Here is a 72,089-nt window from a genome sequence, read left to right as displayed (position 1 = left end):
TGTTCAAATTTCCGGGTTTTCTCTGTCACGCTCGGGTCGTTTCTGTCATGTTCCCATGTATGGTAATGCTGCCGCTCAGGCAAGCTCCGGCTGCATGCCCCCACCTTCCTGGAAATTTCCTGAAATTTCCCGCTACTGGAAGGAAGGTAACCAATCACAACGGAGTGGGGTTTGCAGCAGGGGGGGGGGAGGGGCGGAGAAGCTCAAAGCAGTGTGTAGAGAGAGACTGCTGTGCTCCCTAGGGTAAGAGGAAGAGTGTCCCGAAAATCTACAGTTTTTTGTGATGTGATTTGTGTCAGGTTGCTCTATAGCAGTTTTTAACAAGAAATTAAGACCAGAAAAGTAGTATAATAGGATCTCTTTAAGCTAACGGGGAGGACAGTTTTCTGGTGTATGGTGCTGTTCTTTGTAATTAGGCGTGTCTCAAACGTGAAGTGTTTTTAGTTGATGTTTAAATGAAGGAAAGTCTGTAATTTCACTTAATTAGAGACAAAGCAAGCATTAAGTGGATCATTTATCTCTCACTGTCTCATTTTCCAAAAATGACACACCAGAGTCAACAACCAAGATTAAGTACCAACTCTTCATTTTTCTCGTAATTTTACTTGGTCTTTAATTATTTCTCAATAACGTCTGCTGTCATCAGTGAGCATGGGCGAAGCTATGGTGTTAATTCAGCTTGACACAGCTTGACAATGTGCCTGACAGTTTCAGGTTTACAGGCAGGGAGGGCCTGATGATGACGCCTCTGATCTGTTTTCATTAGCTGACCGGTACCTACAGAATGTAATAATGACTACAACAAACAAGGCCAAAATATTGCTGTAATTAAGTTCTTGATTAGCGACGGGAGGGAGTGGGAGAACAGGGTGTTGGATGATTTGGCCGCAAACCTTGTCTGCGCCGCTGGAGGTGTGTGTTCCAAGAAAGAAAGAACAGTGCAGTCCAATGCCTTCTTCTTCTTCCTCCTCATTGTTTATCTTTCTCTTTATTTTTCTCTTTTCTACACCATCTTCTCTCTGTCTTTTATACTTCATATTACTGTACTGTTCTCCTATCCGCTCCTATTCTTTACTTTGTCCTCTAGCTCACATTTTTATTCTTGCTTTATTACTGTGGCTCCATGCAGTCTTCTGCCTCTCTCCCATGTGTGTCGTTCCCTGTCCTCTGTTATACCATCCAACAACTCTGTCCAGATTTCATCGAGGCTCTGGGTTCCAAAGCACGGTATTTACCAGGACAAACACAAAATCAATACCCGCCCAATGCAAACACAGCACACAGGCAATTTGGCAGATCTGACAATGACGCTGGCTGGCTCGCTCTCTCTCTCTCTCTCTCGCAACTGAGTTCAGCGATTACAGAGCTGAAACGACAAAAAAATAAAATCCTCAATGTTTGTATCAAATCCATAAGAGATGCTCTCTGGAGCTGTATTTGACAACACTTAATACTGTACATGTATTGTATTACAAGGCTACATGAAAAACAGAATAGGTACAGACGAACCAAATGCAAATATATACAGTATAATATATCAACTGGTTCTAATGGTATCTTGGGTCAGTTTGCAAAAATGTAATGGAGTTAAAGGGATGGTTCAGTATTTTTGAAGTGGGGTTATATGGGGTACTCGGGCATATGGAGTTGGTGGTCAGCACAATCATTTTAAGGACTAAAGGGGAGATATCCCTGTAGCAGCTTAAGTCAACATTGTATCGTTGCAAAGGGAGCCAGAAGAAAAACTTTTATCTCCACGTATGTAAATGTTAACTAAACCTAAATATCCATTCAATTGTACACTAGACCCCATTTTTTCCACATCTTTAGTTTGCCACCAGACAGACATTTATTTTTCTATCACTATCTATTATCCAATCAGCTGCCCAACTCAGAGCTACTGCAGATTATTCAAGAGACACAAGAAAACAAAAAGAAACAGCGGTCAGGCGACAAACTAAAGCTGTGGAAAAAATCTCAGTTTAGCGTGTAATTGAAGGGATATTTTAGCCTGGAAATCCAAACCTGCCACTGTCAAATTAAATTTGCTGCACCTGTTGGTCTGGACACTCTCCATTGAAGCTCATTAAATATGTGAGAAAATCCTGAGCTACATTTCGATTGGTTCTATCTGATATGGGCGGGCCAGAGCCCTATGTGTGGTTCTCAGGGGCGGACGTAACCGGATGACGACAGTGCTGTGCATGCGCCGTCGAAGCCATGATAACATACAACAAAGGTGGCAGCGGATACGTTGTTTGAGTTTGAGACGGCTTTGGCCTCAACACTTAACAATTTGGAAGACGGCACTCACATTGATCAGCAAGTAAGAGGAATGTTCTGTTTTGCCGACTGACCACGGCAAAATTTTATTTTAACAGTTAATCCCACTGTTCGCTAAATGAACGGGGTTTAATACGTTATCTTGTTCATTGCTCTGATTGGTTGTAGTGCTATCCAATTGCATGCAGTGGTATTTGAAATGCATGTGTAGGTGCCGCCCCTTGAGTTGGGAAGGTCTATTGATCGTGGCCAGACCCTCTATCGTTCTAGATATGGGTCTGGTTTTCCAGGCTAGGGATATTTAGGTTTCAAATTAGCATTTATATGTGCCCCCCTCCAACAGTACAAGGCTGACTTCTGCTACAGCAAAATCTCCCCTGAACTGCTTAAGGTGACTCGGCCAGCTCCATTATGCAGCAGAATAACTATACCTAAGTACCCCATACAACCCCACTTAAAAAATACTGAACTATGCCTTTAAGTGAAATGTGGGTTTCCCCACAATAGCTCAGCTAATCATGTCAGTCTGGGATCAGTTTGGATCTCTGTATGGATTTGGAGCCAGACGCTGCTTAGCTTACCATAGCACTTTGCTATAACTATTGTCAGACAATCAGTGGTGACCCCAAAAAGTTAACATTTGTGATACTGACTTCCGTCCAGTACGCATTATGACCATAAAATATGTTGGTATGGCTCTAGTCTAAAGTGAAATACAGGAGTGGAAAGACAAGACAATAGGAACTTTTTTCTGGATCATTATATCCAGTTTACCACCGGTGCTGGGAGTTTATTTATTTTGGAAATGAGGGGGTTGAATATACGACAAAAAACTGGAATGACCTTTGAGTAATTAGGTGGAAACCGTATGTACTGTATCAACAGGGGTCCCCCCCATCAGACATTAAGCAGGAAACTTGACCACTACCAGCCTCAGCTCACACTGGCTTGTTTGGAAGTCTCTGGTAAGATAACCACTTTAATGGGTTTTTCTGTTGTTGCACTTGAACCTCCTGGGTATCAAACCCACAAACAACAAGCTTAGACTATCCAAACCAACAGCCTGTTTACTCTCTCCAAACAGCCCTTTTTTAAAATATAAAACCTAATGCAAGCCTCCCTCTGCACCGTCTACGTTCCCCTGAATGCGACATTCTATACTTGGTTGATACTGCAGATCAAGCATTGTGGAGCCAGAAACACCCGCGGAGGCCCGTAGCGAATAAAATGGGCCTGTTTAGTGTTTCTCCAGCTGGGCTGATCTGAAGCGACAGAAAATTCAACCAACAGCCAGAGTGTCTCTCAGGAGACAAGAGGCTTCAGATGTCGGCAGCACCACCGTCGCTGCAGCTGTTTAAATTATCTGGATGAGAATGGCGCTAATCTACTACCCTTCATGGGGACTTCACGCCGAATCGGGGACATAAAAGGAAATGACATGCGTTCCCTCTTCTGTGAAAAGGGAGGAAAGATGGAAGAGGACGGCACAGAGAGGGAGGTGAAAAGGGTAAAAATTGAGAGAGGCAGACCGGGAGAGAGGACAGGCATAATAGCAATGATCTCGCCTGCCGTTTCTCAAAAAAGGCAATCTGATTTCCCCAATCACTGTATTGATAGTGTTCCACCTGCCGGCAAAAACAGCTACACACACACAAACACACACGCACGCACACGCACGCACACACACGCACGCACAGTCGCACACACACACACACACACACACACACACACACACAAACACACACACAAACACACAAGCATCTCTCAGCAGTAAGTACAAGATGCGGAACTTTTCAAACACTCTCTCCTGGGAAACCACGTCAACTAAATCCTTTTTTCCTCATCACCTAAAGCTGAATTTGCAGGCTCGCGCGCAGGCTGATGTAGCAGATTCACCACTGTAACTAGGACACAAAGCGTAAGCTATCGCTGGGGTGTGCTCACACAAGCATACAGTAGATCATTTTTCATAATTATGCGGGAGATGTCCTATAAATCTTGTCACATTATTCCCTGTGACTCTTTACGTTCCTCGGGCTAAACAATGTGGTTGTATAGCTGATTATAACGGCTCACTGTTATGATTCATGGCTTTGCCAAGGTGCAGCGTGTTTCCTCCCAAATACAACGGAATTGGGGAATGATTTGACAGCAAATATCCAGCCACAAACGTCAATAAATGCCAGGCATCACATATTTATGAATAATGTTCCATCTCACTAAACTCTGGAGCTATCCGGTGTATTATGGCAAAATGTCATCTTGCCTTTCAATAGCTCATCAGACCGAATGGGGTGGGGGGGGGGGGGAGTGTGTCATCATGTATGGTTTCGATGGCTTTTCTCCCAGCAGACCGCAGATCCCCCTCTCTATTTCTCTGTCCCTCTCTCTCTCTTGCTCTCAGGCTGGCTGACATTTAGGCTGGAGTGAAGAGAGGAAGAGAGGGAGTCAAAGAAAGGATTCTCCCCTGAAAAAGGACAGGAAGACAGTCCCCTCTTACCCTCCAAAGACGTGACCAGGTCAGCCCCATCGGAAATCAAAATGGTTGAAGCTGCTCTGTCATCCATATAGGGGGTCAGCTCCAAGCAAAAGGTTTTTGTTATGTAGGCAAGCAATATTCAAAATGGACTCCATGGACTTATTTACTGTCAGTAAACTCAAAAAATGGGGATAGAGCTTTTCAAGGCTACAATAAATTGGCAGGGATTTCACTATTATCATTTATTTATGTATCTTTTCCCTCGTTTTTTACACAACTGTTAATGATGTAAGACAGTTGCACATCTGTGTATGTTAACACTTTAGACAATAGGAGAAGTACAATATAGGCGTCTATTGACACAGGTTATGGCTTATTAAAATGCACTTGAAATATTTCATGAATACATTTTTAGAAGACCCTTTTTTTAGAAGCCCCTATTCATTTCTTTTAAACATGCTGTTTTGATTAACATACCCATAATATGCATAGATATGTGGTGCATTACATGGTTTGAAAATGGATACGAAACAAATCCTGAGGTTTGCAAATAAATTCTTTCAGATGTGTGTTTTCAGAAAACCCACAATAGGTCAGCGTGAAAGCAAGATGCTTGCCTCCCACAGGCACAAACAAGGAAAAGGCAGAAAAGAGTGAGTGAGAAATAGACAGACAGGGAGAAAGCTACAGGGTCTGTGTAATCGTTGTACAAGTGGATATTTATCAGATGGATAGGGAAAGCGAGGGAAAGAATAAAAAACAGCCTTGTGGATGCGGGAAGACCTTGAGGGGAGGGACGACATAAACACCTAACTTGTACAACCGGAGGGTAATTCATGCTAGCACTCCGGAGGACAGTAAAACTGTAATGCCGGCCAGCAGGCTCAAGCCCCCAATGCTACATAAAAATGCAAGACCTGCAGTTCGGTTGTAGTTACAGAGCACTTACCATCTCCCCTGATGACGATGTAAAAGTTAAGACTTAAGTAATGATATATCCAGACCTGCAAACTCATAGGAGGTGAAAAAGGTGACAAACACCCGTCCCGTCTAGGGGGGTCGGGTGTTTTTCGCTGTCCAAACGATTGGCTATTGTTAAATATCATTCACACAACCAGAGTTCTCCACTATTGCCTCCAATGTCCAGCTGGGTGAAAATAATAGCCAGCTGAGATCCTGACCCTCCTAGGGGGGTCCGGGGGTATGCCCCCCCGGGAGATTTTTTTTAAACTTTTTAAAGTGAAATGCATGAATCTGGTGCACTTTGAGAGGGAAATTAAGAGGCTAAATCTGAGGAATTTTGTGTGAACAAATAATTTGGAGACACTGGGTCGGATGAATTAGAAGCTTCTTGGATTTTCCATTAAAATGTTCACTTAAAATAAAATATTATGCAGGGTCCTCTGGGTTGGGCTTGGTGCTCTTTTTCTTTTATGGGACATATTTCTCTGTAATATATTGAATACATTTAAATGCAGTGAGAGGAATGAAGCAGAAGAACTCTGTTGTCCAGCTATCTTTTTTTCCACAGACGAGGCTGAAATAGGTTATACAGTGCATGGGCATCTGAGCCCCATTTCCAAATGTTTTTAAATAAACTCAATACACACTGGACGTGAACGTGACGTGATCAGTTAAACTTGGATTACCTCCCAGATGAACTGATTAAATTATTGGGCTATTAACTAGGCTATCTAGATCAAAACATTGTATTCATTTTTTTGTATGATATAATAATATGATGTTAATATCAAACACACAAACTAAAAAATAAAAATAAATTGGGGGGGGGGGCCTGTCGGTCGGCTCTGACTGTGAGCGCACTGCAGACACTTCATTTCTGCAATGTGCGCTCATTAAACTGTCAGCTTCACTTAAGAGTCCTGTGTGGGTCAACAGTGCAGTGCAAACTATGCAGCATAAAGTTATAACATTCGTCTACGACCGTGATGTTAAATCACCTTCACACAAAGTCTCCGCCCCAGCAAAGCAGCGAGTCGATCGCTGTGACGGTGAAAATCACCGGGACCCGGGAGACCCAGTGAGCGAGTGAGACGGGAACGGCTTCCGCGATCTTTTTCTATGTCTCGAGTCTAACATAGAGCCATGTCGGCAAACTGACAGCGCGACTAAATAAAGGGACTGTAGCCTACAGTGAGCTGCGTCCCTCCGTTAGTTTCTGTTTCAGTAGGCTGTTACATTAACCTCTGAAGCATTGAAAGTGTTTAATCAAAGCCTCTATTTTTTTTATTATCAAAAGGGCTTTGATTGAGACTTTTAGCCAATTCTAAAGTCTGAACACACAGCGAACGCTGATTGGACAATACTCATGACGTCTACCAAAGATGTTTTATTGCCAAGATAACGATATTCCCTTGTCTCACACTACGGTATCTCGCCCACACAGTCCAGTCTGGGAAGCGCTGGCTGACTTCTCTGGCAGCTGCCGCTACCCCCCCCCCCCCCCTCCCAAAAACAAAAACTCTTCGGATCTATACGATTCACGTGGGTCATATATTTTGATTCTAAACGGCGATTTTCGCCGAAAAGCGACGAGTTTGCAGGTATGTATATCTTAATTTGCAACACACACATCCGACTATAAAGTTTCCTCCTATTGACAAGGCACATCACGTAGTAATGCCGGCAGAGAAGTGTGTACTGCAGTAACAGGCTTTTGGCCTGCGGAGGCTTCACAGGGTGTTGGGTCTGTCTTCCCATAGCCTCTTGTGCTTTCTTTTACTTCCATCTATCTCTCTGCCTCACTGCATGCTGTCTCTCTCTCCTTCCCTCTCCCACATCTTCCCTCTCATACTTCACTCTTCACCCTGCTCTGCTTCACTCCCATCTTCTCTGTGTCCTCCCTCCCTCCATACCTCCCTTCATCCCTCCATTCCACAGCCAACAGGCATCCAGCTTCTCATAACTCTTCATTAGAGCCTTCCCAAGGACCCGCGGCTGCATCGTGTAACAGAGCAAAGTCCGACTGCAACCGGAGCGTCAGACAGAGAGAGAGAGAGAGAGAGAGAGAGAGAGAGAGAGAGAGAGAGAGAGAATTGAGCCCCAGAGACAATTAGCTCAGCCTGGAAAATAACATCATACTCCACAGTCCACAGTCTCACTGTGTGTGGGTGCCGGCAGGACGGCTAAAAAGCTGGCTTTGATTAGGGCCCCGTATAGAATGTGTGCACCCGAGGCATTTAATGACATACATTTAGCATAAGAACATATGCCTATACTTCTGTGTGCAGTATAGAGTTTTTATGAACACCGAGATATCAACCCCGCAATGCACATGGACACTTAATCAAAACGGAGCTGAGGCAATTTTGTTCTACTTGTTAGAATTTACTTGTTCAGACCATTGCACTGATTGTAGGAACCGAAAATGAATGAACAGCAAAGGAATAAAGTGAATAAAGATTTTATATATATATATATATATATATATATATATATATATATATATATATATATATATATATATATATATATATATATATATATATATATATATATACATATATAATATATATATATAGCTATACAGTATACGTACAGTATATATATTTTTTTTTTCTGGTAATCTTGTGTTTTGTTGGGGCTGATAAATGTGGCACTTAGGAAGCTCCAAGATATGTATTTAGGATGTACAAACAATGGTTTGTTCTGCTCCTGCATGATCTAAAACATACACACCGGCAAGGAAAAACTTCTCATAAAGAAGAGTGCACAGCATTTTGACTGACAGCAGGCTCTTCTCTCTATATTGCTTTCATATTAGTGGGACGTGTCACACAAGAATGACATACAAGGGGCCACGTCTGTGACCCTTACAACAAGGCTGTGACCGAAGAGACAAAAGCAGACAAATAACTCAGTGTCTGTATGTGTGTTATGAAGCATCAGGTGTCCTGAGGGGTAATTCCAACGGGTAGGAGAACAAGGGTCGGGGGAAATTCCACTGCACTTGAGATCTCCTTCACACACAACCACACACACATAAAATCTGATTAGTTTATCATTTTCAGAATGCCGATAGCACCCACCTAGGGTTTTCCCTCCCTGCAGTTATAAGGGCCCCTTTTGTCATCAAAGGTTGTATGTGATCAAGTCTGTCATTAATACTACACCAAGGTCATGGTTTCACTTGCATCCTTATCTGTGTCCACACATCCTCTCTCATTCCGTGGTTTCATATGCCCTGGCATGTCTCTCCGCCAGCAGCTTTATTGTATAGGCAGCCCTTGAACTAAGTCCACCATTTCTGTGCTTTGCAAATTTGTTGTTTGCATTTTCTTTGAAAATATATTAATTTCATAGCAATTCAGTGCTTCTGACTTCACACGCTGGCTCTTGGGCAGTTTTTTTTACTGCCCCATGGAGGCTGTATGGCTGGTTAAATGCCTGCCTTCTGGCCCAATAAAAAAATCTGATAAGCACAGCATTGCTTTGTTGTACGCTCTTGCTGTTACGTATAGAATCCAGTGTACAAAATAAATTAAATTACTGTAAAGTTAAGTTATTTTTTAGCCCATCTCCATTGAGGCAAGTGGTGGAGATTTAAGCATAAACAAAATCGCTGTGCAATATAAGAGGCAGCTGGATAACAAATAAAGGTAATAACCTTTATAAAAAATGAGTCCAAGAAAAAGAAGAGGATAAGAACTGCTATTAGATTTACAATAACGAAGCTGTACAAACTGCTCTGCTTTGCAGCTACAAATTGTCTACTGTCACATCCATCTTAAACAACACAGCAACGACTAAGGCCGGTGTGGTTATTGGCAAGTCAGCCCGCTGTTGTGAATCCAAAAGCTATTGGCTAGGAAGGTCATAAGCCAAAAGATTTTGCTTTTCTTTTGTTTGTGGTGCTGCTGATTGCAACACCTAAAAGGAGATTTTTTTAAAGTTAAATACATTTTTAAAGATCTTCTGTATGTCACTGGTATATTTAAAAAACGTCTATACTTTGTTACTTATAATCCGTCCACTCCACATCATTTCATGTGCTGTATAGGAGAACAACACACATTGTTTTTGTAAGCAGTATAAAGTAATACTTTTACGTCTGCATCAACATACACAATTTAGGTGTTGTTAATTAGTTTTACTAAGCCTCAGAACTCTGCAATACAATTAGGTTTTTCAATTGTCAAACCCTTTTCAAGGGGTGAAAAGAAGTGTAAGACAACTAAAGGATGTTACTGCACAGTGTGCAGCTGGCATAATATAGTTTGAATAAAAACAAGCTGCGTTGAAATGTCAAAGTAAAGCATTAAGTTCTCATTGTTCCTCTATAACCTTTAAATGGTAAATGGACTGCAATGCTTTGCCATAGACACCCCTACTAGTTCAGTATTCCTTCAAGCTAGGAAAGAGTATTTATATTTGTACTAAGTTAAAGTTGAATGCATATAGTCTCTAAGGCAATGTAGAAAACAACCCTCACACATCTCTTAAGGTGCGAACACACTACACGCGTTACACGCGTACAGACGTGTATAAAATCAGCTATTTTTCCATAGGGAACCATTGGTTTACACGCGTACATGGCGCGTAGATGTGTCACTCGCGCTAAAGCAACATTTTAGCCGCGTTAACCGCGTATGAGCCGCGTATATACGCACCTACGCGCAGAGTTCAAAAAATTGAACTTTTTACGCTCCTACGCGTGACGATTAGCCGCGTTGGCCAATCAGCGTTGGGCTTGACCACGGTCCCCTGTCACAGCCAGGTAGGGTAATGTTGGCTACTTGGCTTTATGTTGTGCCGCCGTGCACCGATGCTGCTGTAACTGTGTTTGTTATGTAGCTGCCGTGAATATGCAATGCTGTTTTAATGCTAGGCTATTTGTGCTGTTCAGTTTGTCTTTTGGCACAGTTGTTGGACGTGTTGTTGTTGTTTTTGTGCGGACATGCACGCTGTTGTGTCGGGTCGGAGCCATGATCACAGCCATGGTTAATTAGGGGAAATACAATATCGGGAGGGAGACAACGCACGTTACGCGCGTAGAACCATTTTTGACACAAAATGATCACGCAACATTTTAGCTGCGTTACGCACGTAAATCTTACGCGGGTAACGCGTGTAGTGTGTTCGCACCTTTAAGATGGATTTTGCCTCAATGGCTGCAACATCAGTGTCTGATAAAATAATGTCAGACACTGTTCATTAAGTTTCTCCAATCAGTTTCAATCTAGAGGGACAGTGCAAAGAATGCAGCCGAAAGGAATACTAGAGTATACACCAAAATACATTCAATTAACACCTAAGCACACCTAAAGTGTCCACACACGAGCACAGTCACACACACAACACACACACAGAGCAATAACTAGTGCCAAGACAGACATCTCACTACTGCTGACATCCCCCCCCACCCTCCCACAAGACTGAAGAAGTCTCTGCACTGCCGTCACACTGTCAAACTGTCAAGGAGAGACAGAGGAAGACGGACAGGCAGAATGAGAGAAAATCAAGTGTATGTACATTGAGTGGTGAGAGAAATGCAAAGACTCCTCCCTGATATAAAAATGACAAGCACAACAACAGTGTGATTTCTTTCGGAGGGCAGTACAGTCATGCTTGGTGTTTGATGTGTTGATGCTTAACAGGGACACACAGAAACAACAGCTGGCCTCGCAGTTTAAACATAGGGCACAAGCATCGTGTGGAACAAACCCCGCTGCTTTATGATGAACCACCAACTTACTTTCATGAAGAAGCTATCAAGTAAAAAGCATGACCACACTGATCAAGTTAGTGAATAAAATAATCACCCCGACCTCCGTGAGCCAATAATCTTGTTGTGGTGAAATCGTTGGAGCCTAAAACCCTTGTTTGCTGCTTACAGTTGTAATGTGGGGTTGGTGCACCTCCAGTTTTCATTAGAACCAGCTGTCCAATGGGTCCATCCAATGAGCTCATCGCAAATCCCACTCCAGATCACATCCATCTAGATCTTCGGCTACGCTTAATGTTATTGGATTTTTCACCATGTGCACTGTCTTAACATTGCAGTAGATATTCCGTGGTGTGATAAACTAAATGATGATGTCACGATGGTGCTGTCATAATCTCTTCGACTTCTTTCATGCTTGGAAATGCAAAAACCCAAATCATATCAAATGAAAGAAGAATAAAAAAGAGAATTGTTCTACATTACATCCATGACAGTCCTTTCTGCCAAACATTTCACAAAATTCCCTGACTTGATTTTAATAATTTTTTTTTTTTTTAAATTACTGAAACTATAGAACAAGGGAAGAGACCCTTAATAAATCCCTGTGCACTGCTCATACAGTGCTAGTGGTTCCACCCCAGACTCCATGCCATACACACCGCTGACCAAGGACGATTCCAGTTAATGTGGAGAGTAGAGTGTTTTCTGTTCACTGGTTCAGATGGTTAGGACTTTGGGAAATAACTGTCAGCTCTGTTTTATTTCGCTGTCTATAAACAGGCGGTGTAGAATTACTGATTCGAACAAAATGAACACAACTAAGATCAGAGAGTCAAAGATGAAGTGTGCATGGCGTAAATGGAGTCTGACACACTGCACAGGGAGGGAGCATATCAAACCACAAAAAAAAAATCTGCTGCTCAGGTTGGTAATCATTTTACTCTGCCACAGTTAACTCAGGCAACAGTGAATGATATGTTAATCACAGCCATATTTGTAGTGTAGACGCAGGGAAGCATGTATTACATCATGTCTAAAATGTAAATGTATCTTTTTATGGAACAGCATTTTATGCTTTAACTAGAAAAGGCTTTTGGTGTGTGCTTTACAAATAGAACTTGGGAAATAGTGCATTAACATAACAAACGTTTCTGGTATGCCAACATGACATGTTTATTAATAATTGTTGATCATTTATCACCATGTCTCCCATAAATGAAGAGTTGTGACTCCATGCAGATACTTGTGTATCAAACATACAACATACACTAATATGTTTAATAGCCAGCCAATCATTTCTCCTAATAGTTGTACCACATCAGATGTACAAATTAAGATGCATTCAGTGTTGTCAGACAAACAGTGGGACATATTATACTTATAAAATTGTTTAGTAATGAGAATACGATACACGATATAGAAGAAGAGCATTGTGTTGGAGATTATCCAAAACCCTTTATCTTTGCATTTGTGCAAAGCTTTACAACACAAAATAGATAGTTGGGCATAATTAACTATTATATTGCATTGTCTGTAATTAAATTCAATCAACACTGTCTTTAGGATTCAGAATTAGCCTCCTGTAACTGAAAATAACCTTTTATTCATGGTTTCTAGCCCCTTCTCATTTTTTTTGCAGCTTTCACAGCCAAAGTTACGGTGGAGTGCAGTCAGCTGTCCACAGCGTTTGTGAGGTGAGGTTGAGACCCCCAGCAGTGCTTCTGCAGCCAGCAAGGGCAGTCTTAATGAATAGCGAGATACATGATAAATGTGGCCATATGGTGAAGCCGGCTGGCCAAGCCAGGGGTGCTAGCTGGCTCTGCTAAATGCACGCACGCACACATCCTCCCACCTCTCTCTATCTTTTCACTCCTTTGCAGGAAAAGAAGAGTCATCAAACTGGGCACAGCTCGAGACAGCAGCGGGTAGGGGTTAATGACCTCCAGGTCCTTTGGAGAGATGAAGTGTTATGGCTTACTGTGAAATCATCACCACTTCCCCGTCAAAAAGTTTCACAGAAGTTAGGGCGAGGACACGAGCAAACTGTGCACGCGCCAGACTGTCACTCAACAACTTAACTTTTTAATTACAGGCATTGTATGTGGCCCAGCGCATAAATGCAGGAAGTCTTCCTAATTTATATTTGCTTCTCTGGTAATTTGCTGTGTGTGTGTGTGAGTGTGTGTGTTTGTGTGTGTGTGCGCGTGCATGTGTGTGCAGGTGCGCGCGTGCATGTGTGTGAGAGTGTGCGTGTGTTTGTTTGTGTGTGTGTGTTGGGCTTAACTGAATCACAGCAGATGAAGCCATATGCTGTCTGTCATACTTTGCAGTCATTTTCTGGTTTCCTCCTCCATGCTGTACACAATACTCGTCTGTCTCTCATTACTATTCAACACACGTACTCCACATGCTCATATACCATAGCTACAGAAATGCACACACACGCATAATCTTAAGCAGCCTACAGACATACACACACAAACTTTATGCGAGCACACACACACATATACTCAAACACACAGTGAACAAGCCATTGTTCTCGTTTCATAGCAGATGCTATCCTTCTCTAATTGGCTCAGCAAAAACAAAGCGAGGGCCTTGGATGCCCTGCCGCAGCTAGGCTCAGTCTACAGGGATGTCCTCTGCTGTACCCACACATAAACAGGGGCCTTGGATATGGCTGACCTCTGTGCTTTCTAAAAAAGGCCAGTTCTCAATGATATGGCTCCATTTCAGGGTCTGTGTTGAATCATTAAGCGGGCGAGTGCACTTTACTTCAAAACAGTTTTGAAGCACAATATAAAGACACACTGTGGGTTCCTAGGAAACACTCTGACCAAAGGAGCACTTGTGAACTGTACCTGCAAATAGAGCTCTGAGGCTAAGCATCTCACACAAGGTACACCTTGTGTAATAAAATATTTGCTTTAGCCATTTTCTCATCTAGTGGGCAGCTGTGGCGAAGTGGTTAGGGCGATCTTCTTCTGGATTGCAGGGTTGGTGGTTCGATCCCCCGCCTCCCCGCAACATGCCGAAGTGTCGATGGGCAAGACACTGAACCCCAAATTGCTCCCGATTGTTAGCTTGCACCCTGCGTGGTACTGGTAGCTGCTGCTATCGGTGTATAAATGTGTGTGTGATTGGGTGAATGTGTACAAAACAATGTAAAGCGCTTTGGGTTTGTGAAAGACCAGAGAAAAGCGCTATATAAGTGGAGTCAATTTACGGCCAGGCTTAAAAAGCTCCCATCTCCAAATAAAACTTTTTATGACACCGTTCCTCCCATGTTCGGCTTGATACCCGTTTGCTGGCCGATAAGTCTTCACCACATCATGGCGATCCACGGCTGTCTTACTTCCCCCAGTGTTTTCAAACGGAGAGAGAGAGAGAAATACTGGAGTTAGTGTAAATTGTGTTGGTGCAGTTAGGTTCAGCAGTGTGAAACAACTGTGAGACAGCAGCGTGATATATGGCCGAACTGCTGGCATCAGTGCTCTTAACTTTAACTGCAGTAGTGCAGTTGTAGTTGATGGGCTGTTATATTGCAGAGAGAGGGATCACACAGGGTATACTGTGTGACCCAACCGTCCATACATGTCTCACTGGTGATTAATAATAGGTTAAATGATTATGTTCTACTTTGCCTAGAGAAAAAAGGTGTGTATGGTCTGCTGTCTGTATGTCTGTTTTCTCAATAATTCTGTCATGATGTTCTGACGGGGTTTTACAAGGTATTAAAACGCAATTCGGAAAAAATGTCTAACCATCGGCCACTCAACATATCTACAATGAGTTGCATATGCTTTTGCATGTCTCATTGTCTTCCATTATAATCATTTGAGTGACTAATGCAAGGGCCGAGTAATATAACAAAGAAATAGCATCCTCTTCTGGTGAAAAATTATAATACCATGCATCTACTGTCGCTTGAAGTCTCAGCAATGAACTGTGGCCATCTCGACTAGAAGAGGTTCAAAGGGCTAAAATTGTCAGAAATGATTAAGAACCAAGCGACTGATTAATCATTTCCAAAGAACAGTAAGCGCTCAAGTTTCCCTGGTCCAGTCTTTTCCCATCAACATCTCATTACATGGGCTGTGGCATAAATAATTCATGCAGTACTTCAGGACAAAAACATGACAATCAACACAGCCAACTGCAACTTCTGTCATTACTAATTCAGCATCTGCTGAATGCTTTTCTACCAATATTTTCTACCACTCTGCCTGATTACGGGACGCATGTGTTTGTGTGCAAACTGCGGGTGTGTGTCTGCATATTATATGTCCAAACAATTTATTATTAAGCCCTCTTCCCCTCCGTTCATTTGAATATAAGGGAGTTGTTGCAACATCTTTGAAGGAGTTATTTCATTTTAATCAAGCTGTCTTTGCCTCCTAGTGACTAATAAAGCCAAATGTAGAACAAATTAGATTTTTCAAGTGACCATTATTTCTGTAATATGTTGTCATAGAGCCCATGCTTGCAAACACAACCCGAGTGCTCCAAACAAGCACTTAATTTGGGCACTGAACTAGCACATGCATAATAATGGCCTTATTTGCATATATTAGAAGAGTCTGTTTAGTTTATTAATGCTTGGTAAACCTCTGGGTTTAATCGCTCAGCAGACATTCTAATTGGGAGTTTGTTAATTGGTTACATTGATGCTCTGACACTTGTTCATCTACTGGAAGGTCTCGTTTGTTCATGTCAGAACCAAACAGCTTCCTTTCCCACGTTACACAGAGAGTTGCAGGGAAGGGCAAGGCTGATTCATTTGTATGTCTTGGTTATCTTGTTATTTCACAATTTGTAAAATAAAATGAAAGAGGACATTTACACACTCATTTTTATCACCACAAACGAGGGGGTGGTAAAGCGATTGTTACCTTTGTGAGGTTAATAAAATAAAGCTGTCTCTGTTATTACAGTGGAATTAGACGGTATGTAAATAAATCTAATGTTAAACAGGTAGCATAGGATGTCCCCTAAACATATGCAATAAAAGAATTTACAACAACATAAATGGCTGATAATCATTTCTTTTTCTCACTGATTCTGCATTTGGCTTCCCTTGACAAAATCCGGTCAAATATTATGAGATGATAATTTGCCATAATTTATTTTCTACTGCAAACATTTTAAAGAGTTTAATCAAATGTTGGGTGAGGAATCCATAACAAGATGCTGTGAATAACCAGTTAGAAAAATAATTTGACCAGTAATCTTTTATTCCCTGTTAGAGCTGAAACAACAACACTACCAACATATTCATAATATGACATTCATCATCGAATATGCACCTCTGCTGTGATGTAATGCAAATGATATCACATGTTTATATGTTCGCTTTAGATGTATGTCAAGTGTTTCTTTTAATACCGCTTTCACCACCAGAATGGGTAGAGGAGTAAAGCCATAGTAAAATATGTATCTGACCTTCAGGGGGAATATTCCTACCTTGTGAACTGAGGAAAAGCAACATATTTAAGACCGAGACACTGCACTATCATTATCGTCCTCCGATGGAGTAAACTGTATCAAATTTAAAGGCCTTGACTGCAGGTTATTCAATTACAAGATTTCAGGATTTCTTATAGACCTTCAGACACCCGAGTATAGCACTGTCATATATTCATTTATCATACTATTTTTTTCTCCAGACTGACTGCAGTAAATAGCATGGTGGGCTGCAAATATGTACTCTTATCAGAGCACTGGAGGTGCATTTACAGAGCAAGATGATCTACAATAAGGTACAAACAGGAAGGACACTGGATAGTCTAACAGCTCTGTGTAATCAAAAGAGATAGCCATGTCCCAATCTAATCGAAGGCAAATTTGTATTATACTGAAGTGAAATAGATAATGCAAAACATCACAACTTGCCTAAACAATGGCATTCTAACTTGAATTAATATCATTGAGTCAAAAGTTGTTTTCCTATATTGTGAAATGGTTAACTCAAAACGTTATGCCAAATGAGGCCATTCCAAACCGTTAAAATGCTCTCAATGATCACATATCTTATAAACAAGCAACAATGAACAAATAACTCATAATGTCTTGTGTAAACCTTAAGGAACAATTGAAACATTTATCTTAAAAAAAAAAAAAAATCTATATCCTCTATATAGCATGGTGTGTTACTGCTTTGTGTCTGTTATAAGGAGCTACACGTGTCAAACGTTGCAGCCTTTCTCCCATCATTTTGAAACCTGTCATTTGTTGGCTCTCAGTCTGCCATTGTTACCTCTGCCAGTCGTTGGACCTTTGTTGACCTTGTGCGATGAAACCACTACGTTAGCCATCAGTCATGTGTCGCCCTGCTGCACCGGCCTGTTTACTGGGCCTCCTCAGGTCCTCCCTGCTGGCTGCGCTCTCAAACCTGAAGCCCTCTATGACCAAGGTCCCTCCGTCCTCCACTCCTCTGGCCTGAGACGCCTGCCTGATCTGTCACAACAACAACATGCACGTTAGACCACGCTGTGCACAGTATGCCTGGCCACATCAAATAATAACAAGGTCATTTGGACATCCATCATAGTTTAAAAAAAAAAAAAGAATGATGGGCACATGGGTTTATATGTCCGCTAGTGTGTGTGTGTGTGTGTGTGTGTGTGTGTGTGTGTGTGTGTGTGTGTGTGTGTGTGTGTGTGTGTGTGTGTGTGTGTGTGTGTGTGTGTGTGTGTGTGTGTGTGTGTTTGTGTGTGTGTGTGTGTGTGTGTGTGTGTGTGTTTGTGTGTGTGTGTGTGTGTGTGTGTGGGTGTGTGTGTGTGAGAGCTTGCCCTTGAATGCTTCCTGACAGAAAGAGAGAAGTTAAGAAGAGTCCTTGCTACCATGCTAACTATGAGCCAGATCCACAAAGAATGGATTACGCACGCTAATAGCTCAATGATTTGCTAAGGAAGGGGGCAATTGTGTGCTGAATTTATATATCAAATATATAACTTCTCTAACTACGAATGCAAATGGAACAGGTGCACACATCGGCACACAGGGCGCAGTCTGCTACTACTTGGTTATGGTTATAAACCATCAGGGTCATGATCAAATTGTTTGATGAGGTCTTTCCCAAGATTGTGAGCCCTTTCTCTATGCGTACCAGTCTGCTGCGTCTCTGGGGGGGAGCTGATAATGTACAGCTCTTCATCAGCTCCTCAATGTCTTTTGCCAGCGACTGAGCCTTTGACAACACTGCAATGACATATACATAAAACACAGTAGTAGTTACCACCACTTTTGTATACATTATTCTTCAACAATGTTTTGTTTAGAAGAGGGGTTAAGCATAGCACACTGATTAAGTAGTATGTGGATTGTTTGTCTATATATATCCAGACTGAAGACACCACTACAATAAACTTGACTTTGGGAAGGAAAGGCCTAGTTGATATTCAAATGAGGGTGAATAAGTCCCCTCATTATGTATTGATCATTCTGATATGCAAGTGTTGGGCTTACACTCGTGAGTCTTAAAGATGCAGATGTCGGGTTCCTCATCAGATGTCAAGTCAATGATCTCCATTGGTTCATCTTCCACAGCTGTAGCACAGGATATGGATTTCTGACTCGCGACTTCCATGGCCTTAAGAGTCATTAATGTAGCATTACATAGGGCATCAGCTTGTATTGACAGCTTGACTTCTTGCTCAACTTTGACTGTCCAGACATCTACGTGTAGGGTTATTCAATATTTACAATATTTTTTCTTTATGGAAGAATAATATTAACACATAATACTATCACCAACATTGTTCACAATTAACATTTCTGGGTACAGGAAATTGCATCACTAATTAATCCTGTTTGTATGACTGTATGGGCATAACATTCACATCTAGGCTTATAGTCCAGGCAAAATAGCGTTTTACGACAGACAAATTGTAAAAAAAAAAATTTCAGCTCAGATAATTTCTATGAGGTGTCCAGAACAACATACTAAAAGTCCAAAGAAATCCTAGTTGAGGAAATATGTTTAATTCTCATCAATCCGAGATGTGTGTCAATAAGGCGAGAGACCAATAAATTCCAATGGGGCTATTTGTTTCCTTTAGTCCTATCAAAATGAAAATTTACACAATGAAAGTATCCATGATAATTAAACAATTTTGTATAACAAGTTTCTTTGAAAATTTATTTTAATATCCAAATGAAAAACTGCCTGCCTTACCTGCCAGGGGTATAACAGGTGCCTCTCATGAATTAGATTAACCCCTCCCCTAGCTAGTGTAATTTTTTTACTTTTTTCAGTGCCATTCCCTTTCCTATGCCAAATAGACGAGACTGAAATGGCATGGATAAAGAGGAGATTGTCACACACCTTTGGACCAAGTAACTCCTTTGTCTACTTTATGCACCATACAGTGCTGCTTGAAAGTATGTGAACCCCTTGAGCCGTTATGCATTTTATTTATCAATACCAGTATTTTGTATATGAAATAACATTTTGTTTGTTTATCAATTCAACATTTTTCTTTTCCAGAAATCAATTGTTAAAACAGATTAAAAAAATATTATTTGCCAACTTTTGTATGTGAAAAAGTTTGTGAACCCTGAGCTGCATTGGTTAACAATTTAACCAATGCAGCTCAGGATTATGTTTACCTGCTCAATAGCAGGTAAACATAATCAGGTGGGCCAAATTGAGTGATGAAATGGACCAATGTAATGAGAGATCTTTAGGGAAGAAATTGGGCGGCACTAAATAAAACAGAGATCAAACCAGGTCAGTTTCAATTAATTTATTTGGTTCTTGTGCCATAAACAGCTTGTGTGCATTCAGATCAGCATGATGCAACAAGTGTACTAACAAGTCTGTGTCATCACCTACTGAGACTGTGTCTTTTGTTCTGGCAGAGGTAATGGCAGTTTGGACAATGAGCACATCTGCATCGTGCTTTGCATGGTTTGTGATACACCATTTTTTGTCTTACAAGTTTCTTTGAAAATGAATTTTAATATGCAAATTAGCTATACACTAATCAAACATAGGCTACCCAAAATATATCCGCATAGGCTTAATTTGAACCTTTACTCCTACCACATTCAAACTTTACACAATGAAAGTCTAAATGAAAAGTAAAACATTTGTATTAAGTTAACTTATAATGGTCAAGGCTTTCCAGAAGGGGTTGGTTGAATATCAGAACAGGGGTCACATCATACTGCAGAGCTTGAGTTGCCACACACCTCAATGTTGAGTATATGCAGGATTAATCACTGGGAACAAGATCAATCATTGGAAGGAATGTTACTGAAGCTCTCCCAGGTTGTTCATCTAGAAGATGCAGGATCTGCATCATACCAGACCATAATGGCCTTTGAGAGTGAAATAGTAGGGATGTCTTCCACAAAACATCCAGCTGTGATGTTTTGTTATCTGCTGGCAACAGAGCCAGTGGCTGATACACAATAGGTTCACGTATAGGAGGAATCATAAAGTAATAAATGTGTATGCGACCAACCGCAGCAATATCTGCAGCGGTCAATTGGATCTTTAAAGGAAAAAATTCAGCCTATGCGGATATATTTTGGGTAGCCTATATTTGATTAGTGTATAGCTAATTTGCATATTAAAATACATTTTCAAAGAAACTTGTAAGATAAAAATGGTGTATAACAAACCATGCAAAGCACGATGCAGATGTGCTCATTGTCCAAATTGCCATTACCTCTGCCAGATCAAAAGACACAGTCTCAGTAGGTGATGACACAGACTTGTTAGAACTCTTGTTGCATCATGCTGATCTGAATGCACATGAGCTGTTTATGGCACAAGAACCAAAGAAAGCAACAAAAACAAGACTGATATGGTGCATAAAGTAGACAAAGGAGTTACTTGGTCCCAAGGTGTGTGACGATCTCCTCTTTCTCCATGCCATTTCAGGCTGTGATTCTACATCTTGTCTATTTGGCATAGGAAAGGGAATGGCACTAGCCTGGAAATCCAGACCTGCCACTAGGCGCTGGCAAATTAAATGTGCTGCGCCTGTTGGTCTGGGCACTCTCCATTGAAGCTCATTAAATATGTCAAGAAATCCTGAGCTACGTTTCAATTGGTTCTATCTGATATGGGCGGGCCAGAGCCCTATGGTGCTCTGGAGCGGACGTAAACGGATGACGACAGTGCGCCGTCAAAGCCGTGATAGTAAACATCAAAGGTGGCTGCGGATATGTTGTTTGAGTTTGAGACTGCTTTGGCCTCGACCCTTTACAATTTGGAAGACGGCACTCAAATTTTTCATTAGCAAGTAAGAGGAATGTTCTGTTTTGCAGACCGACCACGGCAAAAGTTAAATTTAACAGTTAATCCCGCTGTTCGCTAAACGAACGGGGCTTAATACGCCACATTGTTCATTGCTCTGATTGGTTGTAGTGCTATCAAATTGCGTGCAGTGCCATTTGAAGAGACAAATCTAATTCATGAGAGGCACCTGTTACCCCTGGCAGGTAAGCCAGGCAGTTTTTCAGGTTAGAGGCCAGTCTAAAAGCAGCATTGCCATCACCCATTGGCAGTAGGAAGATTGGATATTCAATAAGTGTGGAGCTCATGTGCATATTCAAATTAATTTAAAAATAAACTTGTAATACAAAAAAAGTTACTTTTCAAGTATTTTACTATGTAAAGTTTTATTGTGGTAGGAGTAAAGGAAAAAAATAAGCCTATTTGGGTTTATTTTGGGCATGTACGATTAGTGTATAGCTCATTTGCATATTAAAAATAATTTTCAAAGAAACTTGTAATACAAAATTGTTTAATTATCATGGATACTTTCATTGTGTAAAGTTTCATTTTGATAGGACTAAAGGAAACAAATAGCCCCATTGGAATTTATTGGTGTCTCGCCTTATTGGCACACATCTCGGATTGATGAGAATTAAACATATTTCCTCAACTAGGATTTCTTAGGACTTTTAGTATGTTGTTCTGGACACCTCATAGAAATTATCCGAGCTGAAAAAATTATTTTACAATGTGTTTGTTTTTTGGCCCAAAAATGCGTTACTTTGCCTGGCCTATTAATGTAAAACAGCAATGAAGATAAAACCAAAAGCAAATAGCCTATAGCTGTTTTGTGCTTTAAATAATAGTTTTGCTACGTTAGCTAGCTAGCTCACGTGCATCAATATACCTCCCTACCTTATCCAGCTAAATAACTGTGACAGAATGTAAAACTTAATTGTGTTTGTTAAGTTGAAATAAGATTATTTAAATGTATATGTTGATATTGACAAAGCAATTTACATATATGATGTGAGCATCATGGTATCATTGGACGGTTACCTTGCATTAGCTTACAGTAGAGTGACAAGACTGTTACACCTAGCATATTCAGCTAATGCACTAAGTATGCAAGATGTAAGTCTTCTAGAAGTCACCTGTCCTACAGTAAATTGAAAAGAAAGTTGTTCAGGTCAGCAGGGGTTTTTTTTCGACCTCTTTATCTTCTTATATTTATATCGGGACTTACTTGTACTTCTTAAGCGCCAAGAGCTGTGGAAGACACCTGTCACGTTAGAATGCAGTGTGGGTCCGCCCGTCAAACTTTTTAGTCTGCGGGCCGGGGTCATATATTATTACATCATCTATTCTTGTTACATTGAGTTATGGCCTTTTCTCGTAAATAACCACTATTTTCGTTATTTATTTATTTAATTTTCCCCCAACATGGCATAGCAACACTTTGCATTAAAAAAAAACAGTAGCCCACAGAGGATGGACAGGATGACCTCATCTTTTTGGCAAACCCTTCAATTTATCAACTGAAGGCAAACAACACTGAAACATTTTTTATTTATTTTTTTTCATTATTGTTGCGTTTTTGGGATATTATTTCATTCTAGCAGATCTTCATCTTCATTCGTCCAACTAAATGGTGCCTTTTTTTCTTCAACGTGAACAAGCTAGTTCGCAACGAATGATGTTACCATTCGTGCGTTTATTTTGAAAGGACTCCAGCAGTCAAGTGACTCCCGGACCGGAAGTTTTTGTTTCCTCACCTGTCAATTCTGACACGGTGCGAGAGTCCAGCCTCGTCTCTTTGTTTTTCTCGGAGAAAGGGGTCTTATTTTTCCTAGAATAAATGATAACCCTGTTCGGCCAACTGACACCTATTTGAGGACAGCATCTAACACGGTTAGTGGAAGTCGAGAGTAAAAATATCCGACTGCTTTCGCTTCACCCTAGCCACAAATAGCCACAAGACGTGTGCTAAGCGCTAGCTAACTTATCATTATAACAGATTAATCATTTGAATCACGGTGGCTTTTGATACATATGTTATATGTGTATGTGTCAGTGGCTCCCAATTGGCTTAACCTTATTGGTAACCTATTTTAGCAGTGCCTGTCAGTGCGTTTTGTTGGTTGTCAACAGAGCTACGAAGCTAACACCATCACGTTAGCATCGCATACACAAACTAGATTCATTGATTGTTTACATCCCAAATATAGCTGTTTTTCAATGCGTATTTGAACGAATAAGGTCTCTTCGTTGCTGTCATTGCCATTTTAGCCGTGCGTTTCCTGTTTCACCTTGGATAGTCTGGCGGAATGACGTTGCTCTTGTCTTGTTTTGGTTTCACGTTGACTTTCGTTTTTGAAACATTTTCTAGGTTCATTGTTGATGTCATACCATTTTCCGAAGTCGCCCTTTAAACCCAGCGGCTGTGTTTGATTTGTTTTTGTTTTTTAGTATCCATGACATTGATCTAATACCCTTTCCAATTATTCTCCTGAAACTTATTTATCTAAAAGCCTTTGGTGTTAAAAAACTTGGCTCGTAGGTCTTTGCTGCATCATTGCATGCTGACATCATCAACTGGCTTTAGCTAGTTCCTGTGCTTCCGAGCTACTCCAAGCAGAAAGGATCAAGGAGGGGTCTAAGTGTTAGGTTTTAGGTTAGTGGCTATGCCTGATTCAGGTGGTTGTTGGACTGCTTGCATTCTAGGCTGAATCAACTGACCGAACTGTGTGGTCACATCCCAACAAAAAAAAAACACAGTCTCTTTTTTGAATTTGTACTAGTGCACACACACAGTTTACCTTTGTAACCATTAAAAACCTAAGGGTTAACGTGGGTTTTTTCATGTACAATATTATAGGGCAAGCATCCCAGGATCCAAGGCCCATGTGACTTAATAGCAGCTACATACATCTCATATGTATACTCTTATGGATCTGAAATAGTTTATCACTGTTTGCATATGCCTGCCTTTATGCCTTTTCATTGAACATCGTATATGTTTACACACCTTAAATAGCACATTCATTTGTATATTTGAACAAATGGTCACATATTTTTTCATTTTAAAGTTAGTGGAATAGACATATAAAATTATCAAATAAGCCATATGAGTGAAGTTTGATAGAGGTTGAGTCAATTTAAAAAAAAAAAATAAATCTGTTATTGTGAGGTTAGCTTGATGATAACATCACTGAACTGATGCTATCAGAGGTTTGTCTCAACCAGTGCTGTCCCGCCTAGAATCAACTGTAGACTTTCCTTAAACTTGTATATGTAACAATGATTTAAGAAAACACACCTTTTGAACAAACATTTGATAAACCTAATGACACAAGCACAGTATGTCCTTGATTAGCACTAAGAAGAGACTAAAGAACATGCCTGCATTGTGCGCCCCTTTGTGTTTACATACCCTTGACAATTAATTACATTTGTCTTGCCTCAGTCAAACAGGTTTTTTTTTTAGTTAGTGCTTCAACAAACTTGTTTCCCTGGAGAAACTATTAAATCACTTTTCCACCTGAAGCAATTTCCTTGGGAAATTCTCATAGAGGAACTGATGCACTGTGCATTTTCTGCAGCAGTGGGTCGTGTAGAAAAAATACCAGACCATCCCTTGGTAGTCATCCAATGAGAGGAAAGTGCCACATACAGAACATCAATCATCGTTTCAGCACTGGGACATTAGTGCATTGTAGAATGATCTGTTAGATATGTATGAAACATAGCAGTTGGCAAGTGTCCGATATTAAGTCAAAGCTAAAACGTTTCTATTTTGTTTTGCCTATTCCACCCTGTAAATTAGCTTTGTAAATAGTCATTTTTAATTCAACTGTATACTTTGCTTTTTAATTGATGTTTTGATGTGCACTTTGACTTGTCTTTGTGTACAAAATGTGATATATACAAATACAGTTGCCATGCCTTGCCTAGGTTTTAACTTCTAACTGAAGTTCTCAAACCACATGTTACGTCTAGATTAAGCCAGTTTGTTATCTTGGCTTTAACATAAAACAGATTAATCGGTTAATTCATCACTTATAACTCTCCCTGTCAATCCCCCCAGGTCTTCTATCTGCTAGCGAGTCGGCCTGTGCAGGCATGGAGCCCCTGGCGGTGGATGATGACATTTGCATCCTTAAACATGAGACGGCCTACACCGCTGCCGGTGAGAGCCCCGTGTCAGTGTGCGCTGGAGACGAATCTGTGGCCTCGCACTTTGCCCTGGTCACAGCCTACGAGGACATCAAGAAGAGGCTGAGAGACACAGAGCGAGAGAATACCCTGCTGAGGAAGAGGGTGAAGCAGCTGGAGGATAAGGTATACACATGTAAACAAAGGGGTGATGGTGGGAGGGATATGGGATAGTTTTAGAAGAAATAGAAAAATGGTAAAGAAGAAAGGAAATGGTAGAGAGAGTGATTGATGTAAAGTAAAATACAGATTTTCTACATGGCTTAACATCTATACAGAGTGAGGTTTAGAGAAGGGGGTCAAGCCATAGGCAGAGTGATGGATGAAAACAGATTTTTTTTCTTCCATTCTAAGCTCAGAGGAAGTTTGGGAAAATTCAGCAAATTCTACACCAAACTGCAAAAAATACTAGTCTGCATGCCAGCATCATTTATACTGCTGGCCTATTGTGAAAACTATAAAACAATGGGAAATAAATTTGCAGAAAGGAGCCCCATGCAAAAGAATGGCATTGCCAAATAAACTGTTGCTGCACTGCACTTTTGGACAGAGGGCTCCCGAAACTGGATTTCAAATCAGTGGATCGAGTACAATACAGAGAACGCTATTTAAACAGGAAGGGTCTTAATACATACTGTATGGTGGGCTGAAGTGAAATGAAAGCTCTGCATAATATGTGTCTCATCTTAGTTCTGGTTTGTATCTACTGCAGCGTTAAGCCCATCAAGATAATGATGTGGTGGGGGGAGGAAAGTAACTTCCTACCAGATATTTAAATGAAATAAAATGGATCTTCTTCTCTTTTTTTTTCTTCTGTTTGCTTTCTCTGGTCTTGTCTTCACTGTGTATATTTCCTGTCACCGCTGTAGCTCTTCAGGCCAGAGGCTCCTCCGTCAGAGGGCCCCCAGTACGTGAACAAGGCCTTCAGCGCTTATCGCGGCATCTACATAGAGAAGGAGGACCTGCAGCTGGAGCTCAACAAACTGGTGTGTTCACCCATTCATTTGAACCGGTACTGTTGTACAGTAACAACAGGTAAAACAATAGGCAAGGCAAGGCAAGTTTATTTATATAGCACAATTCAGACACAAGGCCATTCAAAGTGCTTTACAGGGGCATAAAATACATCAAGATAAGACATTAGAAATTGCATTTAAAGAATAGTAAAAAACAAAGATAATACATCAAGAATCAAATACATACAGATATACAAATACATCTTTAATTAACATGTAAAAAGTAAACTTGAAATAATAGTAAGTACTCGATCCAACTTGACACTCGGCACCACCACTCTCCCCTTGGGTCCTCAGCAACACATCCGCAAAATGTGAAGTTGAGACTCAAAGGACAGAAACACACATGTATAAACCCAGAGATGTCTCTCTTTATAACAAGATGCTGACTCCACCCCTTTTCTTCTATCCCTGTCAGAAAAAGGAGAAGAGTGAGAGTGAGCGGCTGCTGACAGAGCAGCTCCAGGCCAGAGAGTTGGAGCTGCTTCAGCTGAGGACGGAGATGGAGACCAGCCAAGGTAGAGCATGCTGGGTCGTCTTCTACTGCATAGAACAGCTGAGCAGTCATTTGAACACAGCAGGGGAGCAATAGAATTTGCTTTGTTTACTTTGCTTTGAAAAGTTTAATAATGCCATGTAAAAGCAGGCATGAAAAGCAACTAATCACATTTACTCAAGTACTGTATTTAGATACAATCTTGAAGTAATTCTACTTTTTTTCATCGTATACTGTTCAATATTTGTATGTCATCTCAGTTCAAAGGCAATTGTTGTCATTTCTATTCCATTCATCAGTCATAGAATAAAAGGTATAATGTACTAGATATTTTTTTACATACGTATGTAGTTGCCCATTGTTTTTTTTGTTTTTGTTTTTTAATGTATATGTTCTTAAAGCTCAGAATAAGATAAAAACCTATTTTTTTTTTTAATCAAACTTACTGTTTTGCATAAGAAGCACTTTTATTTTTGTAACTTTTGTACATTTTGATGTTGATACTTTTATATTTTTACACTGTAGCTTTTCATCTATTACGTACGGGTACATAGATGGTCTGGGCAAAACTTTGGTAAACCATAGCTTTAAATACTAAAATGTATTTCTCTTTATTTGACTGCGGTACCTTATCTTAACCAAATAACATATCCGATCAACAATAATTCACCCATCTACAAACAGTTGTTTTTAATTGTCTGTGTTTGCAGTGATGAAGAGCTTGAACAGCCCCCAGGACTACTGGCAGGTGGACAGGGTCAGCACTGAGCTAAAGATCCACAAACTGCAGGAGGAGCTGGAGAGAGTGACACTGGAAAACGGTAGACTGATCGAGAGAAGTGGGGTAAGTGGCAGTTGAAAGAAAGAGTCCTGTTAAAATACATTAAAAAAAACATCAAAATACTCAAACAGCTACTTCAGACACTTCCTCCACTTATTTTGTATAATTCCACTGTGTTTTAGGAGGAACCCCATGGCCTTAACGGACCAGACTTGGACCAGACCTGTGACGCAAAGTATAATGCAAGGTAAATTGTTTTATGAATATCATTGGAGAGTGGCTGCCTGTGCCCTAGACTCATTTCAGTGACCAAACAATCACAAAGTGAATACAGTTGTGGCTGTAAATATTATGATGATGAGCCTCCTGTTGGCAATAGTCGTCTTAAGCTACCATTAGTATATACAGTAAATAATATTTGTCTTTTCAACTGTGAATGCAAAAAATAGCATGACTTTGACGAATCTCAAGCACATTCTAAGTCTCTGGAGGCCGAGTTTTACATCATACCTACTGTAAAATAGTTTTGGTACTAATCCTAAGAAAGAGGAAAAACATAATTAAGCCATTTCTAAATTATTCTTGCTATATTTCTTGCTAAAACACCAGAAAAAGCCTTTTACATGTGGAGCAATTTGTTCAGCAAATGGCATGTGAGAGACTACACTGGATAGATGGGTGTGTGACTGGAGGGGGTGATGTTACTATACCCTGCAAGCTGTTGGCTGGAGTTGTAATTTCCCCCTTTGGCCACTAGAGGAGGGTGCAGCTTCACACACTACAACTCCATGTGCATAACAGCCTTTGATATGAAGTACCTTACACACAATCAATATCAGCTAAACCCTTCACACTTCCTTCCATTAGAAATAGTTTAAATTTGCACACAGGGTTTTGATGTACTCTTACGGAATCACCTTTTTCCATGAGGATAATCTTCTGAAAAACAGCATTTCCTCACATGTTAGGAGCAATTTATTTGTGTCGTTTTATGATTTCTTTTTTTACGTGTCAGCAGTATTCAGATGGTGTTTTTAGCAGCACAAAAAGCTTTAGTTGTATTCACATTTCTTGTCCTTTTTTTATTTTTTTTGCTGTCTCAAGCAGGTGTTTAAAGTTAAGGCAAAGTGTTGATGAAATTCTACATCTTTTACATAAGGTGTGGATAGGACCGTTTGTAGGTGTGTTTCCTCAAATGCCACCAAATGGAAGTCTCTTCCTGAAATATAGCCTTGGTAATGTGAATTTATGCTGTTAAGTGACACCTTTGAAACTCCTCCGTGGCTTAAATTCACAGTCTGTGGACAGTGTTAAATCTGTCAACAAACAAGCAAACCACAGAGCAGAATTACAACTCTCACAAAGAAGTCACTCAATTAACAAGCCGACACATTTAAGTAATGTGCTGAATCGATTAGGTTTATGATAATACAGTATATCCTACACATTTTCCAGTGTCTTATTGATGCATGCTTGAGTTTAAGAAATGGGTAATTGCTAAACAAAGAAATACAATATATATGTATACAGTATATAGGGGAGAGTGGTCTAAGTTGTGCAACTTTTTACTCAAAGTGATTTTAAAGTGAGGCCTTGACAGTTACAGTATCTCACAAAAGTGAGTACACCCCTCACATTTCTTCAAATATTTCATTATATCTTTTCATGGGACAACACTGAATAAATGACACTTTGATACAATGTAAAGTAGTCAGTGTACAGCTTGTATAACAGTGTAAATTTACTGTCCCCTCAAAATAACTCGACACACAGCCATTAATGTCTAAACTGCCGGTTACAAAAGTGAGTACACCCCTGAGTTAAAATGTCCAAATTGGGCCCAAAGTGTCAATATTTTGTGTGGCCACCATTATTTTCCAGCACTACCTTAACCCTCATGGGCATGGAGTTCACCAGAGCTTCACAGGTTGCCACTGGAATCCTCTTCCCCTCATTCATGACAACATCACGGAGCTTGTGGATACTGGAGACCTTGCGCTCCTCCATCTCCTGTTTTAAGAAGCCCCAAAGATGCTCAATAGGGTTTAGGTCTGGAGACATGCTTGGCCAGTCCATAACCTTTACCCTCAGCTTCTTTAGCAAGCCAGTGGTCGTTAGGAGGTTTGTTTGGGGTCGTTATCATGTTGCAGTACTGCCCTGCGGCCCAGTTTACGAAGGGAGGGGATCATGTTCTGCTTCAGTATGGCACAGTACATGTTGGTATTCAATTAACTGTAGATCCCCAGTGCTGGCAGCACTCATGCAGCCCCAGACCATGACACTCCAACCACCATGCTTGACTATAGACAATACACACTTGTCTTTGTACTCCTCACCTGGTTGCTACCACACACTCTTAACACCATCTGAACCAAATAAGTTTATCTTGGTCTCATCAGACCACAGGACATGGTTGCAGTGATCCATGTCCGTAGTCTGCTTGTCTTCAGCAAACTATTTGTGGGCTTTATTTTGCATCATCTTTAGAAGAGGTTTCCTTCTCGGACGACAGCCATGCAGACCAGTATGATGCAGAGTGCGGCGTATGGTCTGAGCACTGACAGGTTGACCCCCCACCCCTTCAAGCCCTGCAGCAATGCTGGCAGCACTCATACGTCAATTTTCCAAAGCCAACCTCTTAGTATGACGCTGAAAACGTGCACTCAACCTTCTTAAACTGGGCTGCAGGGCAGTATTGCAACATGATAACGACCCCAAACACACCTCCAAGACGACCAGTGGCTTGCTAAAGAAGCTGAGGGTAAAGGTGATGGACTGGCCAAGCATGTCCCCAGACCTAAACCCTATTGAGCATCTTTGGGGCTTCTTAAAACAGGAGATGGAGGAGCGCAAGGTCTCTAATATCGACCAGCTCCGTGATGTTGTCATGAATGAGGGGAAGAGGATTCCAGTGGCAACCTGTGAAGCTCTGGTGAACTCCATGCCCAAGAGGGTTAAGGTAGTGCTGGAAAATAATGGTGGCCACACAAAATATTGACACTTTGGGCCCAATTTGGACATTTTTTCTTAGGGGTGTACTCACTTTTGTTGCCTTCAGTTTAGACATTAATGGCTGTGTGTCGAGTTATTTTCCCATGGAAAGATATAATGAAATATTTGAAGAAATATGAGGGGTGTACTCACTTTTGTGAGATACTGTATGTCTCCAACTCAAATATGTACATATAATTCAGGATGTTGTGCATCCCTGGCAATAAAAACTTTGGATCTGGAATAAACTGTTTAAGAAATATAGCTTTCGGAAAAAAAGTTGTCTTGTGGCACAACTTACACCACACCGGGGGTAATTTACCCCATGGTAGAGAGAATACCATGGGGTAAATTGTGCCATTGATATATATATCTCATAAACTGTAATGCAAGACAAATCCATAAGACAATTACTTATTCAAGGTTTATTTAAAGTAAATAAAGTAAATATTTTACAAAGATTGAAGGTCAATTTTCTTAAACAAGGCCTAGCAGATCTAGGTGGTTTTGCCTGCAAAAGTCACCATTATCATCTTTCTGGCCATCTGAACTCTCATCAGTGGTGTCGTTAAGTGGAATGAAGATGTCAGTCTCTTCTGAGCTACTGTAGACAATCACTTTCTTTTTGGTGACCAGCGTATACAGCCATGCCACTGGCACAACTCTCAGAAATGTACTTCACACTAGTTGCTCCGTGCTTGTGACTGCCACCTGACAAATGTGATTCCCCCTCCATTTCTGCCTTTAAATCAAGGCTCAAAACCCATCTTTACACCCTGGTTTTTCCTCCCCATTAACTATCTTACCTCTGCACTACTATCTTTGTTTATATTTGTGGATGTATGGGCTTTATGTCTTTTATTTTTGTTATTGTTATTTTACCTTCATTGTTTATCTACTGAATGCACTATGTACAGCACTTTGGACAGTGCAAACTGTCATAAATGTGCTTTTGAAAATACATTTTACTTACTTACTTACTTACTTATAACTCACATAGGCCCTTTGGCACAAATCACCCCAACCCCAGAATTTTGGATAATAGGCATGATGCAGCAGTTTAGGGCTGACATCGTGCTAACTATATAGACACAAAGTGTAGCATACTAAAGCACTAAAACATGTGTCAAAGGTGTCTATAATTGTTCAGACACAATAATCAAAAAACCATGATCATGGAAATTTTACTTTGAAAGGCAAAAAAGCAGTTTTTTTAGCTTAAATGTGCTTATATCTTATTCCATGTTTCTCCCTTCTTTACAGGATGAGTCAAATGGATGGCTCTTCTTAAATATGTGGTCACATTTCCAATTTCTTCTATGGTTTTCTAGAAACAAGGGATGGCACACTTCCCCAACCGCACAACTTAGGCCACTCTCCCCTACAGTATATATACATCTACAGTATGTATTAATGTCTTCCTAAATGCAATGACATCTTGCCAATGTTTTTGTGTAGGGAGAGGAGCATGCAGCAGACGTACGATGCCTTGTGCTGTGAGGTGACTCGTCTCCATTCAGAGCTGAAGCACCAAACAGGCCTGATTAGGAAAATAAGACAAGGTGAGTTGCCCACAGGCTCTGTGCATGTGGGCACGCACAGAGCTGTGCCTCCGTCGGTGTACATCTAACCACAAATCATCCCAACCCTAATGTCTTTGTGTTTGTGTCTGTACACATGTGAGAACCCACCCCAGCACTGTCCCACTTCTGCCTCTTCATGCCTCCTCACCTCCAGTATATACAGCACTTGGAGCATTTTGTATCCTCTTCCATTTATAGAAAAAAAATCTCACAGGTTATCTCCTCCGAGATGCAGTGAGTGCAGCATTGAAATCTTTTTTTCAGGCTATAGTTTAAGAGAGAAAAAAAAGATTTGACATTTCACTTTTACCTTAAGGGCCCAGGTAATTATCTTCTGTTGTTTTTAACACTTTCCTTTTGAATTGTATAATTTAGTATTATATTTTCTGATGTCAAATATATTAACAATTATAAACTTTGTAGTTACAAGTATCACTGTATTTGGCCTTTTGCACATCTGATTCCAACCCAATTGTATTCAACACTGTTATTTCTTCTTTTACCATTGCAAAATCAAAGCTGAGCATCCTCTTTAGAGTAGCTTTATATAAATATTTTAAAAAATCATAATTATCTTTCCATTATCCTTAATACTTTTAAATAGGCCTCCAGTATAAAATAGTTTTAGTGGCAAAAAGATTACAGGAGTCACCTGCAGATTGGATATTAAATAATCAACAGATGGGGATACATAACAAAAAAAAAATTTAAATCCCCACAGGAGTGAAATAAATACAGTGACAAGTTTTAGCAATTTTAACCAACCTGACGTTTGAAAATGTGTCTTCAGCCTAAGTGACATAGCTCTGGTTAATGTGCACTTACAAAGTAAAGTGGTAAAGTATACAGCAGAACTAATGTGGCTTACATCAAAGTAAAGAAGGGGGGGTTTCTACTACTGCCTCTCTTCACTGTAGGCTTTTCTCAAGAAATACTGCGAACAGAAGATTTCTCCTGCTGCTCCTTGTTGCAATTTGTATAAAGGGTGTGATAAGACTGTGGATTTCCTCCAAGTGCTCCAACACTCTGCAAATAAAAAAAGTAGATGATGAAATGGTCTGTCCCTCCTCTCCCCTCCCTCTGCGATCATGTATTCTAGCCCTGGACAGATTACCTCCTTTGTTGATTCACATCGCTCTGTTAGAAAAAGAGACTTGGAGAGGTGAAAATTAGAACCAAATATGGCAAGAAAAAATCAATCTTGGCCCATTTATTTCACTGAATACAAGACGGTAATCCTGTAACTTAGATGAGACTGATGGAGAGAAATGAAAGGAAAGCAGGAGATATGTATTTATTCAGTCATATTTGTGCATCTGTATTCTTCTAATGTTCCTCCTTTTGGAAATCACTTTTATTCAAATCCCAGACTCAGGAGACCCTCTCATGCAGGAGTAGCGGGGAGGGATGGATGGATGGAGAGATGATGTGTGATGGAGAGAGGTAGGGGAAAACAAGCAGGAGGAGAGACTCATTTCAAACTTTGTGCGCTCAAGATGATGATTTGATAGCAAAGCAATGATGTGCGTGTGTGTGTGTGTGTGTGAGATTAAGACATCCGATTTGTGTATGGATATGCTTCATAAGGAATCATTTGCTGGGTGAACAAAGCATTATTATTATTAAGGATGTTTTCTGATTCACTGTCAGAGATATTTACATGGTGCAGAGGTTTTATTGTGCTGCCGCATGGTGTGAGATTTTACTTCTCTGTATGTTTACAACATAAGGCCTATTATTATTATCTAGTCGGGGATCAAAAGGCTTTGTTGAACGCACCTTTGAATTTTTACATCTCTTCATAAACTTAAGTTTAAATCCAGCTGTAAATAAGTACAGAGGTGTGACCGTGGTGCCGAATACAAAAACAGTCTTCTTCCGTCTTTGGGAGGAAAGAGGAGATGGCTTCATAAACGCTGTTAGGTGGATTTTACCGACAGACAGAAAGAAGTATAAAGAAGTGTTAACAAATCTTTACCACCTTATACAGTACATAGAAAAATCAAAAATGCCATAAAATGTATCTCAATTTCAGTCTTATCAAAGTCACAAAAGAGAGTGCCCTTAAAGAATAATTCAAAGCTGAGAAGTAAAATTGATTACCATTTCTGACATACTGTATTTTTCTATCTGTATTGACATTCATTTAAAGGTGGAGTCAGCAATTCTGGAGAATACTCTTGTTGACAAAATTACTTTTCGTCAAAATCAATCAAAACCTCTTCACGTTCCGCTACCTGTACGTATTGTGTGTGTGTGCTGAAAAAAAGAAATGTTAATACACAGCCTAGACTCTGTAAACCTGCACGATGGGCCCCCCTTGTTTATATACCAGTTTACAGAGCCTATGGCTGTGTATTAACACTATATATATATATATATATATATATATATATATATATATATATATATATACACACACACACACAGTATGGACAGCTAACAGATCGTGAGGAGATATTCACTGATTTTGACAAAATGTAAATTTGACAAGAGCTATTCTCCAGAATTCCTGATACCACCATTGATATGTGATGTCAATGTGTGTGTGCTCTTAAAAGAAGCATTTTCTAACCATGTACATGACTACATAATATTTTTCTCTATCCTTCACTCCCAACCCCCCATTTCTTCCAGCTGCCTCAACTGTTCCCATCCAGTGTCTGGACGACGTGGAGAGGAACAACAACCACCACCACCACCATCACACAGCAGCAGGCCCTCGGTTGGCGGTGCCTCGGCCCCCCAGCGCCCCCCCTCTGCCCTCATGCTCTGGCCGGCCGTGCCCCCCCGACAGCCTGAGGGAGGACTGCTGGTACAACGGGCCCTGGCCCTCCCAGAGCTGCTCTGGAGGAGAGGCCCTGCTGGGCAGCAGTGACAGCGGCTCAGTGGTGCTGCCCCCTCCTCCCCTATACCAAGCCTCTCTGGATGACAGCTCCCGCTCCTTCCCCAGCCCGCCCAAACCCAGCGACGCCATGTTCTGGGAGGGACACTCCTCCGCCGCCGCCTCCAACTCATCATCCTCCATCGGAAACTGCAGTCCCAGGAGCCCTCCCAATGCAGAGTGGGCCAAGCCCTATTGAACAGGGGGGGCTTCCATTGGGATGATTAAATACATTATGTAATTGGATGGTAAATATAAACCAATGGGTGAATGAATGTGACTGTCCAAAACCCTGCCACATATAGCTACCACCTAACCTGCCTTAAGTTGATAAAGACCACTCCTCTACGGCGTGGACTGGACTTGGACCTGCCAGGTTGAGGGAACTTAATTGAGGCCAGAGAAGGCCTTTTTTGCGAGGTAAAGACTCTGTGAACCCGTGACTGTCTTCTCTGCACACCGCATCGGTGAAAACATACATGTATCTGACTTTGCAGAAGAAAAGTTGATGAGAGAGACCCTCAGCTGAAGAACTAGTTTGCCCATGCGTATGTATGTGTGCGAGCATGCATACAAGCAGTTTTATTTCTGTGTGTGCATATACACACATCAGACAAAAGTGTGCCTGTGTGTGCAGATCAGGTTGTGTGGCATCTTTGGCCTGCCTGTGTCTGTATCTCGTCATAATAAACCTAATAGGGCTCCCAAGGGCCTCATTCTCCATTCAATGGGGCCAGTGATCACCAGGGTCACGACCTAATACTAGAATATTTAAAGCTGTATTCCCTACAATGCAAGTCATTTTACATTTGGTCGCTGTAAAGTAAACAAGATATGTAGTTCCATGTACGTCTCATGATCATGTGAAGGAGGTGCCTATGGTATGAGGACTTGATGTGATGGTTTGTGTGCAGTAATGGAGAAATACATTAAGTAACTGTAGGATGATGGCAGATAATTGTTCCAAATCTTTTTTTTAAGATACCAAATGAAATCTTTTTTCTTGAAGTTATTATTTTCCGTTTTAAGTCCTTATGGATCTATATCAATCAAGTGGTCAATCTACCTATATGCTTAACCCAATCAATTCTGAGAATGCAGTGACAGTATTTGTTTTGGGGTTGTTGTTGGTTTTTTTGTTGAGGATATTGCATCATGCCTTGGAAATAATTTTAATGTACAAATGTATTGCTTTCTGAAATATAACACGTGCACCCTTCACTAGCACCAGAAAAGGTTTCCCCTGCCTGGTAACGCTTTCACAGAAATTCCACAACGCGAGCAAGTCTCCTTAAAACTGCCTGTTATCACTCCAGAACTACTGACAAACAATACCGGATGTGTTTTTTCCTTTTCTCAGTTGCAAAGGGGGCACATGTAAATGTAAAGCTGTGCTTTGTTGGATGTTTTTTCTGTAGGACGTTATAATTGATGGGACTTGTGGAAAAAAAAGCTTCTTAAACTTCCATGTATTTGAAACCCAGACAAGGTTTGTGAAGATTTTGAATTACAGAAGATGTACCTAAAACTCTGTACTGTGGTGTATTTGTTTTTTTGCAGTATGGCATACGTTTTTGTGTAAAGAGGCTAAGAGGGATATTTAGTTCTCGAGTATAAACAACAGAATGATGTACAAAAGAAAATGTATTGAGTCGGAACACACGATATACGGAGGGAAGACTGCATATCATAAATGTATATGGTGGGCTACAGTACTCCTGCCAAAAACAATTTTTGCACTCCAAATTAATGGGTTTTGATTTGTTGTTCTTCCCCACTCCTCCCAAGACTTCTGATGTGCATAATGATAATGATGAGCTGTCTATAGTGGTGGCAGGGCCGTAAGTCTACTAACCTGAAGAAATGTGAGCTGTGACTTCAAAAATAGGTGCACAACGCACAAAAAGGCCTGTGGCTGTTGAACCGACACTTTGTTTTTTTTTGTTTTTCTTCAGTATGTTTCATGATGAACTGTGGTCTTTTTTGTTGATTTTTAAGAAAATCTTATTATACAGCAGTAGTTTCATACTTCTGTAAACTTATTTGCAAACCAAAATGCAATGTACAGTAGATATGGATTATATTTTAGATTGACTGCACTTCAGACTTTGTAAATATGACCAATTAAACAAAAGGAAAGGAAGTGACCGTGTGAGGTGTCTCTATTCATATTGTTTAGCGATGGGGTCCTGTGGTTGAATTTCTTATAACACTGTAGGCATGTCAAGTTACTTTACAGTTTAAAAACCAGCAATAACTTTTGTTTTTCAAATCCAAATGAGGTGTATCACAGCTTCCATCCTTTGAAGTAAAGATAAGAGTATAAACAACATTTGAGATGGCCTTGTAAAAAAACAAGACACAAAACGGTACCAAAATGAATGATGACTTTTTTAAATTGTTTTTCATACAAAATAAACACAGCTGATTCATAAAGAAAAAAAGACCATTCCATATCCTTTTTTAATAATGAAGCTCATTTAGCTCCATACTATTCTGTTAGTGTGCTCTAACTGACCACAATACTTGGATCACTTATCAAATAGAATATTGAAATAAAAAAAGGAAAGACAAAGAAAACTTTTAACCAAGAGCAAACAATATAATTTAAGTGTTCCAAAAATGTCCAATTACTTTTCAATCTACTCAATTTAAATTGAACAGAGTACATTTAACAATATCCAAGCTTCTTTGAAATACATATCCTTTACTAATTTTATATTTGATTGAATGAGTTTTTAAAAGGTTTATATGAGGGAAAAATGCTTTTGTAAACATTTCAAGTTGTCTCTAAATTACAACTGACACTTTACTATGCATTACTTTTTATTTACAATGTCAAATTGCATTGCGTAGCACACATGGTTAATAGGTTGGTTAGATGTCATGTCATGTCTTATATACACACTGCATTTTGCAAATATACAGAACAGAAATTAATAGGCATTTCTTGATTACATACAACACTCTTACACATCAAAGTAGTTTCAGTCACACACTCCATACATTTAAATAGAATAAGCAGGCTTGTGCCTTTCAGAGGGCTATACCCTGCAAGATGACCATGTATCCTGGATTTTTGCACGGGTTTCTGGCCATAGCCTCAAAACTGTGAACCTCCACTTTCAAAGTAGACAAGTTGTTTGATGATGCGTTGTTCATTACATGCTGGTTGGAAGTTTTTGTTTCCTGTTCCTTGCTGGGACGCCCGTCTCCTCAAACATCCTTTTCTCCTTGAGGTACACCTGCTTACACTCCTCGTAGAACACAGGGTCTCTGTAGCTGGTGCGAGACAGAGGGAACAGCACTTTATTTTACAGAATTAATAGTAGCCCGGCATGACTTTCACTTATTATACTGATTATACTGTATATATGGTTTAATTTAGACTAGTGAGACTTTGACAGGCAACAGTTGAGTGTGTCAGCAAATGTGGTTGACGGGGTGGCTATTGGTAAGCCCATGTAAAAGATGGTGGTAGAAAAACAAGTCGTACAATAACACATGGGGAGCCACCTTATGTGTGTGAATGCAGAGTGTTGCAGAAGAAACTGCTAAATACTCACTATACTGTCAGGCATTCCTTCAGTGCTGCGTTTTGCTCCCGACACTTAAACACCATGAGGAAACCAGAGTCTTTGCAGCAGTGGTTGAAGGCTATGGGGATGTGGAGGGAGAAGGGGAGCACAAGAGAAAGCTAAATTAGCAACAACGACCAAAACAATGAAGAACAGACTTAACAGGTATACTGTAATAGCCACAAAAAATGAATGCATTAATAGAACTTAGAGCTTCAACTTCATTTACTTCCTAGCTTTCAACGTATAGTATTTGATCTTAAGAGTACAAGCACAGACAGTAGCCACAAGTAAACCAAGGTGGGCCTCATCTCCTCTTGGTTTACCGCCACAAGAAGAAAACCTGGCCAGAGGTCATGCTGCCAAGCCTCTTATTAAACTGAAAGCCCATGTTTCCATTTTTAACACAAGAACTGAAAATGGCTGTCCTGCCCACAGAGTGGTTGTGTCTGTGGGCGCCCAGTTTACACAATGGCATTGTAACAGCCAGCCCACCACCCACAACTATAAACATGTCTGTTGCCCCAGGGATTAAATATAGGTTCTGTTTTGTTCCTTCCATGGTACCCAGTCTCCTGCCATCCTTGTGGCACATGGATACATCGCAGTTATCTAATCTAAGCTGGCTGGGCTTCCTCAACATTCATGTGGAACAAAAATACGTAACCTATAGCCACATAAATGGAAGAAAAGGGAAGGGCGGTGAAGTTAATGCACGTCGTCACCACGTACGCACACACAGCTTCTGAATGGATAAGGCATGGCCGATGAATGATTACTGTATATTGTTACATTTAGACAACACTTAAATACTGGAAACATTTTGCAATTGATTGCCAGTTTGTATCTTGGACAATGTATAAAACGATATATAATTGGAAGTAACACAGTGAGATGAGCGCTAAATATGGTTGTTGTTAATTGAGACCCTTCCAACAGGCAGCATCACTGACATTGTGACCTGGCTTAGTGGTGTATTCCAGACTAAAAGGTCCTCGTTGTAAACAAGGTGTGGAGGACTTTGAGGCTACACCTTGTTAGCGAGCTCTTTCTCAAGGACTTAATTAAAAACACTGCCCTCCCTTGTCCCCTTTCAAACAGCAGTCATAATTACCTTTATCAGTATGGTTATCACACAGGCACTTTCATCAAGATGCAGATGTGAGAAAACCAACTGCAAAACCAATTTAGAGAAGCAGAACAGTGCGACTAATCTAATCAGCGTGGCTGTCCCATGGCACTAATATAGACGCCGCAGAGGGCTGCCGTTCTGATACTAGCTTCTGGACAAGGCCCTTCTGAAGAAAGGTGTGATGCCACCTTCATGTTAAACCATTTGGCTTGCCGATTTTAAAAAGATACAGGAGTATAGTTTTACAGTTAGTAGAAAGCAGTAGCTAGGGGCCTAAACGTTTAGAGGAAAATTGAGCCATAGAGGAAGATAAAGGTGTAAAGCCATAGTACATAATTACGTATAACAGAGAATAAATTACTAAATTATTTTGTCCAAGATTGATGTATTTTTAAATAATGAAGTGAATAAATAGTGAAACATTCACAATATATGTCAGTCATTGGGAAAAGGCTATAAAAGGAGTTATTTTCCTGCATTTATTGGATTTGGGGATCCAAACATAGGAAACAATAGGAAAAATCACGCCAGGTCAATGAGGCTACAAAGATGTACATGTCAGCGGTGCATTAACACCAAAGCAGACAACTGAACAACTGTGGGGTGTAGAGGCATATGTATATACAGAGAAAGATAACACAGGAAAACACACTCAAGAGAGCATGTTGTTTTTTTAAAACACAAACACACAGAATGAAATGATAGAGGGCGGACAGGGAGGTGTGAAAATGAGTGGGACGAGGAGAAGCTAGTAATGTGAGCGGGGTTTCCACTAACCACACAATGCCAAAGCTGTACCATCACCTCCAGCTGCATGTGCAATACCTTCCTGAGAGAGCAGTGCGCTGGCTCAAACAGGCTTTCATCAGATTTGTAGAAACCACATAACCTAGTCATTGTCTGGCTGATCAAGCAGCAGTAGCAGCAGGTATACAAGTTTAGCCAGAAAGGGTTTTTACTGGGAGTTTTTTCTCAGCCGAGCTAAGGGTGTAAGGGCAGGGTGTCATATTGTATCATATTGTATCATATCATATTGTATGAAATGTAAAGCCCACTGAGACAAATGTGTTTGTGATTTTGGGCTATACAAATAAAACTGATTTGATTTGATTTGATTTATGAAAGAGTCAAAAGGTTAAGGGACAGCAACAAACAAGGTAAGATTAATCACAAAAGGTTAGATGGCAAATAAGCCTCCATAACAACAAATGTAATGTTGCAAATTTTGATCTAAAAAAAATTGCAATTAAAACTTTGTAAGTTACCATTGGAAAAATTATGTTAAATGTCTTATTAATCCATCTTTAGTGTTCTCAAAATAAGAATGAGTGAGATTGTGATGGTTGCAAGAGGGTTTTTGTTTTTGCAATCAAAAAAGCACAGATACATGTACATCACAGTCTGGAGTTATATTTTCTGTATGATTGCCTTTATAATAAATATAGTCTTACATACTGTGAAAACCTGAATGGGCTATAATAGGCAGACTTTAAGCAAAGTGTTGTGGACTCCAGCTAGAAGGAGCAGGTAAACTATTTATAAGTGAGCACTTATAAACCTTTTGAAAGAATAAAAGTTGGGTTATCTTACATTGTTTGGATTTAGCATTTCTTTGTTTTAGGGCCTTACCAAAGTTTATATAATTTATCTGGAATTCAAATGCAGATCTAGAAGCCCATCAAAACTGCTGGCTGGTAAGTGTCCTTTTCTGAAGCCTTACTACTGAAAAGTAATTTTTCTTACTCAAAATCTGCAAAATGATCAGACTGTGAGGCCAAATAAATGTTGCCGCCATACCCAATGACACTTTCAATGGCATGCAAAAATAATTGAACCAAATGCACACGTGTGCTAACGATAGTTTGTCTTTGGTAGAACCTAACCTTAAATTAAGTGGTATTTTGTCAAGGTTTATTTTTGACTTTTCCTTGAACTTTTATATTCTAGAAAAAAACAAGGATAACATTTTGAGGTTGGTTGCAGGGATTTGTTTTGCCAGCAGACATAAGGAAAATTCACCTCTAAAAAGGTGGAGTCAGCGATTCTGGAGAATGATTGTTTTCAAAATCACTTTTTGTCAATCTTCTCTCGATCTGCTATTTGTACATACTGTGTGTGCACTGAAAATAAATCCACTGTAATTACAAAGCCTAGGGATCAGTAAAACAGGTATGTTGCTAGCTACGGTGGGCCCACTTTGTTAACATACCTTTGGTTTACAACACGTTTATTCAGCCTAGGCAGTGTATAAACAGCCTTTCAGCGCACATACAGTATGGACAGCGTGAGGAGATATTCACTGATTTTGACAACAAGCATACTCCAGAATAACTGACTCGACCTATAAATCCAAATGTTTTACAGAGGGACTTCAGTATAACCAAGTCCAACCAGTATAGTTTTCATGCATATATTTAGGAAGTGGACTGAGCTAAACGAGGGATAAGGAATATAAGGAAGACAAGGAAAAAGAAGAATAGCGCTGTGTGACCTTTAGCTACAGCAAGAGATGACCTTGTCAGTAGCCTTAGCCTATGACAGTGTTTTGGTTTGTCTACAATTATTTTGCAGTTGCATTCATAACAAAGGCTACACTCAGTTGCAGTTTATTTTATAAAGTATATCCAGCTAAAACTAACACAGTGTAATGCAAGAGTCCTATTATGAATCCTACTTTTGTGAAGTTCATAATGTTGAGTGTTTGTGAAACTTTTTTTAGTTTTGAGTCGGGTGTTTTTTTTTACTTTATGATCTTATTGGAAGCTCTAGGTTGTGTTGTATTGCATGACAATGAGAGATGCTTTTAACATGTCAGTTACCCTCATACAAACCACAAATGTTCTTTAATGGTGGCTGCATTAATTAAGCCAATCAAGTGAGCCAATATGCATAATACCAGGGAACTGGAGCTGGCCCACATACAGTAAATTGAATGCAGTTGTTAATATTATCAATTACACTTGTATGTGCTTTAACTGGCATGACATCTCAAAATGTGTGCTATGAATACGGCTTATTTCATCATAAATGATATAAATTCTCCATACTGAATTACACAATATAGCAGGACAGCTGTGCAAATGTCTGCACAAAACATGTGCCAATTTGTCTATGAATGGGCATTCATTTATCCATTATGAATTCGTGGAGGGACTCCAAATAAATATATATTTGAATCCAGCTACAATAATGGCAAAGGAAATAAATGAGTAGCCTAATCTGCTTTATAGTTTAAGACAAATCAAACACAATACAATACTGGCTGAACAAAGTGCTCCATACAGACGCATGCACACCTTCGACTTTGGTAGCACAGAGCTCCTTGGCTTTCTCTCTCATCATCTTTGGGATCAGCACGTCTGTCTCCACGTGCCTCAGTTGGACCTCCTCTGAAGAAGCAAGGAAAGAACAATGACAGGTTCACAAACATGTAAAGCATAGAACCATCAGTCAGCCTCACTATTAGCCCCTGTTCGTGCCTCGTAAATATCAAAGACGTTTAAAGTTATGTTCAGTGCATAAAAAAATCAACATTTGGATCAGCGAGGCTAAGCTCATAATAAATGAAGGTTTATCACTCGCCTTCACGTAGAGTAGAGATAGCCAATTGAGCTAATAAGCTAACACTACGCCACACGAGTCGTTACAACATTGAGCCTTTCCTGAACACGCGGGGCAGAATAATGTGGTATAAAAAGCGATGTAGCGAGGTTAACGCGGAACCTTAGCTAATGTTGTGTCGTGAGAGACACGTCTTACACGAAAAACAGCAGACATACCTTTGTGAACTGCCTCCATTGTGATGGTGTGTTTCTCAAAACATTACAAAACTGGACCAATGTGACCTAGAGCAGCTTACGTACGCTCCAAATACTTCCGCTGACGTAGAAATGGGGAAAAGAAAACTACAAATCCCAGAGACACACATAGATTCAACCGTAGTCAGAGCCTTTGAGCACATTGTCCGACATCCCTGTCATAATTAGAAACAATATTATATGATCCTTATAATTAGCTTCATCATAATTATAATCCTAATACATTAGATATGTTTTTATTGTAAAGCACAACAAATGTCCTGTGAAGTAGGCTGTACAACATGTTGTAGCCTAAATGATAAATCTGGCAGCTAAACATATTGGCTATTCTCCTTGTAGGACAACGCTGCATGTTACAGGGGTGAGCCAAATGACAGTTTAACACAAAGTAGGCTATTCTACTGCCTTACAAGCTCACATTTTTTGTATTGAATAAAACAACTTTTGATTTTGTAGATATTGTGTATTTTCCTGAAAGAAATGTTCTGAAGCATCATCCAGTAAATGGTTCTTGTTTCCTCCAAGGGTGTTGAAGGGTCTAGCGATAAGCCTAGGCCACCTGGGGCTGAAGTCAGACAGGGTGTGTGTTCATTGGGTAATAGTCCTAATGTAAAGGCAGTTATTAAGGAGTAGGCCTACATTGGAAAATCTACAAGTTCTCTGAAAACTTAAACCTATGGCTTCAATTGCTCAATTGCTATACGTCACATTGTATATTTTTAATTTTGTATTTGACTTTTTCATGTTTGGCACTAACTCTTCAAGTAGCCTATTTATGTATCATGCCTGAATGGAAATATCATCTATTAGGCCTATAAACATTGTTACCAAAACATCTTATTCATAAGCAAAAATATAAATTTTTTAAATTTGTTGGACCAACTGGCATGAGTGGAATTGAGCCAAAAGAACAGCGATAAAACACTCCACTCAAAGTATATCGACATCCAACCACAATGTCAGTGAGCCTGCACCACAGACTGCATGTTGAGCACAGTTAGCCTGACCACAGTCAGTCGTGTGGTGGACTGGCTGTCTAGATCCCATGCAAAGAGGCCCCACCTGTTCAGTCAAAGCGACAGGTACACTATCCCACACACACACACACACACATGCGCGCGCAGAAAGCAAGCATCACACATGTAGCTATACTACAGTAAAAGACAAGCGTATAAACAACCCACCTCCACATCCAAAACCACACATACACACCCAGTGCGCCTTCACAACTAACACTCACCCACACACACACCACCGGCAGAGGGGATGAAGTGAATCTCTTGCCTTTCTGCCTGACGTTCTCACGACTCTCTGACCTTATACTGCCTTTGTGGAGAAGTACATGCTTTTCAACTACAAATCAAAGGCAAGAAAGAAAGAAAAAAAACACTATGATTACTTCAAGTATGCTACAAAAAAATTATCCTTTCAACTAACCGAGACCACAGGCCATCACCTGTATGCACTGCACCTGTTATGTTTTGTGTGGTTTCATTTCTGTTTGTTTTTTTGTTTACCCTTAGACACACACTGACATATGGAAACACACATCCCCAACCAAACACCTCCCAGTCAGCACACTCTGCTGTTTCCATCCCTACTGACACAAGGTGGGCATCTGCATATTTTAATATCATAAGGTCTCTACAAACTGCAGCCCTTGCCAAATTTTCACAGCAGCACCAAGTGGAGCTCACACAAACACTGAGCTACCTATAAGACCATATGTAATTTAATCTTGAACACTTGACAAAAGATGGGTTTTATTTTATATGTGATACTAGCATAATGTCCATCAAAAATACTGTAAATATAGTTTTAACCGTAACAATGTACTACCCACAATATTGACAAGACTCACAGAATTAAGTAGAACAGTTGTGCAATGAGGAACTATAATTGCTATAATAAAGCATCATCTACTCTTTTTAAGGTCACAACAAATGTATTGGGGGAAAAAATTAATACATTATTTTTTTCAAGTAATTTGGAGCAAGTGACATTAGCAAAGTAAGCAATAAGCTTAGCTAAAGTATTGTAATAATTAACCACTTATCATGAAGAGTGTGTATTTAAACTGTTGTATGGGAGAACGAGGTAATGTGAGACACTTTTTACATTTGCTCCCCTCCAAGCGAGCTAAAATGATTTATCAGTTAAATGTACACATTTCCCATTAATTCATGATGTTTCCTAGCAATGGACATTATTAGAATTTATTCAGGACGAAGCGCAGTGAAAATTTGATTGTTTTAAAAAAAGTTGTCTTGTGTCTCACTTTACCCCATATTAGGGGTAAACTGAGACAGACCAGAGAAATCAAGGTGGTAAACTGATCTACTTACTTTTTCCACTCTGAAACTACCATAACACATGTTGTAACAGTTAAAACACTTCACACATCAAATACAACATATAATTCATATGAAGTAATTAACATTCAAATGACAGATAGAACCAGTTAGATTAAAACACAGTCTAGGGGTCAGAACACAGGACCCTTAGAGCCAGCTAGTGTCTGGGGGTCAGAGCAAAGGACAATCAGAACCAGCTAAAACAGCCTGGGACTCAGAACACAGGACCCAGCTGTAGTTTTCCATCTTTTGAGTCTTTGATTAATATTTTTCTGCATTTGTTTTATTGGGATCATTCATTGAATAAAGACATATTACTTAGAGTCTATTGGTGTTAAATGTCACTCTGTCCCCCACATACATACGTGCCAAACCATTCCCACATTTTTGTGAAAAAAACATGCTCACAACATCACCAGGAGGTCCTCTCCTTCATGGCCAAGGGGAAATGAGAGGGGCTTGAAAACAGAAATCTTACATGACCAAAAATGTGTTCCGTTGCCTAGCTACAAGGGGTGTCTCACATTACCCGATGTCTCACATTCCCCCGTTCTCCCCTAATCTTCATAAGTAAAAAAGAAAATAGCAACTAAATCATTAGAGGTTTTTCTATTGTGAAACACAATATCGTGTGTATACAGTCTAACGTCTAGTATGTCTACTCATTCACCTGCTGTCTTTATTCAAGACAACCATTTACTGAAGCAGTTGCTTATAATTTTTGTTTTGTTTTGAAATGGAGTCGATACTGGAGGTTTGGCCTTTAAAGACAGAAAATGTGACGCCTAGGGGATTATTTGTTGATTCCCTCTACAGGGATTCTATTAGACACCCACACATGACTTCTATTTTGTGTCATATAGAGTAGAATACAACCTAAATGTGCCATTTAAATCAACATCCTAGAATAGTTTTCAAAGTACTGCCACAAGATGTAGAAGGAATCAGGTCCACTCTATGTCTGAGGAAGGGAGCAAGTCAAGCCCAGTTGGCTCCATAGTGGAAACTGCTCACCACCCCAAGTGGCATGCTGGCTGATATGGCATGGACACTGATCCAATATTACCCCAGCAGCAGGGGCCCCATGAACCTGGCAGAAGGAGGTTAGCAAAGTTAAACCCTCTTACTACATGCCTCACTGCTCATGAGGGCCAACCACCAGCTCCTCCAACTGTCCACTGACGACCACAAAACGAGGCCCCTGTCAGAGAATGTTAAAGGGTCAGTGACACTGACACCACTTGTGAGGCTCCAGAAAACCAATTATTGGCAATAATGTATGTATGCTCTTAACATAGAATAATGTAGAATCCACTTGAAGGTAGAGTCAGCAATTCTGGAGCACGCTTGTTGTGACTTAAGTGAATATCTCCTCATGATCCACTACCCGTTCACACTGTGTGTGTGCACCTATAGCTCTGTAAACGGGCATGTTAGCCACGGTCGGCCCCTTTTGTTTACATACCACCATACTGTAATTTTAAGTTGCCTTTTAAATATCTGGCAGGGGACAACAGATGAAAACTAGCCTCTTAGGCTAACTCTGGCTCACTTACATTTTGAATGTTGATTGGTGTACAATGTCCCTGAACTAAACCAATAAATAAATAAATACCATTTGTTTACATACCAGTTGCAGAGCCCACACTACACTTTTGTACAGTATAGGGACAGGTAGTGGATCGTGTGGAGTTGAGGACGAAAAGTGATTTTTGACAACAAGCTTTATACAGAATCGCTGCCTGCACCTTTAAAGCACTGCTCAAAGTAGAGGAAATGTGTTGTAGTAAGGAATAACAAAGCCTTTTATTTGCAACAAATACTCGGCCAGACTTTATACTGTACCACTGAGGATAGTACAATTATTCAACAACTTAAACTGATCCGTTAAGTGATTTTGATTTGCGTATAATTCCAAAGCCAGGCTGTGTTTTACACCGAACGCTCCTGCTTGCTTTCACACAGCCACAGTGAGAAGGAGGAGGAGTGTTCTTGATTCCCTCCCCTGCTTTGCTATAGTTCTCCGTCCCCACTCCTCTGTGTCCGAGACTTCCAAGACGTGGTACGTCCGGCAGATGGGGTGTGGAGATGAGATTTCAGAGAGTATTTAAGCCCGGGCCACGGGGATCCTCTTCAGGGTCGATGGAGATCACATAATCCAACGGCTCGGGTGAAGGGATTACAAACCTACAGGCAGACCTCTGCTGTTGGGTCCTGCTGTGGGCCACCTTCCGCAGGTCACCCCTGTGAAAATGTTGGCGGCGGTGACTAATGTCAATGTCAACTATGTGTTATTATTATTATCTTGATATTAGAATGAGTAACAGTTTAGCGGCTTGATCTTTTCTTTGTGTGGGCTTTTGATTATGCTTGAGTTTGACACAAGATTGTCTTTATAGTTGTAGTAGAGCTGTGATGGAGTTTGCTATAAATGATGATAAATGATGGTGAAGGCAATCCTGTGCTATATTGGCTACCAACAATCCTTACCTTAACATCAAATCTTCTGTTTTCCGATTTTGCCCATGTAGCTTAGCCCTGATATGTGCTACAAATGAAAAATATATATAGCTGTCCATCCGCGCTGAATAAAAACCTGGTGTTAATACACAGCCTAGTAAGCTTGTATGTAAACAATAGGTAGGCTACTTAAACAAAGGGGGCCCACCGTAGCTAGCAACGTGCCCGTTTATAGAGCCTAGGATGTGTATTAACATTGGATTTTATTTGTGCACACACACTAAGGATAGGTAGGGCCTAGACATTCACTGATTTTGACAAAAAGTGATTTTCATTCTCCAGAATCCCTAAATCCACCTTTAATGGCACTGGTGTGTACCATTTTAAATCACATATAGGTAAAAAGTGTATAGCACAAATGTAACAATATGACGGTAAACACAAATATTTATGGGCGGACCACCCGCCTTCCTAAAGCTATAGCCCAATATTCAAATGGGCCTTGAAAGCCTCTCCTGCTTAACCTGGCTCTGTTCATGTTGGCACCACCCGAGCCATGTCAGGATGCATTTCCTCTCAAGCAAGTGAAGGGGTCTGCCACTGTGCCACAATCTGCACCCGCTTCTCAGGCAGGCTAAACCCTTTGACACCACCGTTTTTAATTAAAATTACATTAGGAGTAATCAGCCGGAGAGAGTTGGTGGATGGAGGTCAGAGGGATCGAGGGAGGGGCGGGTGGGTGAGATGAGATATGGTTTGCATCGGTGATAAGAGGGAGAGAGTTTGATACCAGGGTTCTCTGCTGCCATGTCAATGAAGATGCTGGCTATTGCTCAGTTAGCTTGTGGTGGTTTTTGTACTGTTGGGAATTGTCTTGGGCTCAATGCAGTTAAAAAAAAGAACATTACAGTAGCCTAATTAAAGGTGGAGTCAGCAATTCTTTAGAACGGTTGTTGACAAAATCACTTTATGTCAAAATCAGTGAATATCTCATCACAATATGCTACCAGTCCGTACAGCGGGGAAAAAAATCCAGTGTTAATACACAATCTCCATAAACGACAGATTGCTAGCTACGGGATCCCCTTTGTTAACATACCATTTGTTTACATACCAGTTTACAGTGCCTACAAATGTGACCAAACACTGGCCATTTCACAATTACTGTCGTATGTATAGACTACACAGTAAATGTGAGATACAAGGGAGATATCTTTCTCCAGTTACTGCATTATCCACCTATCCCGATTCAGAAAATACCTTTGTAAAATGAAGTCAGCAAAAGATTTTCCCTTTTCTTTTTTCATAGGAGACACATCTGGCTTCCTCAGTTGCATCTGTAAAAAAAAGGGAAAGACAAAATGCTAATATGACTTCCAATTCTACCTGGATACAGAAGAGGGCTGAATACAGAAAGATACAAAGACCCCATTGGTTCTCACTCGAGGGACCCTCGCCAAGATAATTATTAGCTACACAAAAAAAAAAAAAAAAAGTGGAAGAAACCCACCGAAAGAATGGAGGGACAGGAGAAGAAAATTACTTTTCCCCTCTGCCTTCGCTTTATGCCCCCTCTAAAGAGAGATGAGACGGCAGTGGATGGAGGAGGCCTTCTTCAGGAGGCATCCCGGGGCTCCTGCACCCAACAGAACAGGAACGAGGCGGACTGTTCAGCCCTTCTTGTCTTTTCTCCCATTCATTAAGACATCGAACCTTTGACCACACTATACAATGACCAGAGTTTTCCCTCATTACACGGCCCATCTTGACGAAAGGATGAAGAGGACAGAGAGGAGGACAACAAGGAGAGCAGAAATGAAGACCAAGCCATTTGAAAAGGAGTTTGGTACAGAATCCACTAGCGCTAAACAACACCAAAGAGAACATCTTGTCTTTTGATCAAGTTTTTTTCTACAATTTCTCTCTCCTTCTCTCTCCCCTCTTCTGTGTCTTTTTTCGAACATACGATCACTTCGCTGAGTGTCTGAATGCAGTTAATTATCTAAAAAGGAAAAAGTTTGTACCTGTTGAAAAGCTACCTTAGGTTGCTTAGCTTGTTAATGCCAACAAAAAGCAGCCATAGCTAGATGGTCGGAGGACACCACATGCTGCGGGAGCCTTTCAGACATGTCCCTAATAAGAATGCAGTGGTGAGAGCTCCTCTGAATGCATGCAGGGGGAGAGCAAGATGGGCAGGGAGGAGAAAAGAAAAGCAAAGGAGGAAAAAAACATCTTTTTACCTCTCCATCTATAATTACTCCAAATGAAGAATAGGCTGAGGAAATGGCTGCAGAGATTTTCCATTATGACAGAAAAAAAACATCAAGTAGAGAAGGCGAAGCACAGGATCAATACTTTTCTAATGGATAGAAGTTTGTATAGCGTCTGTGTGTGTGTGTGTGTGTGTGTGTGTGTGTGTGTGTGTGTGTGTGTGTGTGTGTGTGTGTGTGTGTGTGTGTGTGTGTGTGTGTGTGTGTGTGTGTGTGTGTGTGTGTGGCTGTGTGTGTGTGTGTGTGAGAGTGTTTGTGTGTGTGTGTGTGCGTGTGTGTGTGCGTGCTTATGTAAAATCTCATTTGTGACTTTTAAGTTTACCAAAGCACTGTACAGCCGCCATTATGTCTTCACTCTATCAGTTCTTCAGTCAGTATGCTTCAGTGTAGCCATGCTCCAGATAGAGCTGTCTGAATCTTTGTCTTTTGCATGCAATGCTCAGAGATCTTCCTCAGTTGTTTATTATTATATTACAATATACTCGCACATTTTTCTTTCTTCTTCTTCACTTCTTAAAATTAAATTAATCACTGAAGCACTGAAGTCCTCTGTCCTCTCTGTCAGCTTTAGAGAAAGATGTTGCTCTCTGTTGAGCTGACAGCTATCTGTGTGTGTGTGTGTGTGTGTGTGTGCGTGCGTGCGTGCGTGCGTGCGTGCGTGCGTGCGTGTGTGTGTATAACCCGCTGACCTGGGATGAGGCGTCATCTCGTGCTGTAAATGGCCCGTCAAGTGTTCTCACACGTTCACAGGGAGTGTGTAGTGAAGCTTTAGGAGAGGTAAAGCCTGGCCGACAGTCATCATCTTGTCATCAGGACCTTCACACCTTAAAATACTACACACACAACACTCAGACACACACACACACACACACAAACACACACACACACACACACAATGTGCAAGGTGTTGCACAATCCGGAAACATGTTAAATTTCCGTGTGCACATGTTCACACCAGTGAGCACAAGGTTTGGGTTCCGGTGAAGGATCCCCTTCAAGCAACTTTCTAATTGAAACTTTGATCTATTCTCTTCCCTTTTTCCATTAATAAATGTCAATGTAAGAAACATTGGCAACTGTAAAAGCACTTATGTATATAGTTGTGTTACTTGTAATTGTTAAAGCTGAACCTAAATTACAGTATTCATCCCCATATCTTAAAGGACACAAGTACTGTACCTCCTATAGTAGCTTGGTTTCTATGCTACAAGTAGAAGAGATGACTGTTTTCAGAGTTTTTATTTTTCGATGATCCCCTCTGAGCAGGTGAGTAGCACTGAGGGTTTGTGAGCAATTGACAGTGCTTTTATAGGATCAGAGGGTGTGTGTATGTCGATGATAAATTCCACTGAAATTGGGGAAAAGTAGGCTACACCTCGCAAAGGATGATGCAAATTAGGGCCCCTATCTAAAAGCAGCATGTTTATTCAATGTACACCCGTTGCTTCAACTCGCTGTGAATCTGAGTGAGTGTGTGTGTGTGTGTGTGAGAGAGAGAGAGAGAGAGAGAGAGAGAGAGAGAGAGAGACAGACTCGACAAGAGTGGGGGTACGGAAGAACACAGGCCTCACGCAGGGGATGGGTGCTAAAATATACAGTGCGAAAAACTCAGTGAGAATGTGACAGCTGAGCAATAGGGAAGAATGGGGCTGGTATGGAGGAGTTGTGTTTTCTAGACAATAACAATTTATTTTTTACTATCAGGCGTGTATTTTCAACTGGATACAAATGTAAGGTCTGAAATAAAGAAAATGTGTTTTTTTAATTAGTTTTCAGGTGGTTTTCATTTTGCTCTGATAAAAATGTAGAAGGCATGCTATTCATCTTGGAAATCCTTTGCATTTTTGTACAGACCTAATGTATAATCATAGGGAGGCCACAGTGCAGTATGAAAATAAAAAGTTTCATATACAGTACACCATGTAAATGTCACTAACGTTGCCCACCTATCAGAAGTTCTCCCTACTTAAAATCGTCTCCTACATAACTTAAGTCTACACATACACACATACACACACACACACACACGCACGCACGCACACACACACACACACACACACACACACACACACACACACACAGCACAGGGCACAAGGAAGCAGTCTCTCAATTATCAACCTCTCGCTACTCCTCTCAACACCTCATGTTTCTCTGTTAATGACCAGATTAAAGCTCTGATTAAGATGCACTTAACCCATAAACATCAGTCCCCAATCACATACCACCGAAAAGCCAATTACATGTAAAGCAAGCCGGGACTCAAGCGGGGACTGACAAAGGCCAGACGATATCAGAGGTTTTGTAAGTGAGGGGTTGCAAGGTCATGTGTGTCACTCACGCTTCTGCCGAGTAAAGATTTGGTTTAGAACATAAGAGTGGAATTGTTGAATTCTGGGGTTTTATTACTTTAGTTCAGTTGAGAGGAACAATAATTCCTCGTTCTTATAATTTCCCCAAACAATATTTTGGTTTAAATGATTGGAAAATGTTACAGAAGTGTTAATGTATATATGTACTATATGTCACTTTCACTAACAATGTACACTGATTTATTATACAAGTTTGTGTGGATTATTTGTTGTTATTTAATTGGATGATCACTTTAAATGTCAAATTTGGCTTTTTCTCTTGGCTTTAAGCAAATAAACAGGGTAAAGATGAAACATTAATTTGCTAAAACTATCCGGACAAAATGCTGTCTGTTTACCTGATTTGTCTTTATCTTTTTGTAGCGATAAACAAGGGATTCTAAATCGGGGACTGTTGCCTTTTCTAGCGGTTAGCGATTCAGGGGGGCATTTCTATTTCCAAACAATCTAAACAAAGCAGATTAATTAACTCTCAGGCTTATACCTCTGAACCATAAAGAGCTTACAAATTACCTCTGGGAAAGTGATTACAACCATGGAAAACAATAAATCAATCAATGAATCTAATGAAGCCTGCCAGCCGTCCCTGGCATTTCGTTCTTGCTCCCAGTCATCTGTAGAATAACAATGGGGAAAGAAGAGGATCATAGTTAAATTGTTAATCATAATGTGATACCACAGTCAGCAGATTCCCCATATGAGGAAAAAAAAACGTGCTCGGGGTCCTGCCTATCGGCTCGAAGAGAGGACATAATGCAGAGAATATTCTTTCCACTACACTGGAGAGAGGAAACTCTTCTAAACAATGAAGATAATGTAGCATAATGTGCTTTTACTTTTCCTCTGTTATTATACTGATTTCTTTTTTTGTTTACTGCTTGGTCAATGTAAACTGTATTCACCACTCTATCTACCTGGAACCGAGTGTGATAAGGGAATTGGTACAATCGATATAATTTACTCTATTTAAAATCCAATATGTCCGGAGCACAATTATCCCCTTTAATTAAATGTTATCATTATTATGACAAATATATGACACTTGTAATCTTCTCAGAACGTCCAAAACAGTGTGTCCTCAGAGAAGGTTTCAATCTTTCATATGCAATAAAACCTATTAAAATGTACTTTAATGATTAAAAATAGCTTTTTTCATCAAAAGCAACACTAAATAATCTCTCAAATCAATAAAAACTGTTTTTCTATAACACATTCATGTTTTATAAGGATTCTAAGTGGTGGGACCACTTTACTGTAAGTCAACACCGTCAGACATTTCATTATGTAAAATGTATTAAAATCAGGCGAAATATGGGACAGCTGTCACTTTGAAGGACCTCTTGTCAAATTCTACCTCTGCAGAGTACATTAGAGTCAGACAGGCTCTGATAAGTGTTGTAGCTTTAGAATATTTTACATTACGAATCTTGAAAGTCCTGTGTCACAACCATGATATGTCAACACCGACTTACAATTTCTTAAGAAGTTAGTTGACATTTTTTGATCATTTTATTTTCCTGAAGTAGTTCATACTAGCACCTAACATCAACTGAAAAACCAAATGGCTACTAGATAAATTCCGTTTGTTATGTTTAAGAAACTTTAAATATGTCAACACCGTCAGACAGGAAATCTGACGTAGTTGACATCTGACGGTGGTGATAGGCCAATGACGGTAAAAAAAAAAAGCTGGGAGGTTGTGTCAAAGCTTAGCTCAGTAGCTTATTATATGTTGGATACATACATGTCATTTAATTTGCCAAAACTTTTTTCAACACCCTGTTTTGTCCCACTTCTCAAGAATCACTGACATACTATTTATGAAGGTAGTGATGGATGGATGAAAGAGGGTATACTGTGTTGACCTACCATATGCAACATTTTCTGAAAAAGACAAGTTGATTCTCACTTGGAGCGTGTGGGGATTGCTCCGAGTGATTACTGTGTTAGGCTAGTGATGGCTTGCTCAGCAGCACTTCGGCAGGGAGGATATTTGCTACTCTCTCTCTGAGTCATCTAGTTGAAAGTTGGTATTTTATTTTACCAACTTTGCAGCACCAAAGGGAATTCCCACTCTTCATCTTTTTTTGTATACATTTCTTAACCGCAGCACATTCAATTGAATTTAATTTAATTCAATTACCCTTTTTTCAACTCGTGAGATACTGAGGTTGCCTTCAAAGGGTGATGTTCATATCGCTTGTCACTTGCTGTATGGCCTTAAAGATAGTGTTTCTGTGGATCGACTTGGTTATGTCAATGCAGTTAACTCATTCCTGTGACCTGAGATCCAATTGTGACTTTTTTTTCCGGGGATCTGCTGACACTGGCAGATTGGTGGGCAGGAGATTTTAACAGTTCAGATTGGGTGATAACGAGGACCTGCTTTAAACAGGCCCTCATTGGCCCGTGACTTCTGGAACTCTCCTTCAGATCACTGATTTTTTGGGAGTCATGTGCCCTTGGCTGAGAAAAGCTCCTAGGAAGATGAATGGCTTTGTGTGAAGTTGTGATCAGGGTGAATTGGCAGGACATGCTCAGACACTTGGTCATCATTAACATTGGATTGTATAGTCTCTTTGTAGCAGAGACGGACAGTAGCAAATAGGAAAAAATAAGCGGTTTGCACTTTGGGTTTGAACAACATTGTGAGACCACATAATCGTTTGAACCTGTTGTTTGCCTTACTTGAATGCCATCGTAAGGGATTTTACAGTATCACTGGGGAGTTGTTACAAGTGTTTCTCCACCAGTGACTCACAATGTTGGTGATACCCCAGAGCACCAATGTGGTTCCTGTGTTATATCAAGTGTGAGAATACAAAACTTAAAGAATGTGAAGAAAACTGCTCAGAAAAACCTAAATATTTTCTTGTAACCAACAAGATGTGGAACCACTGCATTAGCATAATGCTGCTCTCTTGGCCACATTTCTTCTCAAAGAAGACATCCCTAATCTCAATAGGACTAATTGGTTATTAGAGGTTAGGTAAACACGACGTCCTCCGCCTTCTGTATTTGCAAAGAGATATTCAGGGGGATAGCCTTCCAGTATAAAGTCATGCAAACAGGATCTCATTAGCAAATGCAAATGAGCAGACACCAAATCTTCACAGAGAGGCAGAAGCGGATCTCCATGGGATAGCTGGAACATGACAGCTCACCAACCGCCCCCACGCTGAGCACCAAATGTGATGGTCCACTCCTGCTGCTACTCTTAACAGGATGTAGGACCAAACCATAAATGTAAGCGAGGGGGGGGGGGGGGGGGGTCACAAGAGGACTTCACCTTCTGCTGTAAAACCTCTCATTGGTAAGTTTGTTGTTTAAGGATGCCAGTCGTATTCGTTATATCGGTTATTTGTCAAGGTGTTCTGTTAACATGTACATTGCTTTTTTAAATTGTTGTGTAGAAATGCCACATCCACCATTGCACTCACACCACGTGTTTCCGAATCTTCTACTGTTCACATACTTATAAAGTGTATTTTTATGCCCAACTTTTCGAGTGTATGTGAATGAAATTTTAGTTCTGATCTGACATCAAAAACAACGCACAAATAAAATGTGTTCTTTATGGACTGGTAACTGATTTTTTTTTTTAAATCCGTAAAAACAAGCTGTATACATTTTAATCGGAAATATTGAATTTGCATTTGAAATATCAAAATACCAAAATGTGTATGATAAAAGATAATACAATTAAATATTCTACATACAGCCTTATATGAAACCCTGCACATTGAATTAAATGGATCACACACATCCCAAATTGTACTGGCATGGTTCTGAAGTAGAGGGGGGACTCTCATGCACTTACTGTGGTACTGTCCACTTGTTAAACCATTTTAGTCTGACAAGACCTGTCACCTGTCATCTTCTCTTGAAATAGTTCGCTTTTGGCAGATAAAAATTGTCTATTTTTATCCGGGAAATTGATTATTCTATTCAGAGCCGGCCCAAGCCTTCAGGGGGCCCTAAGCGAAATATGATTAGGGGCCCCCTCTCCAATGTTAGCGCTGCAGAAACTATAGATCTTTGTTAAATATCATTCACACACCCAGTGTTTTCCGCTAGTGCCTCCACTGTGCAGCTGTGTGAAAATATTAGACAGCCGAGATTCAGACCCTCCTAGGGGGGTCCGGGGGTATGCCCCCCGGGAGATTTTTTTAACCTTTTTAAAGTGAAATGCATGAATCTGGTGCACTTTGAGAGAAAAATTAAGAGGCTAAATCTGAGAAATTTTGTGTGAACAAATAATTTGGGGACACTGGGTCAGATGAATTAGAAGCTATTGAAGGACATATGGATTTTCCATAAAAATATTAATATAAAATAAAATATTATGGAGGTTCCTCTGGGTTGGGCTTGGAGCTCTTTTTCTTTTACGGGACATATTTCTCTGTAATATAATGAATGCATTTAAATTCAGTGAGAGGAACGAAGCAGAAGAACTCTGTTGTCCAGCTACTGTATCTTTTTTTCCACAGACGAGGCTGAAATAGGCTATAGACCAGTGGCTTTCAAACTGTGGGGCAGGGGGCGCGGGGTTATGGCAGGGGGGGCGCGGATGAATATGTGAAAAAACTAAAACTTTTTTTTTAGTTTGTGTTATTTATATTAAGATCACGGCATAGCTGGAAAATAGTTATTCTGCTTCGTTCCTCTCACTGCATCTAAATGCATTCATTATATTACAGAGAAATAAGTCTTGTTAAAGAAAAAGAGCACCAAGCCCAACCCAGAGGACCCTGCATACATTTTTTTATTTTTATTTAATATTTTTATGGAAAATCCATGTGTCTTTCTTCAATAGCTTCCAATTCATCAGACCCAGTGTCTCCAAATTATTTGTTCACACAAAATTCCTCATATTTAGCCTCTTAATTTTCCTCTCAAAGTGCACCAGCTTCATGCATTTCACTTTAAAAAGGTGAAGAAAAATCTCACGGGGGGCATACCCCCGGACCCCCCTAGGAGGGTCTGGTTCTCCACTAGCTACTATTTTCCTCCATCAGGACATTGGAGGCTCTAGCGAAAAATCACTGGGTGTGTAAATTACATTTAATTAGTTAATAATTTGGGCAAGTCTGTCTGCCTATCTTTCTCACTCCGCTGCACACTCAGTCACTACTATCCATGCTTAAAGGAAGCAGCTTAAAACACTGGATTAAGATGCTAAAATGTATTAAAAAATGTGTTTAAAAACGCACAAAAATGTTTAGAATGTTTCAAAAATATGTTTCAATTTTTAAAATAATTAAAAGATCTTTCAAAACACACAGGGCCAGCTGAAATTTGTTCTCTGAGGGGGGGCTCACTCTCTCACACTTTGAAAACCCCTGCTATAGACTATACACAGTGCACGGGCAACTGAGGGCAGCCCCATTTCCAATTGTTTTTAAATAAACTCAATACACACTGTGCATGGATGTGAACGTGACATGATCAGATCATTTCGGATTACCTCCCTGATGAACTGATTACATTTTTAGGCTATTAATTATCTAGACCAAAACATTTTATTGTTATTTTTTGTATGTTAACTCACATTTGCATAATATGATGTTAATATCAAACACACAAACTAAAAAAATAAATATATATTTTTTTTTTGAGGGGGCCCCCCTGGCGGTCGGGGGCCCTAAGCGACCGCTTAGTTCGCTTATGCCTCGGGCCGGCTCTGATTCTATTACATAAACTGGAAAGAACACAAACCAAACTGTTTCTTACTGTACTGGCACAACAACCTTATGGACTTGTTATCTACGGAACAGGCTGCTCTAACTCTTCAAGAGTGCCATAAGCCTGAAGGCACCCAATGTCCCTAGACCTGTATTTGTTCATGTCTTGAGAAAGCCTGTAACAGCTATGTAACTTTTGAGCTACTGTATAATCATCTGCGACAGATTATTTGAAATTTTCTGCAACACTCCCCAGCTGATCAGCTAGGAATGCAGAAAGATGAGATCACCCCCAGTTAATGGTTACTAACAGATCATTCATTAGGTGTGTACTGTATATCTGTAAATTGAGAGGGCATTTCCCAGGAAGTGAGGAAGGCAATCTCTAAGAGCTCTGGTGTGAGAGCGTGTCTGTCGTTACATCACAAGTAGCTGCAGTGGGCAGGGTTCCTGGCATGGCTTCAGCCCAACAGACCTTCTGCTGCCTGCAGGGCGGCACTGGCCCATAGGGCAGAGTGGCCATGGCCAGGTCACCAGCTTTTTCCTCTTGCGCTGTGGGAGGGGGGGCCTGCAGGATGGCAAGGAGTCAGAAACAGCCCTTTAGACGTGTCAAAAAGCAGGCACAGCTAGGGGAAGCTGCTCATCCAGCGTGACAGAGGGAGGAGTGAGACCATTATACAGAACAGGCTGCCCAATAATAACATGATAGTAGTGCTGCTTTTCAGGGTCTAAGTGAGTGAGTGAGTGAGTGAGTGAGTGAGTGAGTGAGTGAGTGAGTGAGTGAGTGAGTGAGTGAGTGTGTGTGTGTGTGTGTGTGTGTGTGTGTGTGTGTGTGTGTGTGTGTGTGTGTGTGTGTGTGTGTGTGTGTGTGTGTGTGTGCGTGTGTGTGTGTGTGAGCCTGCCTGTTTGCTAATGCCATTTGTGTATGATATATTATTGAATTATTGAAAAAATGCTTGACAAAGGATATCTCTCCCTTGACTGAAAAGTCCATTCTTAGTGTATGTGCACTGGAGGCTTTAAGTTTCACCATCACACCAATGTCACACCAAACCAACCCTGTCTAAACTTTCCCCCCTTCATCAGATGAATGCAAAAATTCTGCACATAACAACATTCTGCAGTTCTACCATGCTGAATGTGTCAAACATCGCACGAGCCCCTGCACTGCTGGGAGATTTTTTTTTTTAAATGTTCTCGAGACTCCACACATTCTCACCTCTGACTCATCGGTTTATCCTGCAAAACCACGTGTCAGATGAGTAGTTTGCTAAATAAAGAAAGAGAAAGCTAGAACGGTAGATACATTGGAATGTGCTTGGATTTCAATTCGGTATACAATTATTCTTAAGGGTGAGCATTTTACACTCCTATATAATACATTTTCATACCTGGAATATAAACATATTGATCAATGAATAATAGTACACCAGTCTGTCTTATAGTCAGAGGAAAAGCCTTCCAGTTCAAAGTATATTAAGGACCACTGAAATTGCATGTGCACAGCAAGATCTGTAAGGGCCTTATTCATGATTTCCTAGACAATCAAACAGTCCAATCAGTATATCAGTGCAATCAGCAGAGGTCTGTGCATAAGCTTTAGACTGTTTGCTGTTCAAATAGTTTACCCCAAACAGTTGATTTGTCTTGTTTGATGTGCCCTCTCCAGTGTTTATTTCAGAGGTGGCGACCCACTCCATTAATCCTCTTACTGTCTTTTATCATGTAAACTTGTTTTCAAGCAGCACTAACAGCAGCAGCTGAGCGTCGTCTGGTCTTGAGAGAGGGAGCTGGCCCTTTAAGCTGTTAAATGATGGCCCGTTAACACAGTAATGCAGCATCATTTAAGTGAGTGATTCTGGTTGCCTTTGAACTGGAGAAGGTAGACTGAAGAAGCACCGCTGAGGAAACAGTCACTCTAATGTGAGTCACTTGAGGAGCCAACATACTCTGGGACCACTTTCAATACTTTTGTGACAAACATGGATGTGTATTGGTGCAACATCCATCATCAGCATTGCAGCTTGCTATTGATGTAAATAAAGCCAATGTGTGTGTGGGCATCAGAGTTACCTGTGTTGATGTGGCACAGATGTTTAAAGGTGGAGTCAGTGATTCAAGAGAATGCATTTGACAAAAATGAGTTAATATCTTCTCACATAGCAACATGCCAGTTTAAAGAGCAAAGGCTGTATATTAACACTGGTTCTTATTTTCAGCAGTATGGACGGGTAGTGGCTCTTGATGAGATATTCACTGATTTTTACCTAAAACTAAAAACTTTTGCAAAACTTACCTGGCAACAAAATATGTTTTTCTATCATAAAGTATTTCTATGCAATGTCTGATTTGCCAGCATTTGCTTTCCAAGTTCTTATTTCACATTCTGCCACATTTTGGAAATGTTATTGTTGGCCAAACATCAAATGGCTGGGTCTCTATCTCACTGAGTGACCAGAGCTGTAGTACTTAAAATGGAAATGAGCAACTTCTCAGTTGCTAAAACCTCTGTTCGATCGGATGGGTTTTTGATTTCTAGACATCAGGAAAGGAATATAACAATATGAAAGACACATAGAAGGTCACAATAAACACTGCACTACAGTAGGCTATACTGGCCTACTCAGACACACTTCCAACTATTCCAGTGGGAATGGTTATTGCGATGATGAGATGAAAACAGTTCACAAATGGATTGGTAAGCCACCTCGCTCTTGCACACCTTGGCTGTGATGCTGAGGATCCCCTGGCCCTCCAATGGAGATGAGAGGACAATCTGATAACAGGCTGCGATCTGTGCGTCATGGACACAAGGAGGAGAGCAGCGGTAAAAAGCGGGAGTGCGCCTCCACCCTCTGATCAGTCCGCCTCCACATGGCTTATGCTTTATTCTATCCTCTCTGCTCAATCCCCCAAACACAACATGATGGTGACATGCAGGCTACTGATGTGGGCTCCGCTTCGCTGTTGAACACCGCGCGTAATTATTGCATGAGACTTTTATTTTTAAATTTAGTTTAAACTAGGCCTATTCTTTTGTGTCTGGAAGAAACGGAAACAGGAGGAAGAATCGCTTGGTAAGTTTGTATTTATAATTTTGTTTTGTTAATCATTGTAATAAATCAGAAATTAAAATATTAACCGACCTAAAATACAGCTACCATTTATGAAGCCAATGGACCAATTCACATGGAATTAAATATGTGTATCTATATATTGAATTTCTTTTTAGATTTACTTTTCTTCTTTGATAGATTGTTTAGATTTGTTTGTTGTCGTTTCTTACATCGGACTGTCTGATCCAAGAAACATCACAGGTTTTTTCAAACGGAAAAATAATTGGCTATTTCCAATCTTCCCGTCGGGTATCCCTTTGGGACGCAGAGCCGCATCAGAACTGAATGAATGCAAATGTCTTAACTCTGAATAATAATATAGGATTAACTGAACACATTCTATCCTACTATTTGAGTTGGGATAAAAAATTCGTCATAAATCTGAACTATTGAGCTGAATCACATCACATTTTAAGCCTCTCCCTGTGAATTGGGATTTCATGAAATAGGCCTAATGCATGCGGTGCCTAATCAATAACAAAGCCTGTTTTATTTAATAGAATAATTCTCATAAACGGAGAGAATAATTTAAAGAGAAATGGAGAAGAGCACCTCTGCAAAAGATGACTTGTTTATTTAAGTTAGGCTACAGTAAAAAGCCAGTGATTTATAAAAAATAAAACGACAAATAACTGAAATTCAACAGTTCAGGTTTGATCCATTGTACAGCCACACCCTGATACGCCCACTATTTTTCGGCTCTGATGTAGTCGGCCACTCTCCTCCACTATCTCACTGAGTTTTTCTTTTACGCACAAGTTGGCATGCAGCTTGGCACTTTTATTAGGCACTTTTAAGTGTTGGTGGCTCAGGTAGCCTAGGCCAGTGCTTGTAGACAAACAATACCATAATCATACTTGGCATCTGTCTTAAGAACTCAGCCTTCTCAGACTTCAGTGGATGCAGACAGAAGTTTTTAAATAAATAGTTTTTGTATATATTTTTCAGATAGAGTGTTCTAGGGATTCCTGGGGGGAGGAAGACACCCAGTAAAGAGAACCACCATCTGGGATCAAAGAAAGCAATCGTCAAGACCAAATAAAGGGAGACAAATCAGTCATGCTGGGCGGTGAGGGAGACAGCAGCAGCGCACTAGTCTTTTCCTCTACGAAGGAAGCGGCGGATGAGAGGTGCAAGTCTCCAGCCGCTGATGGAAACGACCAGTCAGCTGGCAGCAGGTACGCGGAGAACGTGATGGGCGCTGATCGGTCCTACTACATCTCTCCCACTGTTTCTAAACCGAGCCCAGAGGCACCGACTCCCTGCTCCTTCATCCCCTATACCCCCAGCGCGACCGTTTACAGCCCGTCCAGCACCGGCAGCAGGTACCACCCCACATCTCTCCACTTGAGCTCCGTGTTGCCTCCCGCGGGATTTCCCTCCGCCGCCGGCCGCAGCCACTTCAGCTCGGCCTACCAGCTGGGCCAGGGCCCCGGCGGCTGCCTCTACCCGACCTACAGCGGCCCCCCAGGGTCCGCTCTCAGCAGCATAGGTCTACCCGGCCCGGAGATGAGGGCCCAGGTCTACCTCTGCAACCGGCCGCTCTGGCTCAAGTTCCACCGGCACCAGACCGAGATGATCATCACCAAGCAGGGCAGGTGAGATAGCCTATGACAGTGGACTTTATACCTTGACACCATTATTGTGTTTTTACATGGGAAATGAGTGAGGATGTCTCAGTTGGCGTGAATAACATTAGCAGGCTATTTTATGTAAAAAATCTGATTTTCATTGGTAAATTTTTTTTTTTAATTGGGAAATTGTTTGTGGAATTATTGTATTGTAATGATTACGTTTTAATTTATTGTAATGTATGTTTTGCAGACGCATGTTCCCATTCCTCGGTTTTAACATAGCTGGTCTCAACCTGAATGCGCACTACAACGTGTTTGTGGAGGTGGTGCTGGCAGACCCAAACCACTGGAGGTTTCAGGGAGGCAAGTGGGTCACCTGTGGAAAGGCAGACAACAATAGCCAAGGTAGGCTACTCATCTTGATATTTGACATTTGTAACATTTCATGTTGTTCGATTTTGTAAATGGGATCATGTGGCTGTCCTTCGATTAAGGATATCTGGAAAACAATCAACATGGGGAAATGATCAAATTCGCTTTTTTATATGCAAGAATAAAATAATTCGATACAAAATAAGCTGTATTTCTATGCATACTATTCCCTATCTATACCATCTGAAAAAAGATATTTTTTAAGGTATTTTTTTCAGTGCAGAACCTCTAGCTTATATATACACGTTTTACTCGGGGTCGGTCATGGAGTTTGATGATGGGAAATAGTCTAATGCATGTATTTCTTTGTTTCAGGAAATAAAGTCTACATCCATCCAGAGTCTCCAAACACAGGGGCTCACTGGATGAGACAAGAAATCTCCTTCAGTAAACTGAAAGTCACCAACAACAAAGGAACCAATCTCAATACTTCACAGGTATGCCAGACTATAAAACTACAATAACGATTCATACCCTCCGATAATTTAAAATAGGCCTAAGTTAAATGTCAACATTTTCTTTGCATTAAACAATTTTAGGGTATTACTGCTGAATTTTAATTAATTGTAAAAAAATCAAAATAATTGTTTTTGTTTATTTCTTTGGTAATCGGTTCTCTGATAAATTGGCTGCTGCCCTGCGTAACAGAAAATATGTATTTTTAATGCGCACGCACCATTGATAGTTTTACATTAATCACCAGCACAATTGCGGGCGGCTCATTTGATATAATTTATTTATATCCCCTTCTGAAGGAAATTCATTTGCAGGCTTTTATGTCCTACGTAAAGTTACTGTTCTTATTTTCTCCGCAAAATAGTCATTTATTAAAATGAATGAAAAAGCCTACAGTAGCCTATCCTAAATTCCAGACGCTCTGTCGAAGGCAGAATAAATCTTAGGCTACGTCACAAACATAAACAACTTGTAGAAAAAAAATGCGCTGTAGAAAATAATAATGTAGTTTATTGGCCTGCAATTCTTAGAATCAAAAGTATTATTCATTATTAATGATAAATATTTTTTTACTATGTCTATGAGCAGATGATTGTCCTACAATCGCTGCATAAGTACCAGCCCAGACTGCACATCGTGGAGGTGACGGAGGACGGGGTGGAGGACGCTGGCAGTGACTTTAAGAGTCAGAGCTTCACCTTTCCAGAGAACCAGTTTATAGCTGTCACTGCCTACCAGAACACCGATGTAAGCATCACCAATTACTCTGTATAGCATATTTGTCTTCTATGCCCTTATATTTTTTTATAGGCTAAATGCTGCTATAAGTATAGGCATACATCCTTGGACCAATATTCCTTCTTTGTAACTATGCATTGTGTGTGACTAGTTCAAATCCATTTGTAATTTATATTGATTTAAACAAATGGTAATTTTTCAATGTGAATCAGCTATCTGGCATTTTATTTAGCTTGGCATGCATTTGGCTTGTGATGCTTATTAAACATCTTTTCTCTCCTTATTTTCACATATCAATGTATTGCTTCTTTTACAATTTTTCTTATTTTTTTTAGATTACACAGCTGAAAATTGATCACAACCCTTTTGCCAAAGGATTCAGAGATAATTACGATTCGTGAGTATATTTTACTTCATTGTCATCCATAGCTCTCCTGTTATAAATCAAGAAACAATATCACATTTTTGCATGCATAGGAATACATCAAATGACATAGTCCTACTATATGTCTTGTGATTTCCTGTTACATTTACCAACCTAAGATTGGTTGTTTAAAATCTGAAATACAGTTTTCACATCATGATATATTTTCACCCACACCCTTGCGTGACCTCAACTAAATCAGTGGTCTATATACATGTGTCTTACAGGATGTACACAGCTGCAGAGCACGACCGCCTCACGCCGTCTCCGACAGACTCTCCGCGTGCCCACCAGATTGTGCCCAGCGCCCGCTACAGCATGCAGCCCCTCTTCCAGGAACAGTTTGTCAACAACCTTCCCCAGAATCGCTTCTACAACAGCGAGAGGGCCGTGCCGCAGACCAACAGCCTCCTCTCACCTCAGACAGAGGATGGCACTTCTCAGAGGTGGTTTGTCACCTCCATGCAGCAAGGGGGAAACGGCACTTGCACCGGCAGCAAGCTAGATCTCACGCCATACGAGGGGGAATACTCCAGCCCCTTGCTTCCGTACGGTATCAAATCCCTTTCCATGCAAACTTCCCACGCTCTCAGTTACTACCCAGACTCTCCTTTCAGCAGTATGTCTGCAGCAGGCTGGGGCTCCAGAGCAGCAGCCTACCAGAGGAAGGTTCCTCACAGCTTGCCTTGGTCCCCCAGACCCAGCCCCGCCTCTGGTTTCCCAGAAGACTTACACAAAACCAAAGCACAGCTAGAAGAGGAGGTGAACAGTGGCAGTGGAGGCCTCATCCCCTCCTGGACAGACACACAGTCCCTAGACAAGGCTGATTCTTATTCCTCTGCCTGCAAGCGAAGGCGCTTGTCTCTCAGCGGTCTCAGCACGGAGCACTCACCCGTTGACATCAAGTGTGAGGACCTGGCCTCTGCTACCTCCAACAGTAGCCCCTACAGCAAAGAAGCCCCCTCATCCAAAGGCGTGGCAGCTTACTATTCATTCTACACAAACCCTTGAATGTTTTGTCTATGAATTGTTTGGACTCAGTCGTTATGGTTGTTCTGCCACCATTATGAAATAGTATTTGGCTATTTTTGCTCTGTGCACACCAATAGTTTGACTTGGTGGTGATGACAATCCCCCCCCTCTTTTTTTTATTCTTCAGAACATCAAGGGTCAAAGTTTTGTGGCACAATCAGAATCAACATCCTGAGACACTGATGTATTCCCCTTATTCTATACGGTCCACTTCCCCTCCTGGACTATATATTTTTACAAACACCCTATTTAAGTAAACCTGTATTTAGCAAGTGTCAAAGCATTATATTAAGTAGCCCACTTTTTTGAATTAGTTTTACATTTGTTTATTTGTGCATAGCCATACATGACTGGTATTGCCTTTACACTGAGCTTATTTGTTCGCAGATTATTTATTGAAGGCCTGTTGATATGAAATGTGTGCACTGGTAAATGTGGGGGGATGATATGCTGTATATACATTCATGGTAATGTTCAGATCTTTGATAATAAAATGCATATGTGTTATATCAAGTATTTGAGTGGTTATTTCAGGTTATGAAACTTTGCCCCTTTTTAAATAAAACATACTTTACATATGATGGGCTGATGGCAGCCTACATTTAATACAAACACACATTTTTATATGAATGCAATACCATATGTGATTATCCACAACGTTATATCTGATGCTTATATACAGTTTGGTTCCTTTATGAACCACAGCATGCACAGGAGTTGATGGAATGTGAATTCATCCTAATAATGTAGGCCTACAAAAAATGCAAAATCAAAACCTGATTCAAATATTCTTATAGGCATTGGTGTCGGTATGAGGACTGCCTTGACTTTTCAAATTAATACAAATCACCACTTAGGCCTATGTCTAGCTGACGGCACTATCTGTTTCTATGGACTCTGGCGCACTCTAGTGGTATGTTATTGTACTTACAACTACTGTCCATCCCTCACTACAGGAGTCTGTTGAGTTGAGATGGAGACTGAGTGCATCTGACATAACATTGAGTTTGAGATGGTTAGATCATGACAGACTACAGCCAAAAAGTGACTTTTTTTAAAATATGTATTATATTATATAAAGGATCCCATCTATTTATTATGTCTGTCTGTGGAAACCTGTAGATTCGACACAGGTTCAATAGGTTAGGATTCTAGGTCCTTCCTTATAATGCCAGAGGCTACTGCTACACAATAACAAATATTCACAAACGAACTGGATGGCCTGTCATAGGCCTAGGCCTATAGGAACGTTTAACAGTCTATTGTTGGGACAGCCAGGATGAAATGGGCTTAATAAACCTAAGTAAAATGAACAAGGGGAAAACCATGGGGAAAACGTGCACTTATTTGGCCGTTGCATACAGTCTTACATAAATGGTTATTGCAACTTCCTCATGTTAGGATCAGGATGTAAAACTCAATCACTGGCGTAAGTGTTTGTTTTAACAGCATGTTCAATCAGTGGGCGCACACAAAACGCCACAGTTTAGCCTTTGAAAAATATTTGCCAAAGCTTTCTGCGCCTGTTTTGGGGGGTTGCGCTGAAACCTGGCAACCCGTGTAGCAGCCTGCAGAGAGTCAACGGAGAGTTGACAGGAACAACATCACTGCCCTGAGCAGCACACATTATTTATGGATTACCTCACTTAACAAGAAGCGTCTCACTTTTAGAAGAACAAGCCTCCTTTATCGCACCAACGAGTGACAGCGCATTGACACGGTCGGGTCTACTGCAGCGAAATGTACCGTGTGTGTAAGTGGGCATACTTGTTACTCATTGTTTACTGGGAGTTTATCAACTGTCCTAGCTAAGTTGGCCATAGCAGCGCAGTTAGCTTGCTAGCCGACCCGCTAGCGTATGCCCTGACGTTAGTCAACGCAGATTGTAGCGTCATGATGTGTTGATGTTTTTTTTTAATAACACAGTGCTAGCATGCAACATTGTGTGTTGTCATTAATAGCCCTCTCAACAAACGCAATTATTCGTAGCTCGTGTTGCCAGAGGTCAGTTTAGTTGTCAGGTGAATGTTTTTATTAACCAGGCACGTTAACAAAGCCTGTTCATTAACACAACACACACAGCTGTCGGTTTCAGCTAACGAAAGCGTCAAACACCTCACAACATGGGGAAAGGCCTGCGTGAAGGAGTTTAGTGATAAGTGGCAGAGCGACGCACACAGATTTGTTTATTTCCTTAGTTGCTACTTCTGTAGCTAAAGTTAAATGTTGGGTGGCGCTGTCGTGGAAGAGTGCCGTTAACTATTGTCAGGTTAAGTAGCCTAGTTAGACATTTGGAGAGTAACTTTATCAAGACATATGTGCTAGCACCTAAGAGATTACATAACCCAAGATAAGGTGTTTACAAGTGTTCACCATGGTGGGACACTGTCTCTTTGTCTTGCCTTCAGGCTGTGTGGTTTTAAAGGTGTCTGTCCATACATAGGCTACATTATGGTCCTCCTTACACTGCACAAGTTTGACACACATTTATTGATGCAATGTAAAAGTTAACTGGCTTCATCCTTGAAATGATCTATCATTCTCTAATCTGTTGCTGTGTGTGTAACTTGTTTGTATTATTTGACTGTGGCGATGGGTGAGCACATTGATTCACACTTAGCCTAAATGAACAGTATTTAGTTATGTAAGTGGGCTAAGTGGAGTCAAAATAATTAATAATTAATTATTATGATTTATTACAAGCTTGTAACAGAGAGTTAGGAGGAGCAAAGCCACTCCAACATAGCCTCTGTTCCATCTACCTCTATTCCACAATGCAATGTTTTCTCTCACCTTATTATTCATTTGTTGAAACGTGGCAATGGAAAATTACGACAATTTAAAAAAAAATCTCAATGCTGTATTTCATCCTTGATTTTGACATTATAATGCAAATTCTTTTTTTTAGAAGGATTTGCGTGTTTGTGAAAATTCAGCATGAATGAACTAATTGTACCATGAAGGAGAATATGACGCGCTACAGGAGATAATGTTGTGTTCTGTGGATGTGTGTGTGTGCTGTAGCTCAATACAAATACATTGTAAACAGTTAAGGCCATATGGCGCTCTGGTGGAAGCCGAAATGCTGACCCGCTGCGTGTTGTTTTTTTGAGTGGAAGATGCCTTGCTTCACAATGGCTCCTGGCCACAGTGGGATTGGGCAACGTTGGTGCGGACTGCGGAGAGGCGGAAGCTCCCGGTGATGCCAGAGGAAGTCGTGTCCTTCTCTCTGTTTGAGCTTTGTTGGCGCTATGTTTAGTTGATTCAAAAAATAAAAAAGAGAAAAAACACAGGGAGGTGGTTTAAGGGTGCAGTAGTGATGCCGACACATGGGCTTGTGGCAGTAGCAGCCGGAGCAACCTTGGAGATGCAACACTCGCCCTTCTGATTCAATGGAAGTGATTAATACTACGCAAGGCTGCTTTTCTTTTCCTTTTTAAACAGCGGTGAAAATATGTTTTGCCAGACGAGCTCATTCTCCATTTTCCTATAAAGCAAGGCCTTGTCGGACTCAGACACAGCCAGCCATAAAGGAATGTAACAGTGTCTTTTCTTCTTTTCTTTAGGATATTTCAGTATGCTGGCCTTTTGGACATAAAAAGGTTGAAGACACCTTAAGAGGCTTCTGCGCCAGACAGAGCTTGGACCTACCGTAGGGGTGAAGAGAGATGGGGAACACAGCGACCAAGTTCCGTAAGGCTCTGATCAACGGGGATGAGATGGTGGCCTGCCATCTGTACGAGAGCAACCCACAGTTCAACGAGATCCTGGATCCCAACTCTACATACGGAGAGTCCTACCAGCACAACACTCCACTGCACTACGCTGCCCGCCACGCCATGACGCGCCTACTCAGGTCAGGATAGGGCCCAGATCAAATCAAAGAAACAAAGCAAACAGAATGTATACTCACTCAAAAAATCACATTGTCTTTGATAAAGGAGAAATAAGTTGCTAGATGAGGGACCATTTTTTGTGCTTTAGTTGTTTTGTTACGCAGCAGTTAATTCATTATTCAAAAAATCATTCATATGCACCTGTTCAGATATCAAGTGTCCTCTAAGCACTCTGTTGTTGATTCATTTGGTCCCATCTAGTACTGTACTGCTACATTGTTTTTTTTTGAGAATATTTTTGGTGTTTAGTCTCTATACGTCTCTGTACCATCTGTCTCTCCACATAGCCATCTGTTAGCAGCTCTCAGGAATGCACCATGCAGGGATAGAAAGGGATTGAGGCTCCAAGAGCTTCCAATCACCACACAATTTTCATGTGTAAATTTGCTTTCCGACCTGACTTCAAAAATGCTTGGATTGGTGTAAAATGTCAGCAGGCAATGTAAAAGTCAAGTTGAAGCTAATTGTTTGAGCAGATGGATAGCTACCATTTTGACGGTTGTAGTTTCCACCTTGAGCGCTGAAAATTAGACTCTGACTGATTCCCTAATTTGGATAATGATTTACCTGAGGTGCAATGTGCATGTTCAAATGTTCTGTGTCTGCAGTTTAATTCTGTAAATTTAATTTCAAATATTGCAGAGTGCACTCACTGAAATGTCCCTAGAATACAGTGAAACTAAAACTCTAATGCTATGCAACTATGCAGTTATGTATAACAGAAATAAGTGATTTTTGTTATTTATGTCAACCTTTTTTGTCACAAGATAAAATGTGATTTGCTATGTTGTAAAGAACATGTTAAGGGCCCCCCAGATAAGCTTACAATTTATGTATAAATTAATTAGCCTATTGCAAACCATGGTAAATAACTTTGTTTAGTAGAGCTGAAATGAAAAGTTAAGTATAACAGTGTCTTGCCTGACAAATGACTAGTGTATTTTTCTGCCCCTGTCTTCTATTCTTTAAGGTCTTTTCTCCTCAAAGATGGGAATCCCAACAAGCGCAATGTGCACAATGAGACGTCTCTGCACCTGCTCTGCATGGGGCCCCACATCCTGAGCTCAGAGGGGGCGCTGCAACCCCGGATCTCACGGCCGTATGAAGACACA

The 72,089-nt window shown here is 40.6% G+C and overlaps 4 protein-coding genes across 4 annotated transcripts in view; 3 read left to right on the top strand and 1 right to left on the bottom strand.

Moving 5' to 3' along the window:
* Positions 1-23,452: 23,452 nt before the first annotated feature.
* On the top strand, positions 23,453-38,301 carry azi2 (5-azacytidine induced 2). The gene is given in 10 exon segments (XM_080039691.1): positions 23,453-23,589; positions 25,766-26,019; positions 26,763-26,879; positions 27,328-27,427; positions 28,116-28,249; positions 28,369-28,433; positions 32,636-32,739; positions 35,398-35,510; positions 35,513-35,541; positions 35,543-38,301. Coding segments are annotated over 9 exon segments (1,182 nt in total). The 5' UTR covers positions 23,453-23,589; positions 25,766-25,800; the 3' UTR covers positions 35,844-38,301.
* A 151-nt stretch (positions 38,302-38,452) lies between these two features.
* cmc1 (C-x(9)-C motif containing 1) lies at positions 38,453-44,224 on the bottom strand. The gene is made up of 4 exons (XM_080039692.1): positions 44,134-44,224; positions 43,651-43,743; positions 39,211-39,301; positions 38,453-38,926 (listed from the first exon to the last, which is right to left on the bottom strand). Exons 1-4 carry the CDS (start codon positions 44,150-44,152, stop codon positions 38,806-38,808), a joined length of 324 nt encoding a protein of 107 aa, XP_079895818.1. The 5' UTR covers positions 44,153-44,224; the 3' UTR covers positions 38,453-38,805.
* Positions 44,225-63,484: 19,260 nt separating this feature from the next.
* LOC307260037 (eomesodermin-like) lies at positions 63,485-67,060 on the top strand (the record flags this gene model as incomplete). Its single annotated transcript, XM_080040159.1, has 6 exons — positions 63,485-64,023; positions 64,250-64,404; positions 64,747-64,868; positions 65,476-65,634; positions 65,961-66,022; positions 66,277-67,060. 6 exons carry the CDS (start codon positions 63,485-63,487, stop codon positions 67,058-67,060), a joined length of 1,821 nt encoding a protein of 606 aa, XP_079896285.1.
* A 1,662-nt stretch (positions 67,061-68,722) lies between these two features.
* LOC307259584 (ankyrin repeat and IBR domain-containing protein 1-like) overlaps positions 68,723-72,089 on the top strand; it is a 36,293-nt gene continuing 32,926 nt past the window's right edge. Inside the window, exons 1-3 of the mRNA XM_080039526.1 lie at positions 68,723-68,834; positions 70,648-70,937; positions 71,948-72,089. The exon at positions 71,948-72,089 is cut by the window's right edge and continues 156 nt beyond it. Coding sequence (XP_079895652.1) covers positions 70,750-70,937; positions 71,948-72,089 — 330 coding nt within the window. The 5' untranslated portion in view covers positions 68,723-68,834; positions 70,648-70,749. The remainder of the gene's footprint in view (positions 68,835-70,647; positions 70,938-71,947) is intronic.

The sequence above is a fragment of the Ammodytes marinus genome (assembly GCF_949987685.1).
Source record: "Ammodytes marinus genome assembly, chromosome: 13".
NCBI classification, from domain to species: domain Eukaryota; kingdom Metazoa; phylum Chordata; class Actinopteri; order Uranoscopiformes; family Ammodytidae; genus Ammodytes; species Ammodytes marinus.
This window is presented reverse-complemented; position numbering and strand designations above follow the sequence as displayed.

What these genes read in the sequence shown, in the direction of transcription:
- cmc1 (XM_080039692.1), bottom strand. An exon ending in CTGTGCTACCAAAGTCGAAG is followed by an intron (nt 39,302 to 43,650) that starts GTGTGCATGCGT and finishes ACATCCCCATAG; the next exon opens with CCTTCAACCACTGCTGCAAA. An exon ending in AAGGAATGCCTGACAGTATA is followed by an intron (nt 38,927 to 39,210) that starts GTGAGTATTTAG and finishes GTCTCGCACCAG; the next exon opens with CTACAGAGACCCTGTGTTCT.